The 72,089-nt window shown below is 40.3% G+C and overlaps 1 protein-coding gene across 1 annotated transcript; it reads right to left on the bottom strand.

The window, feature by feature from the left end:
* Positions 28,226-67,996, bottom strand: SYNJ2BP (synaptojanin 2 binding protein). Its single transcript, XM_005686027.3, has 4 exons — positions 67,827-67,996; positions 42,362-42,498; positions 33,385-33,480; positions 28,226-30,784 (listed from the first exon to the last, which is right to left on the bottom strand). Exons 1-4 carry the CDS (start codon positions 67,888-67,890, stop codon positions 30,644-30,646), a joined length of 438 nt encoding a protein of 145 aa, XP_005686084.1. The 5' UTR covers positions 67,891-67,996; the 3' UTR covers positions 28,226-30,643.

Genomic DNA, 72,089 nt, shown 5'->3' with positions numbered 1-72,089 from the left:
TTTATTGGAAATAACTGGAAATTATACATCATTCTGTATTATTTGGGCTTCCCAGGAGGTAAAGAGCCTGCCTGACAACGCAGGAGACATAAGAGATGTGCCTTCAATCCCTGGGTTGGGAAGATCCCCTGGAGGAGGGCATGGCAACCCACTCCAGTATTCTTGCCTGGAGAATCCCATGGACAGAGGAGCCTGGCGGGCTACAGTCCATAGGGTCACACACAGTCGGGTATGACTGCAGAGACAGCGTGCACACACCCAAGCAGTCATTTATCAGACGCATCCTTTGTATGTACCGTCTCCCTGTGCGTGCCTTGCCTTCTCATTCTCTTGACAGTGTATTTCACATATCAGAAGTATTTAATTTTAAATAAGTCCAGCTTATCAATAATTTTTTTCATGGATCCTGCCTTTGGTATTATATATCCATGGTCTTCTATCGGTTGGCCTAAAAACTCATTCAGATTTTTCTGTAACATCTTATGGAAAAACCCAAATGAATATTTTGGTCAACCCAATATATTTTCACCTGTTATCTTCTAGGAGCTTTATAATTTGGGGCTTTATATTTAGATCTATGATCTATCTTTAGTTAATTTTTGTGATGGGTGTGAGGTCTGCATCTTAGTTTGTTTGTTTGGGTTTGGTTTTTGCTTGTGGATATTCAGTTATTCCAACAGCATTGTTAAAAAGATTAGCTTTTGGATAGCAGCCATTCTGACTAGTGTGAAATGGTACCTCATTGTGGCTTTGATTTGCATTTCTCTGATAATGAGTGATGTTGAGCATATTTTCATGTGTTTGTTAGCCATCTGTATGTCTTCTCTGGAGAAATGTCTGTTTAGTTCTTTGGCCCATTAAGTCTACAAGCAATAAATGCTGGAGAAAAGGGAACCCTCTTACACTGTTGGTGGGAATGCAAACTAGTACAGCCACTATGGAGGACAGTGTGAAGATTCCTTAAAAAACTGGGAATAGAACTGCCTTATGACCGACGACAGAGGATGAGATGGCTGGATGGCATCACCGGCTCAATGGACGTGAGTTTGAGTGAATTCTGGGAGTCGGTCATGGACAAGGAGGCCTGGAGTGCTGCAATTCATGGGGTCACAAAGAGTCGGACACAACTGAGCGACTGAACTGAACTGAACTGAATTACTTTACAATATTGTAATGGTTTTGCCATACATCAACATGAATCCGCCATGGGTGTGCACATGTTCCCCATCCTGAACCCCCTCCCACCTCCCTCCCCATACCATCCCTCTGGGTCATCCCAGTGCATCAGCCCCAAGCATCCTGTATCATGCATCGAATTGAAAGACACATGTGACCCCAATGTTCATCACAGCACTGCTTATAATAGCCAGGACATGGAAGCAACCTAGATGTCCATCAGCAGATGAATGGAAAAGAAAGCTGTGGTATGTATACACAATGGAGTATTACTCAGCCATTAAAAAGAATACATTTGAATCAGTTCTAATGAGGTGGATGAAACTGGAGCCTATTATACAGAGTTCAGTAAGCCAGAAATAAAAACATCAATAGAGTATACTAACGCATATATATATGGAATTTAGAAAGATGGCAATGATAACCCTGTACGCGAGACAGCAAAAGAGACACAGATGTATAGAGTCTTTTGGACTCTGTGGGAGAGAGAGAGGGTGGGATGATTTGGGAGAATGGCATTGAAACATGTGTAATATCATATATGAAATGAATCACCAGTCCAGGTTCGATGCATGATATAGGATGCTTGGGGCTGATGCACTGGGATGACCCAGAGGGATGGTATGGGGAGGGAGATGGGAGGGGGTTCAGGATGGGGAACATGTGCACACCCATGGCGGATTCATGTTGATGTATGGCAAAACCATTACAATATTGTAAAGTAATTCAGTTCAGTTCAGTTCAGTCGCTCAGTTGTGTCCGACTCTTTGTGACCCCATGAATTGCAGCACTCCAGGCCTCCTTGTCCATGACCGACTCCCAGAATTCACTCAAACTCACGTCCATTGAGCCGGTGATGCCATCCAGCCATTTCATCCTCTGTCGTCCCCTTCTCCTCCTGCCCTCAATCCCTCCCAACATCAGGGTCTTTTCCAATGAGTCAACTCTTCGCATCAGGTGGCCAAAGGATTGGAGTTTCAGCTTTAGCATCATTCCTTCCAAGGAACAGCCAGGACTGATCTCTTTTAGAATGGACTCGGTGGATCTCCTTGCAGTCCAAGGGACTCTCAAGAGTCTTCTCCAACACCACAGTTCAAACGCATCAATTCTTTGGAGCTCAGCTTTCTTCACAGTCCAACTCTCACATCCATACATGACTACTGGAAAAGCCATAGCCTTGACTAGATGGACTTTTATTGGCAAAGTAATGTCTCTTTTTAATATGCTATCTACGTTGGTCATAACTTTCCTTCCAAGGAGTAAGAGTCTTTTAATTTCATGGCTGCAGTCACCATCTGCAGTGATTTTGGAGCCACTCCAAAATAAAGTCTGACACTGTTTCCACTATTTCCCCATCTATTTCCCATGAAGTGATGAGACCAGATGCCATGATCTTAGTTTTCTAAATGTTGAGCTTTAAGCCAACTTTTTCACTCTCCTCTTTCACTTCATCAAGAAGCTTTTTAACTCTTCTTCACTTTGTGCCATAACGGTGGTGTCATCTGCATATCTGAGGTTATTGATATTTCTCCCAGCAATCTTGATTCCAGCTTGTGTTTCTTCCAGTCCAGCGTTTCTCATGATGTACTCTGCATAGAAGTTAAATAAGCAGGGTGACAATATACAGCCTTGACATACTCCTCTCCCAATTTGGAACCAGTCTATTGTTCCATGTCATTCTAACTGTTGCTTCCTGACCTGCATATAGGTTTCTCAAGAGGCAGGTCACGTGGTCTGGTATTCCCATCTCTTTCAGAATTTTCCACAGTTTCTTGTGATCCACACAGTCAAAGGCATTGGCATAGTCAATAAAGCAGAAATAGATGTTTTTCTGGAACTGTCATGCTTTTTCGATGATCCAGCGGATGTTGGCAATTTGATCTCTGGTTCCTCTGCCTTTTCTAAATCCAGCTTGAACATCTGGAAGTTCACAGTTCAGTTAAATTTATATTTAAAAAAAGATTAGCTCTTACCCTTTGTTAGAGATCAGTTGACTATATCTACATGTTTCTATTTCTAGGCTGTCTATTCTTTTATCATACTGATCTAATTCTCTGCTGCTGATGCTGCTAAGTCGCTTCAGTCGTGTTCGACTCTGTGTGATCCCATAGACAGCAGCCCACCAGGCTCCACCGTCCTGGGATTCTCCAGGCAAGGGTACTGGAGTGGGTTGCCATTTCCTTCTCCAATGCATGAAAGTGAAAAGTGAAAGTACAGTCGCTCAGTCGTGTCCAACTCTTAGCGACCTCATGGACTACAGCCTACCTGGCTCCTCCGTCCATGGGATTTTCCAGGCAAGAGTACTGGGGTGCGGTGCCATTGCCTTCTCCGATCTAACTGTCTGTTCTTTCACAATACCACACCATTTTGAATAGTGTAGCTTTAGAGTAATTCATGAAGTTGAATAGTGTCAGTTCCTCTAATTTTGTCCTTCTCCTTCAATTTTGAGTCTTTTCCTTCCCTATATGAGCTTTTTTTAAAATTAAAACAACAACAACAACAGCTGTGTTTTAAACCGGTAAGTCTGTGGTAGTTTGACTTTTTATACAATCTTATTTATTTCTATTTGGCTGTGCTGGGGCTTTGTTGCTGTTTGGGCTTTTCTCTAATTGTGGTGAGCAGGGGCTACTCTCTAGCTGTGGCGCATGGGTGTAGCTGTTTAGTTGTGAAATCTCCCTGGACCAGACATTTAGCCTGTGTCTCCTGCACCAGCAGGCAGATTCTTTACCACCAGGGAAGCCCCTCATATTAACTTTAAAAGCAGTTGGTTGATACCCACAAAGTAACACGCTGGAATTTTGACTGAGATCACATTGAATCTGTAGATCAGGTTAGGCTGGGAACAACTGACACCTTGACAGCATCGAGTCTTCCTAACTATGGATGCGGAATATATCTTCATTCAGTTAGTTCTTATTTGATTTCTTTCATTAGAGTTTTATAGTTTTCATATACATCATGTCCATATATTTTAGTTTTACACCTAAGCATTTCATGGGGGTCGGGTGGTGCTAATGTAAATGGTATTGTTTCAAATTGCAAATTCCACTTTTTATTCCTAGTATCTAGGATAGAGGATTGACTTTTGTATATTAAATTGTATGTTGTAGCCTTACTGTAATTCTTTACTAGTTTCAGAAGGTTTTTTTGGTAAAATTTTTTCAGATTTTCCACATAGACGATAATGTTATCAAAATAAAGATAGCCCTGGCCCACGCAGACTTAGCTACATGCACTGTTTTGAGAGTAAATTTGTAAAAATTTGTAATTATTCAAGCTAACTTTGGGTACAGTTTGTGTCTCCAGTTCTTACAATAGCACATATTCCAGTGTTTAACAAAAATTTAAAATAAGCAGTGAGAACACAGTGGTTGTAGAAACAAAGAAATAAAACTTGAGTTACTTCAGTTCTGTCATTGTATGTAATGTTGTGAGGTTTTTTGTTTAAAAATTTAAGATAAAATTAAAAATTTAAGATTGTAGAGATATTTGCAAGTTATTAGAAATGATCCTGAAGAAATAAACACATGGGCAATGTTTTGCAATTTTGGATTTTATTGTGAAATTGGATTCGTATGAATCTCTGCTTACCTTTTGTCAAAAAATAAACTTAACTAGTTTATCTTAGTATACATTAACAGAATTTTTGAAGTTTAAATTAATTAAAAATTAATAAATCTGGCTATATGGTCCATTAAACATGAGTATGCAAAGATCAGTTTTGACCAAGTCATTGACAAATCTGCATAGGTTAAAAATGAGAGATGTTATGGGGAGGGAGGTGGGAGGGGGGTTCATGTTTGAGAACGCATGTACACCCATGGTGGATTCAAGTCAATGTAGGGCAAAACCAATACAGTGTTGTAAAGTAAAATAAAGTAAAAATAAAAATTAAAAAAAAATAAAAAATAAAGAAAATAAAAAATAAAAATGACTTTGTCATATAGAGGAAACAGTGTTAAAACAAAAGTCTGCCCCAACAATCAAATACTGGGTTTGATCCAAGAGTTAAAGGTGTCTATTTTCAGGGTAGTCCAGTTAAATTGTTCTCTCAAGCATCAGAGTTCCCGCCTCGGCTCCCTCTCTCTTTCTTCTCACCCTCCTCTCGCTTGTCTTCCTCCCACTGCCTCATCCAACTCTGAAGTGCTATTTTAGTATGACGGATCTACTGTGAGTGAGCGAGTCTGAGGTGAATTCATCAGAATGGGTTGCAAAACTAACTGAATGAAAAGTCCACATCACAAATAGGGGAACAGGAAAGATTTTTAAAAAGGATAGTTTATCAGGTGGTGACCTTTCGGTAGAGAGTGCTGGGTAGTTTCCCCGTTGCGAGGACTGTGAGGAGTCTGAATGGGCTGCTCAGGATGTCCACACAAACTCTTGATGGGAGCAGACAAGCAAGATGGGAAGTGCTGGGTGGGCTGGCGGTTACCGAGATGAGAGGGGAAAAGAGAACGTGAAATGCACTGTAAGGAAAGACGGTGCTTTTCAAAAACACAGTGATACAAATTCCTCTTTTGCTAATGCTTTCTTGACCTGAGACAAGGGTGCTACATATCCAAACAGAACCAAAATTACTCAGAAAAAGTAAGTGCTTCTGGATCAAGGATATTCATGGAAAATTCAAAGAAGAATTTTTAAAAAACATGAATAAAATATAAATGTTATTACAATAATATTGTAATTCTAATAAAATAAAATATGCAACATTATTATAATTTAAGAAATGTGACTGAACAGAGAAGCCACCAAGTGTAAGCATAATGTAATATTTTGTCTGTGGAATATACATTGGTAAGCGCTTCTTGATGAATTCAGCAAGTGGCTCTAGCGGTAAAGAACCTGCCTGCCAGTACAGGGGACGTAACAGATGCTGGTTCGACCCCTGGTGGAAGAAACCCTGGAGGACGAAACGGCAACCCACTGCAGTACTCTTGCCTGTTGAATCCCGTGGACAGAGGAGCCTGGCGGGTTACAAAGTCCATAGGATCACAAAGAGCTGGACACGACAGAAGCAATTTACCACACATTCCTTAAAAATCTATATTCATTTGAACCCAGCACTTCCACCAGAGGAAATTACTGTGATTTGGGGGAAAGATTTAACCTTATGAAAGTTAATTACAGTTAATTATTTTATAACTATAGAAATTCTGGAAATACCTCAAAGTGAAGTGAAAGTGAAAGTGAAGTCGCTCAGTCGTGTCTGACTCTTTGTGACCCCGTGGACTGTAGCCCACCAGGCTCCTCCGTCCATGGGATTCTCCAGGCAAGAATATTGGAGTGGGTTGCCATTTCCTTCTCCAGGGGATCTTCCTGACCCAGGGATCGAACCCAGGTCTCCTGCATTGCAGGCAGATGCTTTAACCTCTGAGCCACCAGGGAAGCCTACCCCAAAATAGTGGTTCAAGTAGATATATTAGAGTTGCCTTTGACTGAAAATTTATCTAGCAATTTAAAATTATGTACTATGTGCTGTGCTTAGTCGCTCAGTCATGTTCTTCTCTGCGACCCTGTGGACTATATAGCCCACCAGGCTCCTCTGTCCATGGAATTCTCCAGACAAGAATCCTGGAATGGTTTGCCATGCCCTCTTCCAGGGGATCTTCTCAACCTAGGGATGAAACCCAGGTCTCCCACATTGCAGGCGGATTCTTTACCACCTGAACTACCAGAGAAGCCCCTACAATTATATATTGTGTGCTATCAAATATTTAAGCACATGGAAATATGCTCTTAAAAGAAACAAAAAAACTTGAACAAATTACCAAACAATGCCATATTATCGTTTATGCTTAGACAAGTAACTGGAAAATATATATTGAAATAGAAAGAAAATCTTTTCCCCCTTATTTCAGTCTTCCCTTTTGCTCTTCCCTAATCCAATCCTGAGGAGTTTATAATATTTTGTCAAATTATGGCGTAATGATTTGGCCACAGCGATAGATCGGCCCTCTCTCTGCAGTCAGACGACTCCCTCTCTCTTGTTTCCTCCTGCCCCCATGCGGTAGGATTGGTAAATTGACTCGATCAGCTGGGACTAGCTGTTTCACCTGGTCTCTCTTCTTCATAAGCCTCGTTATTGCTTAGGCCTCCTGTACCTTGCCGGGAATTAGAGAGTGGACGATCCCAAGACATGTAATTGGGCAAAGGAAGAAGTGGAAATTCTAAGTTTATAGGGAACTGTGCTGAATTCACCCCTCAAGCATGCAAGGACTAGGCTGACTGTCTAAACCACACGGAGGGTAGGGGATTCCTAGAGATACAACCATTATTTAAGCCACAGAAAACAGAAATCTCAAGGAATGGAGGCTTTTAGGGTGAGAAAAAATTTTTTGACCAAATCCTTTTGTAGCCAGACCTTTGCCCAGACTACAGTCAGAAATAGTAATAACCATCTGTTTTTATTTGCCCTGCATCCATTTTTTCTTAGTTCAGTTCAGTTCAGTCACTCAGTCGTGTCCCACTCTTTGCGAACCCATGAATCGCAGCACCCAGGCCCCCTGTCCATCACCAACTCCTGGAGTATACTCAGACTCACGTCCATTGAGTCTGTGATGCCATCCAGCCATCTCATCATCTGTTGTCCCCTTCTCCTCCTGCCCACAATCCCTCCCAGCATCAGAGTCTTTTCCAATGAGTCAACTCTTCACATGAGGTGGCCAAAGTACTGGAGTTCCAGCTTGAGCATCATTCCTTCCAAAGTAATCCCAGGGTTGATCTCCTTCAGAATGGACTGGTTGGATCTCCTTGCAGTCCAAGGGACTCTCAAGAGTCTTCTCCAACACCACAGTTCAAAAGCATCAATTCTTTGGCGCTCAGCCTTCTTCACAGTCCAACTCTCACATCCATACATGACTACTAGAAAAACCATAGCCTTGACTAGACGGACCTTAGTCGGCAAAGTAATGTCTCTGCTTTTGAATATGCTATCTAGGTTGGTCATAGCTTTTCTTCCAAGGAGTAAGCGTCTTTTAATTTCATGGCTGCAGTCACCATCTGCAGTGATTTTGGAGCCCCCCAAAATAAAGTCTGACACTGTTTCCACTGTTTCCCCATCTATTTTCCATGAAGTGATGGGACCAGATGCCATGATCTTCGTTTTCTGAATGTTGAGCTTTAAGCCAACTTTTTCACTCTCCTCTTTCACTTTCATCAGGAGGCTTTTTAGCTCCTTTTCACTTTCTCCCATAAGGGTGGTGTCATCTGCATATCTGAGGTTATTGATATTTCTCCCAGCAATCTTGATTCCAGCTTGTGCTTCTTCCAGCCCAGCGTTTCTCATGATGTACTCTGCATATAAGTTAAATAAGCAGGGTGACAATATACAGCCTTGACGGACTCCTTTTCCTATTTGGAACCAGTCTGTTGTTCCATGTCCAGTTCTAACTGTTGCTTCCTGACCTGCATATAGGTTTCTCAAGAGGCAGGTCAGGTGGTCTGGTATTCCCTTCTCTTTCAGAATTTTCCACAGTTTCTTGTGATCCACACAGTCAAAGGCTTTGGCATAGTCAATAAAGCAGAAATAGATGTTTTTCTGGAACTCTCTTGCTTTTTCGATGATCCAGAGGATGTTGGCAATTTGATCTCTGGTTCCTCTGCCTTTTCTAAATCCAACTTGAACATCAGGGAGTTCACGGTTCACGTATTGCTGAAGCCTGGCTTGGAGAATTTTGAGCGTTACTTTACTAGCATGTGAGATGAGTGCAATTGTGCGGTAGTTTGAGCATTCTCTGGCATTGCCTTTCTTTGGAATTGGAATGAATACTGACCTTTTCCAGTCCTGTGGCCACTGCTGAGTTTTCCAGATTTGCTGACATATTGAGTGCAGCACTTTCACAGCATCATCTTTCAGGATTTGAAACAGCTCAACTGGAATTCCATCACCTCCACTAGCTTTGTTCGTAGTGATGCTTTCTAAGGCCCACTTGACTTCACATTGCAGGATGTCTGGCTCTAGATTAGTGATCACATCATTATGATTATCTGGGTCTTGAAGATCTTTTTTTGTACACTTATTCTGTGTATTCTTGCCACCTCTTCTTAATATCTTCTGCTTCTATTAGGTCCATACCATTTCTGTCCTTTATCGAGCCCATCTTTGCATGAAATGTTCCCTTGGTATCTCTAATTTTCTTGAAGAGATCTCTAGTCTTTCCCATTCTGTTGTTTTCCTCTATTTCTTTGCATTGATTGCTGAAGAAGGCTTTCTTATCTCTTCTTGCTATTCTTTGGAACTCTGCATTCAGACGCTTATATCTTTCCTTTTCTCCTTTGCTTTTCACCTCTCTTCTTTTCATAGCTATTTGTAAGGCCTCCCCAGATAGCCATTTTGCTTTTTTGCATTTCTTTTCCATGGGGATGGTCTTGATCCCTGTCTCCTGTACAATGTCACGAACCTCATTCCATAGTTCATCAGGCACTCTATCTATCAGATCTAGGCCCTTAAATCTATTTCTCACTTCTACTGTATAATCATAAGGGATTTGATTTAGGTCATACCTGAATGGTCTAGCGGTTTTCACTATTTTCTTCAATTTGAGTCTGAACTTGGTAATAAGGAGTTCATGATCTGAGCCACAGCAGCTCCTGGTCTTGTTTTTGTTGACTGTATAGAGCTTCTCCATCTTTGGCTGCAAAGAATATAATCAATCTGATTTTGGTGTTGACCATCTGGTGATGTCCATGTGTAGAGTCAACACATCAGATCACAGGGCCAAGGCCAAGTATGTATTGGAGCTTCAGCTTCAGCCTCAGTCCTTCCAATGAATATTCAGGGTTGATTTCCTTCAAGATTGACTGGTATGATCTCCTTGCAGTCCAAGGGACTCTCAAGAATGTTCTCCAGCATCATAATTCAAAAGCATCAATTCTTGGCTTTCAGCCTTCTTTATGGTCCAACTCTCACATGCATACATGACTACTGGAAAAACCATAGCTTTGACTATACAGAACCTTTGTTGGAAAAGTAATGCCTCTGCTTTTTAATATGTTACCCGGGTTTGTCATAGGGTTACTTCCAAGGAGCAAGAGCCTTTTAATTTCATGGCTACAGTTGCTACCCTCTGTTTTTGGAACCCGAGAAAATAAAGTCTGTCACTGTTTCCACTTATCCCTTTCTATTTGCCATGAAGTGATGGTACCAGATGCCATGATCTTAGCTTTTGAATGTTGAGTTTTAAGCCAGATTTTTCACTCTCCTCTTTCACCAAAATAGCAGTAGAATTAAGTAATTATCAGAGTGATTATTCATCATTTCTTCCAGTAAGTGCCACTGTGATTTTCTCCATTAGTGTTTCTTTTGTTCAGGGATTTTCTGTTTCTTTAAAATTTGTTTCCTATTTTCTCTCTTACAAAACATCTATTACATGAAAAATGATACCAGCAAAATTCGTGCTAACAGAAGTATGAGATGAATGAAGCTACAGTCATGTCTACACTAAGTATTTTTTTGCCTCGAATACCTGATTTCATGTCAGGTGGAGGGCCACTGAGCACACTGCCACCTCTTCCTTTTTCCTTACAGTTTGGTAGTCTTTAACCTTGCTGATGGCGACAATTTTTTGTTGTTGCCCACCCCTCTGTAATTGCATTTCTTGGCATCATTAGGGTGGATAATAATAGTTTCTTATAAAGTTAAACATATATCTGCTCTATGTCTCGGTGATTCTACCATAGGAAGTTCCACCACCACCCCCCCCCCGCCTCTCTCTCTCTCTCTCTCTCTCTCTCTCTCTATATATATATATATATATATATTTATAGCAGCATAATGCATGGATTTATTCCACAGACTGGAAACAAACAACCAGTACTGAATAGATGAATGGCAAACAGACTGGCATATTCATTCAGTGGGGAAACCCTCAGTAAATCTGAACAAGTTTCTGATATGTGTACAATCATGGAGAAACCTGTATGCAGGTCAGGAAGCAACAGGTAGAACTGGACATGGAACAACAGACTGGTTCCAAATAGGAAAAGGAATCCGTCAAGGCTGTATATTGTCACCCTGCTTATTTAACTTCTATGCAGAGTACATCATGAGAAACGCTGGGCTGGAAGAAGCACAAGCTGGAATCAAGATTGCTGGGAGAAATATCAATAACCTCAGATATGCAGATGACACCACCCTTATGGCAGAAAGTGAAGAAGAACTAAAGAGCCTCTTGATGAAAGTGAAAGAGGAGAATGAAAAAGTTGGCTTAAAACTCAACATTCAGAAAAAGAACATCATCGCATCTGGTCCCATCAGTTCATGGGAAGTGGATGGGGAAACAGTGGAAACAGTGTCAGACTTTATTTTTTTGGACTCCAAAATCACTGCAGGTGGTGATTGCAGCCATGAAATTAAAAGACGATTACTCCTTGGAAGGAAAGTTATGACCAACCTAGACAGCATATTAAAAAGCAGAGACGTTACTTTGCCAAAAAAGGTCCGTCTAGTCAAGGCTGTGGTGTTTCCAGTGGTCATGTATGGATGTGAGAGTTGGACTGTGAAGAAAGCTGAGTGCCTAAGAATTGATGCTTTTGAACTGTGGTGTTGGAGAAGACTCTTGAGAGTCCCTTGGACTGCAAGGAGATCCAACCAGTCCTTCCTAAAGGGGATCAGTCCTGGGTGTTCATTGGAAGGACTGATGTTGAAGCTGAAACTCCAATACTTTGGCCACCTGAGGCGAAGAGCTGACTCATTTGAAAAGACCCTGATGCTGGGAAAGATTGAGGGCAGGAGAAGGGAACGACAGAGGATGGGATGGTTGGATGGCATCACCAACTCGATGGACATGGGTTTGGGTGAAATCCGGGAGTTGGTGATGGACAGTGGGGCCTGGTGTGCTGTGGTTCATGGGATTGCAAAGAGTAGGACACAACTAAGCGACTGAACTGAACTGATGGATGTATCTCATAGATAGGATGATGATAGAAAGAAATCAGAACAAAGAAACTTCATATAGGACTTCCTTTGTATGAAGTTCTGGAATAGTCCAAACAATACAAGGGAATGGACTTTTCATCAGTGTTTCCTGATGTGAGGGAATGGTGGGAGAGAGAGAACTTTCTGGAGTGATGGGAAACTTGTATCTTGATTGGGGTGTGCTCAAGATGAATGTTTCCTTCCAAAGTCCATATGTTGAAATCCTAAACACCGCACCCCCCCCACCCCTGTCAGGTGATGGTATTAGCAGTCGGGGTCTTTGGGAGGTGATTGGTACTTTTACAAAGAGGCCTCAGAGAGATCCTTCAACCCTTCTGCCCTTTGTGGTTACAGTGAGAAAGTGCCTTCTATGAACCAGGAATGGTTCTCACCAGACACTAATTCTGCTGGTGTCTCGATCTTGGACTTACTAGCCTTCAGAACTGTGAGAAATATTCTTGTTTATTAACCACCCAGTCTCAGTTCAGTTCAGTCACTCAGTCGTGTCTGGTTCTTTGCAACCCCATGAACCGCAGCACAGCAGGCCTCCCTGTCCATCACCAACTTCCGGAGTTCACCCAAACTCATGTGCATTGAGTCGGTGATGCCATCCAGCCATCTCATCTTCTGTCGTTCCCTTCTCCTCCTGCCCTCAATCTTTCCCAGAATCAGGGTCTTTTCAAATGAGTCAGCTCTTTGCATCAGGTGGCCAAAGTATTGGAGTTTCAGCTTCAACATCAGTCCTTCCAATGAACACCCAGGACTGATCTCCTTTAGGAAGGACTGGTTGGATCTCCTTGCAGTCCAAGGGACTCTCAAGAGTCTTCTCCAACACCACAGTTCAAAAGCATCAATTCTTAGGCACTCAGCTTTCTTCACAGTCCAACTCTCACATCCATACATGACCATTGGAAAAACCATAGCCTTGACTAGACGGACCTTTTTTGGCAAAGTAATATCTCTGCTTTTTAGTATGCTGTCTAGGTTGGTCATAGCTTTTCTTCCAAGCAATAAGCATCTTTTAATTTCATGGCTGCAGTCACCATCTGCGGTGATTTTGGAGCCCCCAAAAAATAAAGTCTGACACTGTTTCCACTGTTTCCCCCTCTATTTTCCATGAAGTGATGGGACCAGATGCCATGATCTTAGTTTTCTGAATATTGAGCTTTAAGCCAACTTTTTCACTCTCCTCTTTCACTTTCGTCAAGAGGCTCTTTAGTTCTTCTTCACTTTCTGCCATAAGGGTGGGGTCATCTGCATATCTGAGGTTATTGATATTTCTCCCAGCAATCTTGATTCCAGCTTGTGCTTCTTCCAGCCCAGCGTTTCTCATGATGTACTCTGCATAGAAGTTAAATAAGCAGGGTGACAATATACAGCCTTGACGGATTCCTTTTCCTATTTGGAACCAGTCTGTTGTTCCATGTCCAGTTCTAACTGTTGCTTCCTGACCTGCATACAGATTTCTCAAGAGGCAGGTTAGGTGGTCTGGTATTCCCATCTCTTTCAGAATTTTCACACTTTATTGTGATCCACACAGTCAAAGGCCTTGGCATAGTCAATAAAGCAGAAATAGATGTTTTTCTGGAACTCTCTTGCTTTTTCAATGATCCAGTGGATGTTGGCAATTTGATCTCTGGTTCCTCTGCCTTTTCTAAATCCAGCTTGAACATCTGGAAGTTCACAGATCACATATTGCTGAAGCCTGGCTTGGAGAATTCTGAGCATTACTTTACTAGCGTGTGAGGTGAGTGTAGTTGTGTGTTAGTTTGAGCATTCTTTGGCATTGCCTTTCTTTGGCATTGGAATGAATACTGACCTTTTCCAGTCCTGTGGCCACTGCTGAGTTTTCCAAATTTGCTGATACATTGAGTACAGCACTTTTACAGCATCATCTTTTACGATTTGAAATAGCTCAACTGGAATTTCATCACCTCCATTAGCTTTGTTCGTAGTGATGCTTCCTAAGGCCCACTTGACTTCACATTCCAGGATGTCTGACCACCCAGTCTAAGGTACTTTATTATAGTATTCTCAACACGCCAAGTACAGGATGGTACTTACAAGTCAAACCTCACTGTTAACTCTGAGCATTTTATTGTATACTGAGTATACCTCAAAAGAGTTGATTTATTAAAAAAAAAAAATAATTCTGACTTCAGCTTCTTTTTAGCTCTTTCCAGAATCGTACAACATTATCATGATCAGCACTGTCTCATACATCATTTTCTTTGTGTTTTCAAAAATCATTTCTGAATAAGATTGCCTGTAAATGAACTCAACTCAAAATAAGTTAGTTACCATGAGCAACTTATCTCACTTGATTTCTTATTTTGTGGATTATATCTTTTAGTTAGAACCAGTACCACTCATGTTAACATTTAGAAAAGAAGAATGTCCTACTGTATGAATGTGTTGTATGCAACACTGAAGGATTTTTTAAAAATTAGTGCATTCAGGAATATTCAAACAGATACAAGTATGCTTGAGCTCAGCCTGAAATCAATTTACCATGAGAAAAGGCAATTCCTTATTTTTTCATTGAAGTGTAGTTGATTTACAACATTATATTGTTTTCAGGTATACAACATAGTTATTCAATATTTTTATGGATTATACTCATTGGAAGTTATTGCCCTTTAAATACATGAGTCCAGATGCCACTCCCTTCTAGCCTCCAAAGTTTCGACAGAAAAGTCAGCTGATGGCCTTTTGAATTAGTGTTTTCCTTTTCTTCTTCGTACCCAGGCGTGGAGTTGCTGGAACATATGGTAGTCTTACTTTTAGCTTTTGATAAACCTCTATACTGTTCTCCACAGTGGCTGTACCAGTTTACACTCCCACCAACAATCCATGAGATTCCCTTTTCTCCATGTCTTCACTGACACGTTGTCTCTTGTCTTTTTGATAATAACCATTCTGAAAGGTGTGAGGTCATATCTCGCTGTATCTTTGATTCGAATTTCTGTAAAATGAATGCTGTTGAGAATCTTGTTTTACGTGTTTATGTATGTATGCATGTATGTATTTACTTTTGACTGTGCTGGGTCTTTGTTGCTCCATGCGGGCTTTCTCTAGTTGCAGCAAGCAGGGGCTACTCCTTGTTGTGGTGCATGGGCTTTTCATTGTGGTGGCTTCTCTTGTTGCAGAGTGCAGGCTCTAGGCGAGTGGGCTTCAGTAGCTCTGGCACAGGGATTTGGTTGCTCCATGGCACATTGAATCTTCCCAGACCAGGGATCGAACCTGTGTCCCCTGAACTGGCAGACGGATCCTGATCCACTGTGCCACCAGGGAAGTCTGAGCATCTTTTCCTGTGCCTGTTGGTCACCTGTATGTCTTTGGAATGTCTCTTCAGGTCCTCTGCCCATGTCTTAATCAGCTTTTTCAAAAAAAATGTTGAGCTGTTCTTTGTATCTTTTGGGTATTAACCCCTCATGGGATGTATCATTTGCAAATACCTGGTCCCATCCATTAGGCTGTCTTTTCATTTTGTCAATAGTTTCTATTACAGTGCAAAACTTTTAAAGTTTGATTAGGTTCCATTTGTTTATTTTTTTCTTTTGTTTCCTTTGCCCAAGGAGACATATCCAAAAATATATTGCTAAGACCAAAGTCAAAGAATGCACTATGTTTCCTTCTAGATGTTTTATGATTTGAGGACTTATATTTGAGTCTTTAATCCATTATGAATTTATTTACACATGTGGTGAGAAAGTTGTCCAGTTTGATTATTTTGTGTGTACCTGTCCAGTGTTTCCCAGCACCATTTCTCGAAAAGGCTGTTTCCCATTGTATTTTCTTGCCTCCTTCATAATAGATTAGTTGCCATATAATGTGGTTTTTGATTACTGTCATTTTGTAGTATAGTTTGAATTCAGGAAATGTAATATATCCAGCTTTGTTCCTCTCTCTCACGATTGCTTTGGATATTCAGGGTCTTTTGTTTTTTCCATGCAAATTTTGGAACTATGTGTTCTAGTTCTGTGAAAAATGGTATTTTCATAACTAATGAAAATATACTTTGAATCTGTATATGCCTTGGGTAGTAAGGTCATTTTAACAGTATTAATTTTCCCAATCCATGAGCAAGGTATAGCTTTCCATTTGTTTGTAATGTGTTCAATTTCTTTCATCAGTTTCTTACAGTTTTATGAGTACAGTCATTTTCCCTCAGATTTATTCCTAGGTGTTTCATTCTTTTCATATGATTTTAAGTGGGATTCTTTTTTTCCTGATAGTTTGTTGTTAGTGTACTGAAATGCAACAAATTTCTGTATGTTAATTTTGTATTATACGACTTTATAATATAAACTACAACTATAGTTTGAACAACTATAAGCTACTGTGATAAATAATATATACTGTATTCATTGATGAGTTTTAGTAGCTTTCAGGATTTTCTATGTATAGTATCATGTCATCTGTGAACACTGACAGCTTTACGTCTTCCTTTCAGTTTGGATTCCTTTTGTGTCTATTTGTTGTCTCATTGCTCTGACTAGGACTTCCGATGCTATGTTGAGTAGAAGTGGTGGTGGTGGGCACCCTGTCCTGTTCCTGATCTTCAAGCCTCTTCAAGTCTGGTTGAGATCAGCTGACAATGAGCTGGGTCCTGGTGCTCCTCTCAGTGCACGGACCTTCTAGGATATGTCTCCCAGATTACTACAGTCTCTTAGGTTCTGTTAGTTTTCAAAGTGGTTGGGGATCATCTCTCTGGTGCAGGTCCTAAAAGTTGAAGTTACCAGTACAGAAATGAAACACTTTGCTCCTTAGAGAGGAGCTTCAGGTTTTGAACTTTCTCTGGGTTGTGTGCCACTGTGCTGGGCGTGTGGTTTATGGCAACACTGTATCCCAGCCTCCTACTGAGTTTGATGTAGTTCCTCTTGTTTGCCTGATCTGTAGTCATCACTCAGCCAGGCTTTAGGTTTTTGAAAGACATTGTTCTATACATAGCTGTAGACCCAGTGTGTCTGTGAGATCAAGATTTTCCTATATTGTCATCTTGAACCAGAACCCTCTGTTTTTGTGTTGTTTCTTTCCTTGTTTTTGGCTATTTTCTAGATTACCTTTGCAATCTAGATTAGTTCTGATTACCTTTGACTATCTCAGTTATTTCTGTAGGTCTTGGAGTAAAAGCAAAAATTAGAGAACCCACTAGATTAGTAGTGGTAGTATAACCACTGTCTTTTATTTTCTGTCTTTTGATGCTTTGACATGTGGGGCCTTGCTGACCCTGAAGGGACTACTCCTCCAGAGGTTAGTACAGTTTTAGAGATAATAAACAACTCTCTCATGAGCACAATTTTCAAATACAAAGGAGCCAATCCAGAGCTCACATTCCAACGATCTCTTTTACTGAGCTCTCACACTTAGGGCCATTTATCCACATGCCCTCATTACCCCAAGGCTAGGTACCAGATAGCTAGTAGGGACAGCCCCTATGCTACAGAGACCATTGACATTGTTCAAACTAATCCATCCTAAGCCTGCTTACCTGGCCTGGTCAGTTCCTTCTCACAGAAACCACAATAAAGGCTCTCGCCCACAGTTCCTCCCTCTCCTTCTGCCCTACAACCAGCATCAGTGCTTCCCTGTGTGGTCCCCAAGACACAGAATGTCCTCTTTTCTTGGCAACTGTAATAAATTAACCTTTCAATGTCAGTTGTCTCCTGATCTTTTGGCCCTACTATACCTCTCACATTCTATTAATGCACAAGCCGGAGAAAACTACCCATATTGAAAATAGGTAGGAGAAAACTACCAATTCTTCTTATTCCCCATCTTTTCTTCTGCACTTGAAGAGATGCTATTTTGTATGTGTGTGTGGCTAGTAATTACAAATAATTTGTATACATAATTTTTCCAATAAGTTATCTTCCTACATAGATTATTTTCCTTTCAAACTCAAAAGCCAGGGGCAACGTGGTGGAGTATATGGTAGAAAATGTTCTGGTTCTGGTTACAAATATTGGCTGTTTAAGTTTTAACATTAACAACATTAACTAGAGACATTTAACTTCACATCTCCAAAGTTTGATCTTTCTATCTTTAACATGGGGTAATAATTTTAACCTAACAAGATTTCTTGAGCATGAAATGAAATAACTTCCATAAAGTATCTAGTGAGTTCTTAATATTGCTCTAGATTTTATGTGAATCCTTGGATTTGGATGGTGTCCTGGCTATCAGGGCTTCCCTGGTGGCTCAGATGGTAAAGAACCCGGGAGTTCTTCTCCTGGCAATGTGGGAGACCTGGGTTTGACCCATGGCTTGGGAAGATTCCCTGTAGGAGGGCATGGCAACTCACTCCAGTATTCTTGCCTGGGAAATCCGCATGGACAGAGGAGCCTGATGGGCTGCAGTCCCTGGGGTTGCAAAAAGTTGGACACGACTGAGTAATTAAGCACAGCACCTGGCTGTGATGGCTGCTTCACTAAGTCTGACAATGGTCACTGTTCAACTCATTTCCAAAATTACAGTAGGGGAAATTTTCATTGGACTTTTCCTGGCTTCTCTTTCTTGGAGCATGTGAAAGTTTTTAAAAAGCCATTCCTAGAAAATGTGTCAGTTTGGAACTCCAAGGGATCAACATTTGGGAACTTTCTTCTCTCATTTTCACTCTTAAAAGTCTATTTCAACCTGCAGTGGTCTTTGAGAGTGGTCCTCAAACTATAGTGTATAGTTTAGTTTTTGTAAATATAAAAAACCCAACCATATAGGACCTCGTGCTTTTGCAAATAAAGTTTTACTGGAACACAGTCGCATTCTTTTGCTTATATATTGTCTATGGTTGCCTTCATACCCCAGACTGCAAAGACCCAAGGCCTGCAAGCCTAAAAGATTTACCATCTCTAATGAGGTGGATGAAACTGGAGCCGATTATACAGAGTGAAGTAAGCCAGAAAGAAAAACACCAATACAGTATACTAATGCATATATTGGAGAAGGAAATGGCAACCCACTCCAGTATTCTTGCCTGGAAAATCCCATAGATGGAGAAGCCTGGTAGGCTACAGTCTACGGGGTCGCAAAGAGTCGGACACGACTGAGCGACTTCACCTTACCTTACCTTAATGCATATATATGGAATTTAGAAAGATGGAAATGATAACCCTGTATGCGAGACAGCAAAAGATACACAGATGTATAGAACAGTCTTTTGGACTCTGTGGGAGAGGGAGAGGATGGGATGATTTGGGAGAATGGCATTGAAATGTGTATAATATCATAAATGAAACGAATCGCCAGTCCAGGTTTGATGCAGGATAGGATGCTTGGGGCTGGTGCACTGGGATGACCCAGAGGGATGGTATGGGGAGGGAGGTGGGAGGGGGGTTCAGGATGGGGAACGTGTACACCCATGCCAGATTCATGTTGATGTATGGCAAAACCAATACAATATTGTAAAGTAATTAGCTTCCAATTAAAATAAATACATTTATATATATATATAAAAGATTTACCATCTCATCCTTTGAGAAAACGTTTGCTGAACCCTGGTCTTTGCTGTTTGAAGCTTGGCTTCTTTCTGTGTGGATTAAAAATGACTACACATTCTTTGCACTGTTCTCATCAAGAGGTGGAGTTTAGAGGGAGTTCCCTGGTGGTCCAGTGGATAAGACATCACACTTCCACTGCAGGGAGTTCCAGTTCCATCCCTGATTGGGGAACTAAGATCCCACATGCCTCATGGAACAACTGAAAAATGGGGTTGAGGGTGGGGAGGTATATGTGACATTTTTTTTTTTTTTTTAAAGAGGTGGAGTTTAGGTCCCTTCCTGCAGTGACTGTAAGCTTGGCCCTGGCCTGGTCTGGCCAATAAGACATCAGCAAGTGTGACAAGTACAAAGGCCTGACTAGTGCTTTCCACATTGGGACCTGCCTTCTTAGAACAATTTCCTGAGAACACCCCCTCCGAATGCAGTGAAAGTCCAGTCTGGTCTGTTGGAAGATGAGAGGCCATGAGGATAAAAACCAAGGCACTCTAGTCTACAGTTAGCATTAAGCTCCAGTAAGGAAAGAGAGGCCACCTCTGTCCTCAGATGAATGCAGTTCCATGTGACTCTAGGTGGTACCAGAAGAAACAGTCAATGCACAGAATCTTCTTAAGTTTAAAAAAATTTAAGACATTAAGTTTTGCCATGGATTGTTCTGTAATTGCTAACTTACATGCTTTCTTTGCCCATCAAGGGAGAAAATGGCCATTCTGTACACAATTACTGTTAGAGACTAGCACTTTGATTCCTGGTCTGGACTTTGTTTGAGTCATATGGCACAGCAGTGATAACTTTTCATATCAGAGTATGCAAGGTAACTTAGGCAAAAGGTCAATCAATATTCAGTTCTGACAATGCCTTTCACATCCTGTGGCACAAACCCTTTGCTGTCTTCTATGTATCTTATGAGGTTTTGGGAGATGGAAGAGATACAAGTCAGAAGGCAAATGTTGGTAACTGCTTTCAAACTTTGTATGAAATGAATGGTACTACTACTGCTGTTGTTGTAGAACATTTAATGTAATGCAGTCAATTCTTTATTACCTCTAATGGAAGGGTGTCCTAGCATGGTTGAACCAAATTCAATTAAAATATAATAAACTTTAATTTCTTGGAGTGATGGATGAGAAGTAGACTCCTAATGGCTTGAAGGAAATTCCCAGGTCTGGCACTGATTAGCTATGTATCTTGAGCAAGTTATTAATTTCTTTAGGCCTTCAGTTACCTTATCTATAAAAATAAATTATTGATATTGCCTTGCATAGTTATGAGAATTCGTTGGCATTTAAGTTACTGAAAAGGATGGCCCAGTGTAGTGCCTGGAACCATGGAGAGTGGAGACAGCATATTATGGTTATGTATGTAGGTTCTGAAGCTAAACTGCCTGGGTTTAAATCCCAGCTCTGGCAATTAATAGCTGTGTAATTTAGCAAATTAAGCTCTCAGTGTCTTTGCTTATCTCATCTATAAAATGGGGACAACAGCAGCAGTTTAGAGTTGTTGTGAGGCTTAAATAAACACATGTAAATGACTTGGCACAGTAGCTGAAATAAGATTGATTGAAATAAATTGATAAGAGTTTAATAACTGTTAGCCAACTATTATTAGCAGTGCACGATTGAGCCCTTATCCTTATCTCCTTATCTTCTATGTCAAAGCTAGGCCTTAAACTGATCATTTAGAATCCTTGTTTTTCTCATTTTATTGCTCTGTCAGAGTGTTATCCCATGAAGCTGGTGGTTAAATAAGGAGACATTTATTCCACAAACCCCAAAATAAGGTGGGAAAAAAAAAAAAAGATTGTAAAGGTTTATCGACAAATGCAACAAGTTTTTGTTGAATGCCAATACTAAGTTAGGCACAGTTAGATACACTATTATCTTATGTGCTGTATCTGGCATAAAATAGCAAAGCTTAGGAGAGATTATTATCTATTTTGATGGCATCATTAACTCATTTAATTTGTAATGGTATTCCTTAGAAAAAAAAGTGGTTTTATGTCCATGTATCTTCCAAGTTGCTACAAGGCATCTGTTGGATCTGAGAAACTGACTGCTGTTTAGATCCAGGCATGCAATATGACATTAGGATCAAAATGGAAAGGAAGGAAAATAAAACAAGGTTCAAAAGAAAACAATCTTATGAAGACTAATGGGACTTCTCTGATGGTCCAGTGGTTAAGAATCTGCCTGCCAATGCAGAGGACATGGGTTCAATCCCTGGTGCAGGAAGATTCTACATACCAGTAAGGCAACTCAGCCCATGCCCCAGAGCCCGTGCTCCCCAACCAGAGCAGACACCATAACAAGAGAAGCCACCTCAACGCGGAGCCCTCACACTGCAACCAGAGAGTCGCCTACACACACTGCAACTAGGGAAAAGATGTGCACACAGCAATGAAGACCAGTGCACTCAAAAAAAATAAATAAATTTAAAAATTTAAAAGACTAACATGTTTCGGGGGTACAACGTACCTGTACTTTACATAATAAAAACATGTTCAACATAAAAAACAGTAATAAGAAATTCATATTCAAATCAGCACCGCAGACACAGAATTAAAAGGGGAACTAGGATCCCACATGCCCGATGCAATGAACCCTGAGTGCCCCAACTACTGAACCCACGCACAGCAACTACTGAGCATCAGTGCCACAACCAAAGTAGCCCGCACAAAAGACCTGGCATGCTGCGAGGAAGATCCCCAGTGACACAATTAAGGCCCAAGGCAGCCAAATAACTAAGCAAAAGTTTTAAAACCACATTCTATTTATTAAGAAAAAAATGGGATTCAATCTTATGATTCCATTTGCCAATCTCAAAACAGAAGGATCATATTTTCCTGACTGGTCGATCAATTTAATGATTACAGGAAATGCAAAGTTCTTTTGTAAATGACTCTGCTAATGATTGACGTGCATTTGAAAAATGCACGTCAGCTCTCTCCCTCTCCCATTTATCACCCTGCAAAAGGAAAACATTTAGAAACTGGACCTAATGTTCGCAATCATTTGATTTCTTAGAGCAATGGTTGCTTATACCATAGGTTATTACACTATCATCAAGTGTATCAGAAAGTGAATCAAGTGTATCAAGTGAAATCAGAAAGCAGATTAAGTGCTTTGAAATCTCTCTACAAGTATCTGCATCATAAAAACTTTGTTCTGATCAGAATTCCTTAAAATACTGCCTTCCTTTTGTCTTCCTTTGATTACAATTGCCTTTTGGGATGTGAGTGTTGGTCTCAAAAAGACGTACAGATAAAAAAGAAACAGCAAATGGGCTTACCACAGGAGAGCAACCAACTGTAACCCTATTATATCATAGGTGAGAGTATTCTTGCCCGGAGAATCCCATGGAATAGAAGAGCCTGGTGGGTCCATAGGGTCGCAAAGAATTGGACATGACTTAAGAGATTCAGCATGCACGCACAAAAAGCTTTATGGGGCTTCCCAGGTGGCACTAATGGTAAAGAACCTGCCTGAGAATGCAGAAGACATAAGAGATGCAGGTTCGGTCACTGGGTCAGAATGATCTCCTGGAGGAGGGCATGGCAACCCACTCCAGCATTCTTGCCTGAAGAATCCCATGGACAGAGGGGCCTGGCAGGCTACAGTCCATAGGGTCACACAGAGTTGGACATGACTGAAGTGACTTAGCACACACCCATAAGAGCTTCACAACTCGAATGTACTGCTTCTAAGGTGAAATCAGAAAAATACTTTGACATCAAGATCACCAACAGGGACTTCCCTGGTGGTCTAGTGGCTAAGAGTCTTCTCTTCAAATGCAGAGGACCAGGTTCAGTCCCTGACTGGGAAACTTGATCCCATATGCCCCAACTAAGACCTGGCACAGCCAAATAAATAAGTAAAAATATTTTTTAAAAAATCACTAGCAAATACTCCCTCCCTTTCAGACGACCTCCCTTTTAGAGTGACCCTATTTAATTTATATCTGTACCTTCAGCACCTAGCACATAGTGCATGCTCAGTTGTGTCCGACTCTTTGTGACTTCATGGATTATGGCCCCCAGTAGACTGTGGCCTGCCAGGCTCCTCTGTCCATGGGATTTTTCAGGCAAGAATACTGGAGTGGGGTTGCCATTTTCTCCTCCAGGGGATCTTCCCAACCCAAGGATCAAATTAGAGTCTCCTGTGTCTCCTGCATTGGCAGGCAAATTCCTTGCCACTGAGCCACCTGGGAAGCCCAGGGGGTCTATATATTTGCTCGGTAATAAATGATTAACAGTGTTATGTGCAATTTAAAGACAACAATATGCACAAGCACAAATCTACCACTATAATAAAATACCATGGTATTTTCAACAGCTATGCATTTCTGTGCATGACTCCGCTTGACTTACGAGGTTCCTAGGTCATTTTCTATAACTTGTATTTCCAATTAAGTCTTGGGAAACATGACATAAGATTACAGCACCTTGAGACTTTGCCTGCTTTAATGATACTCGCTGAATTGTCTGGCTGTTTTAAAAGTTACTTTTAATCTTCCTTTCTTTTTAAGGAGAATCTTCATATTCTCTTATAGTATTCATTAATGTGACATAGTATCATATAAGGAAACAATGGTTACAAGGTGAAAAGTCAGAAAATGACCACTAAAAACGGCCCCTTAAATTAGCATCTATTCAGCATTTGCTAGGTGGTAGGCCCCTTAAGCAGAGAAGGCAATGGCACCCCACTCCAGTACTCTTGCCTGGAAAATTCCATGGATGGAGGAGCCTGGTGGGCTGCAGTCCATGGGATCGCAGAGTCAGACACTACTGAGCGACTTCACTTTCTTTCTATCATTCCGGTTGGAGAAGGAAATGGCAACCCACTCGTGTTCTTGCCTGGAAAATCCCATGGACAGAGAGGCCTTGTGGGCTGCCGTCTATGGGGCTGCAAAGAGTCGGACATGATTAAGCAACTAACACAGGCCCCTTAAGAACCTTCATGTACTGAATTATCTAGTCCTTCCTATGTCTCTAGGAGGTGGGCTTAATTGATAGCCTCATTCTGCCAACAAGGAGTCCCAAACACAGAGGTTAAGTGACCTGTCCAAGTGATAAAGCCAGTAGTTGGTTGAGCTGGAAATTTGAGTCTTGGGTGGAGGGCTAGAACAGAGGGTGGTGGACTTCCCTGGTGACTCAGTGGCCATGACTCCATGCTCCCAACGCACGGAACCTGGATTCAATCCCTGGTCAGGAACTAGATCCCAAAGGCCACAATTGAGAGTTTGCAGGCTGTGACTAAGACCTGGAGCAGCCAAATAAAGAATGGAAGGTGGCTGAAGGTGATTCACTGGATGGCAGTGCCCCATGGGGTCTGCCTCTTCCTTCCTCCCTCCTTGCTCTCTAGTGCTATGGGCCATCTTGAGGTCTGGGAGTTTACCTTTTCCACCCCTTCTATAAGCTACTCCATACCCTCCAAGAAATTCACTCCCACTTTTTAAAATTTTGCTTGTCGCCAAGAATCAAGTGTCTGTACTTACGTCTGAAAGGGCCTCGAGTCACCCATCAAGTTGACATACAGCTCACACAGAAACACAAGGCCGACTTCCTGCCCTCCACCTGCTTACATATATCTCAGAAAAGCCATGGTAATGACTGAATCCTCTGTCCTCCTATGCAAGTTCTAAGTGAAAGAGAGCCAGACCTATGTGAGCTAGATCAGTGGAGAAAAAGGCTTCATGGAGGGCCCGGCATGGGATCTTTGGGGAGAGTCACTGTCACGGACACCTTTCATCATCTGCCCATCCCACAATCCCTTATTCAAACGCTGTCCCTTCTCAGAACAGTTGATCCTGATGCACACGGTAGGCACTCATTTGTTGAATGAAGGAAAAACCGCCCATCTGTCCAAAGATAAATTTCGACTAAAATAGATTGGAATAAAATCTTTATCAGCTTCACATGAAATTACATGAACTCTACTCTCCCACATAGTTGAGAACCTTCTGTTGTTTCATTTTTAAAAATTGCTTATTTACACAACAAAAATTATGTCCAATGTTAAAAACAAACCATACTTCTCTAGTTTTGAACTACTGAAATCAGTTGCAGAACTCATCTGATTCAATTTGATACTAGGTCTGTCAACTCCAAATTGGCACTTGCCATCTGCCTCTATAAGGATTAAATCATGAGCTGCTGAAGATCAGCATCCTTTTTAGGCTCCTCTATTGATTTTCAACACCCCTGAAAGGAGTTCAAGGTGGAGATAGCAATGAGGCACTGTGCTCTGGGAAAACGCAGCAGAACAGGTCTTCAGATCAGGAGCTGATTTTATGAGCCCAATTCTTGTATCTCCTCATATCTAGAAAAACACTTAATCCTTCGTGGTAACAGCTGCTCCTCGTGACCAGCAGAAAGCTTTTGCCAAAAAAAAAAAAAAAAAAAGTGCTTGATTGCATGTATTCCCCCTTCACCAAAATGACATACTCTGAACTTCCCTCCTACCTCTTTGGAGCAGTTTCTCAGTTATCTTAAATGCTGTCTCCTGGACGACTATAGTCCTCATTTTGCCACAAATTAAACTTTAACACCCAACTCTCACGTTGTGCCTTTTTTTTTTTTTTTAAAGAGGGCAGATCTTTCTCAGATCACTCTATGCAATCTCCCAATCAGGCATGATGCTTGGAATAATACCCTCCAGCTGTCAATCAGTTCTCTGGTCTCTATTCAAGGCCCAAAGAAAGAAGAGGGAAGTGAGATAAAAAGGATAGTTTTGCCTGTGTTCATATAGTGGATATACTATATGATGCATTCAAGACATTTAAGACAGAAAGGACACTTTTGCAACAGACTCTAATCTGGATTGTTATATACCTCTGAGCCCTGATTTTCTCATCTTTAAGACAGATTCATTCTAGAATCTTTTAGTTCCAATGTTCTATGATTCAGTTTCAATAGATGCACACACTGACATGCTAATACATTTTACTGGAAGTTGGTCAGTCCCTAACAAATCAACAGCCAAAGAACGCTCCACTTCTTATTTCACATCTACACTTGAGGCATAAGCTAATGGAGGGCGGGGCTCCAAAAAGGCCTGAGTGAGATTCTTACTCGGGCTGGAGATGCCTGGATGTGATAATTTAGTCTCGGCTTGCATGCCATAGCTTCTTTTTTCCTGACACTGCACAGTGGAGTCACCTGATGAACTGGTTTGCTGCTGCCCTGTTCCCACCCTTAGAGATTCCGCTTAATTGATCCAGGGTGCAGCCTGGACATGAGAATTTTATCAGCTCTCCAGGTGATTCTACCCTGAGAAAGAGGCGACTATTGGCATACAACAATGATTCTCAAACTTCAGTGTGCATCAGTTACCTGGAAGGATTATTTAAAAGTTATTTCTGGGTGCCCTACTAAATGTCTGACTCCTAGGGTGGAGCCCAAGAATTTGCTTTTCTAGCAAATTCCCAGGTAATGCTGATACTTTTGTCCAGAGACCTCACTTGGAGAACCACCGCCAGTAAGGAGGAGAAGGCAATGGGAACCCACTCCAGTACTCTTGCCTGGAAAATCCCACGGGCGGAGGAGCCTGGTAGGCTGCAGTCCACGGGGGCGTGAAGAGTCGGACACGACTGAGCAACTTCACTTTCACTTTTATGCATTGGAGAAGGAAATGGCAACCCATTTGTGTTCTTGCCTGGAGAATCCCAGGGATGGGGGAGCCTGGTGGGCTGCTGTCCATGGGGTCACACAGAGTCAGACACGACTGAAGCGACTTAGCAGCAGCAGCCAATAAGGAAGTATCATTGGTAGTGGCACCTGAAGTCCTGAGTTTAAATCCTGACTCTATTATTACCACCTATGCAATCTTAGGAAGCACCTTATTTTCTTTTCTTTACTGTCTTTTTAACAACACCTAGACCTCAGAGTTGTGAGGCATCAACAGTGTTACCAATCAAGGTTTAGTTCAGCACCTGGCACAGAATGCAGTTAACGGGTCCTCATTTCCCTTTTCTGTTACACATGGCTAGATGGTATGAATAAGTTAATAGCACTGGTTAAAATCTGGCAGGAAAAGGTGAGAGAATTGAAGCAAACAATGTCTCATTAGAACTGTATATATAACATAGGATGATAAATGTAGAGAAGTGTTTTAAGTAAATGTCTTAAAAGATACTTTCAATCTTTAAAACTTAATTTAGTAATTTAGGTGCAAGGAATATTAGATACAACTGATAAAGTGATAGAAATGTTAGATTTGATCTACAAACAGCATGAATGTTTTAATGACCTACAATGGACTCCAATACTTCACTTATAGTAATTTAATTATCTAGAAAATCAGAAATAAGAATATAATTTAAGTGGCATACCTGCCTAAACCTTTTAATGTATTGATCTTTGTTTTTTAATTAATTAGACTGCAGCTGGTCTTAGCTGTGACTCGTGGGCTCCAGCATACTTTAGGCTCAGTGGTTGTGGTGCAGGCTTAGCTGCCTTGAGGCATGAGGGACCTTAGTCCCCCAACCAGGGATCAAACCTGTGTCCCCTGCATTGGAAGGTGGATTCTTAACCACTGGACAACCAGAGAAGTCCCTATTGACTTTTGAATACAATTCCAGAGAAAACCTGAATTATTAAAGTGTATCAGAATCCCTATTATCAAAGCAAAACTTCTACCAATGATGTGATAGGTGTTTTTATTTACATATACCAACACACAAAAGATTAAATAGCTTTCCATCCTCCTTGCCACTTGCTTCCTGTTGTATGTCTCAAGGTCCTTTCAGGAGTTAATGTTCAAACCTTGAGAGGAATCCTGGGAGGAAAGCAGGCCCACTGCAGAAGCTGCTGTACATTCCTCCCTATACAGGAAGGGCACCCGAGGTTGCGCCTCCACAGTGGGGCTGGCTGAGGCGAGAAGTGGAATACTGTGAGGGTTTCTCCATGGAATCTAGGAATGCAGTTGTCTAAGTTGAGTCTCAGAGGTATTAAACTGCTCAGGTCTGAAGGCAGAAATCCTCAGGATCGTTTACAGAAAGTTTCTTCTTCTACCAATAGGTGACCCAGAGGCAAAGTCTTAACTGAGATTTTTAGTTTTAAAAGCCTTCTCTTTCCACTCTGGCCTGATGCCATCAACAGCTTTCTTTTTCTGAATTCCTTTAAAAAAAAAAAAAAAAGTGCACGTCTTTGTTGCTGCATTGAATTCTGAATAGTGCCATTTCTTTTATTATTGTTCTCAACTATTACTTAACCTTATGATATACTTTTATCTTCTCACCTATTTAAGAATTCTCTTAACTAGACTGTGAACTCAAGGGTCCTTAACTTGACCTCTTCCACCATAGAACTTTCTCAAGTGCCTCAATTCTCAGTAACCATCCCTTTTGTTGTTTACAATATAAATTTGACCCTAACTTGCATTGCCCTGTCTATGGAGGTAACTGTATACTATTTTATGTGTTAAAGTGTTCTCTTCCCAAATGGAACAAAAACAAAACCCTTCAGGATGGAGGCTATGTATTTTGCTTCTTTGTAAAAGTCGTAACAAACCTGATGTCCAACAGATATTTGTAAAATTCTTATCAGATTATCCATGCTAAAAATTGGACACAACTGACTTCTTGAGTCCTGAGGGAAAGTTTTTATACTCTTGCTGCCAAGATTATATAAAGCCTATAGCCTGCCAAGTATACGTGGAGGATGGAAATGATTTTCTTTAAGCCAGAAAATTAGCCTTGGTTCAGCTCTCATGAGTGCTTTAAAAATCAACCTTCAATACCACAAGAACAGGAGGGTTCCCACCTCATTAGTGCCCTTGGTATTCCCTAATATCCACTCATCCATAAGTTTTCCCCACAAAACATAAACCAAACTTCCAGAGCCCCTAAAACAAACAAAACTTTCTTCCCCTTCCTTGCAAAATAGTTCATTCATTAAAAGCCATAACCAGTGCTTAAAACCTTTCAAAAAAAGGTTCAACTTAACTGAGTTGAAGGAGAGCTGATTTCATGCCCGTCCCACTGGGGAGGGAGTCCCTCTCTCGGAGTTTGCCTGTTAACAAAAACAGGAAAGACTGGTAGATGGCCTGAGTGTTTTCAGTGGGTTGGTTTGGCCTCACAGCTCTGACTACAGTCATTCCAGTTGATCCTTTAACAGGACGGTAAGGTACCAAGACAGTCACTAGAGTAGTCCAGAGACTAGTAAGATTTACGTTTACATCTCCCAGGTTTTTTAAAGACTTGTTTGCACAAAGCTGGATTATGGTATTTTACCTCAGTTGTCACCACAGGTATTATGAAGAAGAAACACTGTTCTAAGATTCTTAATTAGTTGCTTTAGTTTTCGTTTTTTTAAATGACTCAGATTGCTATCCTCTTTTAAGCCTCACTCTATTACTCTTGCTACACACTGAATTCTTCTACTGAAGACTATCACTTAATCCTTATAGCAGAAACCTAGAAACCGGAGTTGCTTTCCACTTCTTTAATTCTCCATAAGGCATCACTATTATAATATCATACATGAATATGTACGTATATATATGTGTGTGTGCGTGTGTGTGTGTATATATATATATATATGTTTTAAAAAGTAGAAATGTTCTTCTCAATCATCTTTGTTTGATACAAAGTAGGTGCCCAAGTAGGTATTAATAGTTAGAAATTAAATAAAAGGCCACAAAAACTTCCCAAGGAAGATCATTAAAGAGAAAAATCCTTTTTTCCTCTTATTACAGCTGGCCTTTGATGCATGCCAGGTAAGAAAAAAAGGAATACTGCAGGGTGATGGGAAGACTGGACCTTTCCCATTTTTTGGGTTGTAGCTGAACTTCTATCGGCGGTTCTAGTAAAATATATAACTCTTCGTTTGTTCTAGGCAAGTCCTTCTTTCAGGTTTCCTTCAGACACTGCCTTTACTCTCCCATGAGAAAATGAGGATTCAGAGATTTCAAATAGCAAGATTCTGGTTGGGTAGCAGTCTCTTGAAATCATGAGCTGGCTATGTAGAGGGAAAAGTTATGGAAGACTGGCAGGAGAGGGTGAGAGAAAAAGAGAAATGTATCTTCTTCTTTGGGAGCACAGGAAGAAAGCAAGTTTTTCAAAGTCGTTGCCGGTATCTCATGAAGGCCCAGGCTGCTACCATGGTGAGGGCAAACACTGGCACCAGCACCATAGTTATGGGAATACCACTTGGCTCCCCTTCGCCTTGAGGTCCTATGGGCCCATTCTGCACCTGTAACTGGAAGGGAAAGAAAAATGTTAACTCTAATGACAATGTGTGTTTACCACAACTGCAGTGTCCGAGCTGACACATTACCTGGGTCAGCAGTCTCTGCATCACTCAAAGCTGTGCACCCTAAGCACTACCAAACACAAGGTGTCCTCTCTCTATCCGGAGCTGATGCATCCATGTCACTGATTCTTGGGAAACAAAGTCAGTCTGATGGAAAGGCATTTAACCTTGCTGTGCTACTGACCTAAAGGGACCCAAGGTTAAGTCAGATAACCTCTTCCTATTTCTGCACTGTCCACTAAACTATATGTATACCATACCAGGAAAATGAAGATATGAAATGAAGCCTACTGATCCTATAGGAAGCCTGGAAATTACTGGGCAAGGGCAGGGGTGTCCATCTTTCTAGAAATGTTTATTGAGAAAGATTTATCAGTAGTCAGCGTGTAATAACAGCAGATCTGAGCAATGGGACAGGCGCAATGCCATTATTTAGAAATACTTTTCAATTCCTGAAAGGTACCTATTCCTTCTGAAGATGGGGTCCTGTCCTTCATCCCCCATTCTATAATTCTAGGCAAAGATAAAGGTGAAACTTACATGGAATGGAGGTAAAAAATTCAAACGTAAATAAGTTAAAAAATTTCAGATCCTAACAGTTATAATTTTCCATTGCCAAAACATTCCCTTTTGAGGCTGGTAATTTTTCTTCATTTCAGTCAATCTTGTAAAAGGCAGCCTCTCTTAACATCAACTTTTTTTAAAAAACCATTTTTAAAAATTGAAGTACAGTTAATTTATAATGCTGTGTTAGTTTCGCAAAGTGATTCAGTATATACATACTCTTTTTCAAATTCTTTTCCATCATAGGTTACTACAAGATACCAAATAGAGCTCCCTGGGTTATACAGAAGGTTCTTATTATTTACTTTATATATAATAGTATATATATGTTAATCTGAAACTCCTAATTTATCTCTTCCCCTGCCTCCACTATCCCTTTTGGTAACCCTAAATTTTTTTCTATGTTTGTGAGTCTATTTCTGTTTCATAAATAAGTTCATTTGCCTCATTTTTTTTTAAGACTTCACATATAAGTGATATGATACAGTATTTGTTTTTCTCTGATTTATTTCACTTAATATGATAATCTCTAGGTCTATTCATGTTGCTGCAAATGGTAATATTTCATTCTTTATGGCTGAGTAATATTCCATTATCACATACAAACGTACCCCATATCTTCTTTATCTAGTCATCTGTCACTGGACACTTAGGTTGCTTCTATGTCTTGGCTATCGTAAACAGCACTGCTATGAATGTTGGGGGCATGTATCTTTTCAAATTAGATTAATATTAACTGGTAATAGATAACTTAGTAATTGTGAAGCCGTCTTGTTTTAGTTAGATTTAATCTCATTAGTCCATGAAACTCTGACCCCTCAATCTGAAAGACAAGACTGAAAAAACTACCTTTTCTATCTTATATCCCCCCTATAGCTTTCATTCATTTCCAGATGAGATGTCCTGAGAGAACATGCTCAATAGAAAGACATGGCTTTTATAGGCCAATTCCTTGACCAGAACAATCTGTTTTGTTTGGAGTTATTTATGGATGTTTCCTTAAAAAATGAACTCACATGCCTTCAAAATTAACTCTAATCATATTAGAGTGTATGCCTATATTTGCTTGCCTTTATCTGTTGCATATCAATACTTTCTCCCATACTTTAGAAACATAGAAGGGCCAAGGCAGAAGCAGCTGAATACTAACGTCTCCTATTGACCTGGTTTCCTAACCCATCACACCCAGATTCTGCTTGCAACCCTGGCTGTTTTCTCAGATCCTTCATGCCTTGTGCCATTTACACTTCTTTCACTATCTCCTGTTGAATTCTTCAGTCTCTGAAGCCTCACTCAGGAGTTGGGTGAGGCAAAGACAGGATCAATTTAAGAGTGAGCAACTTTAAAGACACAGTGAACCTGTGTTATAAGTGCATTCCAAAGTCCTTCATGCTATAGGAGGATTATGCCCACTCAGGCTTTTCTTCTTATCATGCAAATGATAAAACTCTAGGAACTAAGGAGAGGACTTAGGGATAGGTAGCTGTCTTCATCAAATTCTGAATCTCATTTCTTTTCTCCTAGAGCTCCCCTTTGAGCATGAGGGCTTTGGTCAAGAGGATCCCCACGATGATAAGAAAAGCGTTTAAGATGATGATAGGGAAAAGCACATAGTGGATATCAAAAAACCCACCACCTCTGTCACTTTAGAGTTTCATAAATAAAAATGTTCAAGGGAAGACATATGTTTCCTCTACTAAGAAATAAAATTGGCCTGGTTATATTCTTCCCGATTTATTTTAATTTGGTTGTCAAGCTTTATCTTTAGGGCATATTATCTTGAAGCTACTGGGTTGCAAGTGTAGTTAAGAATTTCCTTTAATGATTAGGAGAAGTCTCAGAACACCCTTGCCTATGCACAGATAATCTCTTCAAAAGAATGAGAGGGGAAGGAAAAAAGCCAAACACACTACTGAAGATTACACCACATAATTAATTCACAACAATGTCACAAAAACCCGGTGATGGCAAACGACACCTACCCTGTGCTGCACTCTCAGGGACACAGCATAGCCTGCATTACGGAAGAGGTCCACAGCATCCTGGTGCAGCAGGTTCTTTAGGTCTTGGCCGTTGACCTGCCAAAAACAGCAAGGAAAAGTAGTGAAAGATACAGAATGTGAACCCTCATAAGTCAAAAGATTTACTTACATGTGACCACAGATTTAAAAACAGAGACAATTCCAAGGGCTAGGAGAAGGGGTAAAGTTAACTTAGAACTCAGAATAACTTTCTCATTTCAAAGCTACAGGTCTTCCAGGTTACCACTCTATACCCTTTATATTTTTAATCCCTGGCATGGCCGGGCCAGCTTCAGCTCTAGAAATGTAACTCTAGGAAGCTCTCCCACAATTTAGTTTGATGTGGTATAAATCGACTAGCCTCTTCGATTGTTTTTGTTCTATTCTGAACAATTTCCACTGACTCCTTGGATATTCCTATCCTCCTCAAATTTACTAAAAAAAAACATATTTCTGTGATGATACAAACTACTAAAAATGTTTTGGTGAAGCTGAGTCCTACCACCTAAAGGTAAGAGAGGCGAAGGGCTCTGCTATCAACACTTCTCAGTGTCAGGAGTGACACTGGCCACAAGTGATACCTAGTCTATGCTGTACTCAAGGGATACAGTGTAGCCCACTTTATGTAAAATCTCCATAGCTTTCATACCTGGCAATGGTAGCAAGAACATCTAATGTATTTGGTAGGTTCCGTTCTACATGCTTTCATACATTACTCATTGAGTAATCACAATCCTATGAGGTAGACATTATTTTTATCTTGTTTTCAGCGATTAAAAAAAAAAAACAAAACTGAAGCTTAGCAAGGTTAGGTAATTTACCCAAAGTCATAGTAACTGTAGAAGCGAGGGCTAAGGGTTTTATATCCGGGAAGGAATACTAAGGTGCTCTTGCCTCTTACTGCTCCTTCTCCACTATTACTCCTCCACCCTGACTCACTAGCTATTCTTTCCTCTGCTGAAGCTCAAGTCATTTACTTATTCAACCTTCTCATCTTCCCTGTCACGGTTTCCCTTCTCCAAGAGGTTCAGAACTATCCCTCCAGTCTTTTCCCTGTCAATATTCTTGCTGAATAACTCCATCATCACTCTGGCCTTATTAACTGTCCAAACTGAAGGGTTCCAGCTCTATTCCATTCTAGTCACCAACGGCATAAGCCTTCCACTTCAACATTAGGCATGCTTCAGCTCCAATATCTCAAACTTAAAAAAAAAAAAGATAAAAAATCTACTTTCTCCATATTTCCTATACCTCTGAAAATCTCCTCTTCATTCTCATCAATGTGTTTTACACATCTAGGAGTTTCTACTATTTCAAAAAGGCACTTGGAAAACGACTGGAATCCCTTATCACCAGGATCTTCTACCATCTTTCCAGTCCTGGGCAACACACTGCATTTCTTTTCCTTGTCATCAGTGAGCTCAATATTTCGAGAGAAAGATACACAGTCACGTTTTCCACCACAGACCCATGCGAGCTGGCTTCTGCTGTACCTTTACTATCCTTCTCATCTCAACTACAATCCTTCTCAGCTCCCTAAAACAACGCAGTGGGTAGCTGTTCCCAACACCTTTCCTACCATCAAACTCCAATTCCATCTCTTTTCTCAGCAGATCCCTGTCTTATCTTTTTTGAGAATACTGAGAACTTATGACAAACATTCTCTCCATTCTTTCCTTTCCCCTTAAGGTTTCTTAATATCGTCTTAGTGCTGCTTTCTCCTTTTTTTTGGCTGTGCTGGGTCTCACTGCTGCGTGGGGTGCTCTCTAGCTGCAGCATGAGGGCTTCTCTCGTTGTGGAGCACAGGCTCTAGGGTGTGAGGGCTTCAGAGGTTGTGGTGCCTGGGCTTCCCCAGTGGCTCAGCAGTAATGAATCCGCCCACAGTACAGGAGACGCATTAGACGCAGATTCAATCCCTGGGTCAGGAAGATCCCCCAGAGGAGGAAATGGCAACCCACTCCAGTATTTTTGCCTGAAAAAGCCCATGCACAGAAGAGGCTGGCTGGCTACAATGCCTGGGGTTGCAGAGAGTCAGACGCCACTGAAGCTACTGAGCAGCAGGAGCATGGGCTCAGTAGTTTTGGCTCCCGGGCTCCAGGGCACAGGGTCAATAGCTGTGACGCGTGGGCTTAGTTGTTCCAACACATGTGGGATCTTCCTGGACCAGGGCTCAAACCCGTGTCCCCTGCACTGGCAGGCGGATTAAATACCACTGAGACACAAAGGAGGGCCTGTTCTCGGTTTGTTTTTGTAGGTCTGTCTTCTTCATTCCTCTCTTGTTCTCTCCTCCTGTGGTTTGATGACCATCTTTAGTGTTCTGCTTGGATTGCTTTTTCTTTTCTCCTCTTGTGTGAGAGTCTGTGTGTCTTTATCTACTGTAGTTTTAGAGTTTGCTGTTCCCATGAAGTTTTGATACAGTTCTGTATCAAAACTATATATGTAAAAGGTTGTTTTAAGTTTCTGGTATCTTCCCTGCTTCAAGAAGTTCCTTTAGCACTTGTTGCTGGGAAGGCAAGTGTAATCTTGGTCCTCACATGCGCTTCCTTTTGACAACAGGGAAGAAAGACATTGGGTGACATCAGACAAAAGAAGAGCACAGGCCAATGATACCTTTCAACCCTCTTAGTTTTCTAAAGGTATTCTAAGAGGTCAGTTACTCTATGTGGGAGGTAAAACAGCTCCATAAAACTGATTCTTTCTCTCTTGAAATGTATACATATCTCTACTCTAAAGCTGAATTTGCTTTCTAATATTTACCTCCTCTAAGTGTTTTACAGATTCCAGCTCATACAGACTAACTTCCAAGTGCTGTAGATTTTAATCCTAAATATATGTGGAATCCACTCTATTGCAATCCTATTAGGTTGGTGCAAAAGTAACTGTGCTTCTACACTGTGGAAATTTGCCATTTGATATTGGGATACATTCTTAAAGAAATATGGTTATGCTCTACATCATTTAAAGTGCATTTCCTGCTTTATGTTCTTTTAATAGTGACTTATTAACTGTTTATTTTATACTTATTTTAGACTATAGAAATGATTGATGTTAGACAAACAGCAAATTCAAAAAATTTTTTTATTTGAGTTCAAAATGGGTCATAAAACCGTGGATACAACTTGCAACATCAGCAATACATTTGGCCCAGGAACTGCTGATGAACGTACAGTGCAGTGGTGGTTCAAGATGTTTTGCAAAGGAGACGAGAACTTTGAAGATGGAAGTGCAGTGGCTGGCTGTTGAAAGTTGATAACAACCATCTGAAAGCAATCATAAAAGCTGATCCTCTTACTACGACACAAGAAGTTGTCCTAGAACTCAACATCGACCATTCAAGGTCATTCAGCATTTGAAGTATTTTGGAAAGATGAAAAAGCTTGATAAGTGGGTGCCTCATGAGCTGACCAAAAAACAAAACAAAAAAAATGTCATTTTTGAAGTGTTGTCTTCTCTTATTGTATGCAACAAAACAAACCATTTCTCGGACTGTGACATGTGACGAAAAGTGGATTTTATATGACAACTGGCTCAGTGGTTGAACTGAGAAGAAGCGCCAAAGTACTTCCCAAAGCCAAACTTGCACGAAAAAAAGGTCACAGTCACTGTTTGGTGGTCTGAGGCCCGTCTGATCCTGGTGCAACCGTTACATCTGAGAAGTATGTTCAGCAAATTGAGAGATGCACTGAAAACTGCAATGCCTGACTCTGGCATCGGTCAACAGAATAGGCCCAATTCTTCTCCATGACAATGTCCAACTGCCCATCACATAACCAATGCTGTAAACGTTGAACGAACTGGACCACGAAGTTTTGCCTCATGGGCCATATTCACCTAACCTCTCGCCAACTGACTACCCTTCAAGTATCTCAACAATTTTTTGCAGGCAAAACGCTTCCACAACCAGCCGAGGCAGAAAATGCTTTCCAAGAGTTCATCGAATCCCAAGTATAGATCTTTACCCTACAGGAATAAAAAAACGTATTTCTCATTGGCAAAAATGTGTTGATTGTAACAGTTTCTATTTTGATTAATAAAGGTGTGTTTGATCCTAGTTATAATGATTGAAAATTCATGGTTTGAAACTGCAGTTACTTTTGTACCAACCTAATAATATAAACCAAAGGTTCGCAAAGAATGGTCTCAGGACCAGCAGCATTAACTTGGAGATTTGTTAAAAGTGCAATTTATTAGGCCCTATTCTAGTAATCTGGTGATTCTGAAGTTTGAGTTAGCTTTAACCTAAATTGCTTGAAGCTTTCTCCACACCCAGTCTACTTACCCTACTTAATCCATAGTCTATGCATCTAGACTCCATCAATGATTTTCCATTTACCGGAGTAGTGATTTTCCAAAGACAGGTTTGTTGACCCATTACAAAAGATAGTGAAGTCAATCCAGTGGGTCAAGATTAGAATTTAATTTTAAATATGAGAAATACTTTTAAATAAGTGAAATTAGAAAACACAACATATCAAAATGCATCATATACAGAAGAGATGGGTATTATTTTGTTTAACTTCGCTTATGTGTGTGTGTGCGTGCATTTCCCATTACAGGTCATAATTTGAAATATTTGAAAAACACTTGTCTATAGCTGTGCTTCTCAAAATTTATCCACAGGCTGTTTCCTGAGACTCTGCATTTGTAATAAACTCCCAGGTGATGGGCAGATGGTCCTTGGACCTCAATTTTACTACCAAGAGCTATTCAACTGAGAAATCTTAGAATACTGCTAAACTTGTTACTTCAGTTTCCTTAACTCATGGTACTGTACGTTGTATTAAACTGGAGATATGATAGATTTGCAACATGCTAGAAAATTTTGTTAACTGAATGATCAGTGTTAAGATTGTGGTATTCTAGTTAACCGATGGGGAGTCATACGATCTTTTGCTTTGACTATGGCTATTATCAGTATTTAAAAATGAGTTTCCCATTTCCTGCCTTAGAAAAGGAGTAAACTGAGTTAAAATAAGCCTTCTTGGATGATTAATAATTTTGGATGGCATTAAGATAATCTAACACTTAGGATAATGTAAGAGTTACTGGAATGCTAACTATAGGATGATATAAATGCAGATGTGTAAGATACAGAGAAAGAATGGGTTCAATTTAGTAAGCACTGATATCAGATTATACTCTGGATAATTTAATTCTTCCCCCAAATCTTAAAATGAATTACAGTTTGGGGGGAGGGATCCTCTTTTTTCATTAAAGGAAAAAAAAAAAAGATTATCTAGTTCCAATTAATAAAGTCAAACCAAAAAAGTCAGTTATGTTATAATTCATTCCTAATATTCTGCATTTGCTATAAGCTCCTAGGTGACAGAGCTTCATTCACAGAGCAACTAGCTTACTAGATGCTTCCTCTGTGCCAGCTACAGGCGTACATGGTGCTAAAAGAGATGAGAAAACAAGGACTTTTCCTTACAGGTACTCTGTCTAAAGGATCCTGCATATTTCAATGTCTCTGTAACTGACTGGATGAGAGTTTCTAGTTTCCAACTGATCTCCTAAGTGGAAAGTGAAAGTGTTAGTTGCTCAGTCATGTCCGACTCTTTGTGACCACATGGCAGTAGCCTGCCAGGCTCCTCTGTCCATGGAATTCTCCAGGCAAGAATACTGGAGTGGGTAGCCATTCCCTTCTCCAGGGGATCTTCCTGACTCAGGGATCACACTCGTCTCCTGCACTGCAGGCAGATTCTTTACCATCGGAGCCACCAGGGAAGCTTTAAACTAATGGTCAATAATTACTCACATGAAATCTAGGTCATTTAACGATACTTCTATTAGTTACCAAAAATGAATATATACTAAAGAAAGGACATATTCTTAGTCTGATTACCTAGCACCAGATATAGTCGGAGCAAATTTTACAACATGGAAAAATAACCATGTGAGGAAAATATGGAAGCCCTTAAAGAACAAATGGGAATACAGGCCAATAAATAATTCAGCATCATTTTATAGAGACTCCAAAGTTAATTATAAATGAGCACTTAAGTACATCAAAGAGATAAAGCAAGCTCAAGAACAGGTGGAACCATTTAATGGTTAACGCCTAACAAGTACACTTAAGGATACAGAGGGAACAGGATGGTGAGGCAGTGTTTCTTAAGAAACGGGATCTAGAATTTAAATTTTGCAGCACACTCTTAGAAGGGGAACTGGAGACAAAGAATGTAGCCCTAGATAAACAGAGAGCAGGCTGGCCTTTTCCTCTTGTATAAGCTCCGTCTTTTCTTCGGTCTTCTCTATTTCTCTCAGTATCTGTCTTATGATGAAGGCAAAGAATAAGAGGGGCCCTGTGGTGAGGGTGACTGCATTCCCTGAGGTGTGGTGAAGGAGGGAAGAGGGCTGTTGCTGTGGTTAGTCGCTGACTCTTTTGCGACCCCATGGACTGTAGCCCACAAGGCTCCCCTGTCCATGGGATTTCCCAGGCAAGAATACTGGAGTGGGTTGCCATTTTTTCTCCAGGGGATCTTCTCGACGCAGGGACTGAACCCACATCTCCTGCACTGGCAGGCAGCTTCTTTACCACTGAGCCACCAGGGAAGCCCAACAATAGTGAGATACCCTGGGTGCTCAGTTGCTAAGTCATGTCCCAACTCTTTGTGACCCCATGCACTACAGCCTGCCAGCTTCCTCTATCCATGGAATTTCCCAGGTAAGAATACTGTCTTATATTTTTGCCTTCTGTTTGCCTGGCATTTTCTCTTCCCTTCTTTTACATACCTCTTCCTTATCTGGCCAGAACATAAACTTGAATCATTCTTTGGAATATGTCTTATATATAGTTGCAATGTTTTATATCTTGCAAAAGATCTTTATAATAAATTTTTTGTATTTTGATAAAGTCAAGTTCTCTGCTATAAATTTTAAAGACAATTGAGCTGGTTTTCAGACATCTACTTTTCTCTTTGTTGATATTTACCTCCTACCATATCTTTTAAAAACACTTGAGTGGCCTTCCAATAATTTCTTTTCTCTCTGAGGTGATGGTTCACATACAAAAGGCTCCTTTATCTTGGCTCAGGTCTAATAAATTCTCTCACATTGAGGTGTATGTCCTTTTGTTCTATCATTTTACCCTTAATAGAAAAGACTAATTTCAGTTTTTATGTAAAACCATACATAAACTCTACTAATTCAGCATGCAACTTTCTCTTTAGGATAAAGAACCCCAGCTCCTCATTTATCTTTTAAGAGACAATAGAGTATATGGGTTAAAAGTAGAGGTTCCCAATTTGCAGACCAAGTCCTCTGCCATCTACTAGTTATATGACCTTGGGCAAGCTGTTTGACCTCACTAAGCTTCCTTAGCTGCAAAATACGCATAACAATTAAACCCACCTCGTAGGATTGCTATAATACTAAATAAGTTTAAAGTTCTCAGTATACTGCTTGGCATAGAATGCTCAAAACCTTTAAATTATTCTCATTTTTCAGTGATTTATCTTTAACCAAAGCCTTGAATAATGACTCTCTTCTTAACCCTACTTTTTTCAGGTCCCTCTTCACCATGAAGCCTCGTTCCCAGTATTTTGAAGAGAATGCCGTTACATGTCAAAATACTACACTGCACAGTCTCCAACTACATGCTACACTTTAATCTTAACAACCCATTCTCAAGTTCTCCTTAACACATCACTCAAGTTGACTTCATGTTTTCAGAATGTCTTTTTCCTAGGAGCAATAAGAAATAACCTGCTTCTAAACTTAGGTAGATTATTATTGTCTTTATCTCACAGATTAATAAACAGGGCCTAGGAGACAGTAAAGAGGCAAAACAATCAGTGAGAAGGATTAAAATGGGGTATTACCATCCAGGATGCTATTATTTATATTCTAGATCAGCCAACCTTTCCAGGTGTTCTTAAATTTAACTTGTTAATTTGTTAAATATATATTAAACACTGTGCTAGAATATAAATGGTTAAAAAAAGATGTAGTCTGAGCCCTTGAGGAACTTCCAGAAAATAATAAAATCAATGGTAACCATGTAGTCAATGCCCTCTTAGAGACATTAGCAGGGTGAAGTGGGAGCACGGTGGACAGATAACCAAATCAGACTGCATTCCAAATTTCCTCTAAATAATGAGTTTAAAAAGGTCTTTGAGTCTAAAAGGATACAATTTCTACCCTCCTCTTTTGTCTCCAATTTTGAAGTAAAGGAAGACTCACTTTAGTGTTTAATCAACAAAAAGAAGTAATAAAGTATAATAAAAGAACAACAAAAAATGTGAGTTTTAAGACCCTTTCCCACACACCAATCCCTCACGTTCTGGATTTAATTTGCCTTCTCCATTGCATGACGTACTATCCTCCATGCTCTATGGCAGAGTTGGAAAAGATAACTGATCAAGGTCCCTCTTACCAAACTCTGCAATCTGGATACAGTAAGTCCCCTACACACGAACGTTTAAAGATGCCAGTATGTATTCGAATGTCCAGTCATGAAAGGCCTGATGAAACTGCAGCTTGCCCGCCATCTCCTTTAGCTGAGCACCCTTCAGCTCTATCATCTCCCACCTCTTCTCGCTCCTCCAATACCTCTGCTTGCCTGTTCACTCACTGTCAGCCCCTGTCTGCCAGCTGTTGTACTCCTCTACTTTTCAAGGTACTGGACTGTAAGATTTAAAATGTTTCATTTTCTGTTTTCAAAGCATTATTTGTGTGAAAAGTATTATAAACCTATTATAGTACAGTACTATGTAGCCAATTGCATTAGCTGGGTACCGAGACTCACTTTGTTGGGCTTACGAACAAATCAGCCTTATGAACTTGCTCTCAGACTGGAACGCATTCGTCTGTGAGGGAATTACTGTATTTCCAGATCCAAAAAGGCAGGCAGGAATCTTCCCAAGGAAGGGGTTGGGGTTAGGCACTAGTGACTAAGGAGCCAAGGACAGTGAAGGAGGCGGAAGCCAGTTCTCACCGAGAGGATCTTATCACCCTCCTGGAGCCGCCCATCCAGGGCTGCAGCCCCGTTCTCTTTGATGCGGCTGACGAAGATGCCACTGTCGTCGGAGACATACTGCTGATCTGTCCCACCGACGATGTTGAAGCCCAGCCCTAAGAAAATCATGGAGGAGTTGTAAAGGAGATAGGGGTGAAGAAGGCGGACAGAGGTTAAAGAAGATAAGGAGAAAGAGAAAGGAAAGCCTTGTGGCAAGGGTAGGGGTTAGGGAGTGGTGGTGGGGGGTAAGCGGGGTGGGGAAGTCCAGACTACACCAGATGTAGCTGGTGACTAGTAATGGGCAAGGTCAGTGATTAGTATCACTAACAGAGGTCAAGAGCACCCAGAGTTACTCAATCAGACCAGCCAGGGCTAAAAATACAAACACAGTGATCAACATGGTTAGTTGAATACAAAAAGAAAAAAAAATTTTTTTTCAAAGTCATTAGCACTGTGATGGCTCAGAGTAAGCGGTTAATAAATATCACCTGTCATTATAATGACATGAAAGGCTCTGAGAAGCCCTGCAGGAAAGCACCCTGCTCAACTTTAGCTCAGCCTCTCCCCAGCCTAGCTGCCTGCAGAGCCACCGTGGAGCTCGCAAGATGCATCGTTGCACAGAATGTATTTGTCTTCATCAGTTTACACTGCTTCCTGAAAGCCATGACAGCCTCAGCCCCCCGACCCCCACCCCTGAGAGCAGAATCAGGGCAGGAACCCAGGCCTCTTGGCTCTCAGCTCTTTCTTGCCTTTATGATATCTCTCTACCCTCAAAGCACTTCTCCCAACCAATAAACAAAAGAATTAGGAGCCATTCTCCCAGGCTCTCAAGACTAAGTATTTCACATTTGGATTCTTCAGCACTTAGTGGTCAGCTTTGCAGACCATAGGCAATTAAGGCAATTCTAAGATATGCTGCTCATATTTGATTTAGATTCTGTTGGTAGCATTTGGAGGATCCAAAATATTGACTTTTCTGCTTAGAAGAAGCAATGCTTTTAACTAGTTGGCAAATGAACTGTTCCTTATTGAGAGGGAGATTCTTAAACAAACCTTCCCCTGTATATTTCTCCCAGCCTTCAGAAGAGTTTGTGTATGGTAGTGCTTTGGAAAAAATGGCCTTGGGAGTTCATTTATTTTTTTCTATTTTGAATTGAGGTGGTGGCAGAAAAAGGTAACTGATGACAGTTCATGACAGGACTAAACCAACAAATTCATTCTTCTTTCCTTTTATGCCTCAAGTGCAAACAACTACATCCTTGGGTACAGTGACTATCACTGTGTGTTAGTCTTTATTCACTGTGTGTATATGTGTGTTAAGTTGCTTCAGTCGTGTCTGACTCTTCACAACCCTATGGACTGTAGCCCACCAGGCTCCTCTGTCCATGGGATTCTCCAGGCAAGAACACTGGAGTGGGTTGCCATGCCCTCCTCCAGAGGATCGTCCCAGAACCTGTGTCTTATTTCCTATAGATAACTAATAACCTATTGATTAGCAACTACCCATTTCCTGCTCTTCCTAGCCCCTGGCAACCACCATTCTATTCTTCACGTCAGTGAGTGATTATTTTAAACAGGTATAAAGTTTCAGTTTTGCAAGATGGAAGTTCTGGAAATACGATGTACAACACTGTGCCTACAGATAACAGCCTTATTAGATATGTAAGAAACTGTGGACAGTAGACCTCATTTAAGTGTTCTTACCACAATAAAATAAATTTGAATTTAAAAAAAGAAAAAGAAAATGACTACCAAGGTACTATTTCCAAGGATCAAACAATAAGTTGTGGGAAGGGCTTCATTTAGAAAACTACTGTTACATGGTTTCTATCTATGCAATAGAGAAAAGCCACTTTTTATCTATGCAATAAAAAGAAAAGAAAGAAAAGAAAGAAAAGAGGGCCTTCTCTACATCCGGTGCTGTAGAATTCAAAGACACAGTGCAAAGAGAAAAGAGATAGGAAACACATATATCAGGAAACACATAAAACAGATATGAAAAACATTTATCTGGCAGCACAACTAGAAAAATACAGCCATAATCACTAGCCTACTACTGGTTTCAACAGAACACAGATACTTAGAGGGATGAGATGAAAGCCTAAGTGAACCTCATCGTATTAACATATGCACTAGCGAATCAATCTATGATTTAAGGAAACACATGGCCAAAGAAAGAAGCAGCAGGAAATGTCTAATTGAAATAGCCTACCTCCTGTACAGAGTATCTGCAGCTAGAGAATGAAAAGGATACATAATACAAAGAACTTCCACTGGAAGATGACTACTTCAACTTCTTTAAAGGGTAGATTATAAAACTTTTAAGTTATTAAATGGTTTCTCTCAGAAAAATCCTAATTTTTATCATAGTGGGTAGACGGTACTGGAAAAGGGATGGGAGGCAGTTCAGATCAGATGGAAAGGTAGGTGGAGCTTGATTATAAAAGGCTTTGAAATACCTTTAAGACCGTAACAGGTTTCAGCAAGGTGCACTGAGGCCAATCAGCCTGTCTCAGTACTGGGAGAAACAATTTGGAGACAATTTTTCAATGAAATCCAATATCCTCACCAAACAATAGAGCTGCCTCTGGGAATCTTGGAATAGGAAGTGTATGTTATGTTGCTGAATGCAACATAGTAATTAGAAAGAAAACGAACTCTGCTACTGGGTATTAAAAACTACAGAATAGTGATTTTAAAAGAAGAGTGGAAAAAAAATCTTCCCCAAATTTTCTATATACAAACAAGTATAGTCTACTCCTTCCCCGACCACAATATATAATCATATTTATAATGCCACGCTTATTGCTACATCAATTATAAATGAACCACACCACTTAATATGAGAACTTCTAGACTAACAAGAAGTCTCCTTCTTCAGCTACAACATTTACAAACTGAACTTACCTTTAACTTGAAGCGTCGCTGCAATAAACAGGAGTCTCTGAAGCACTGAGGAGTAATATTACCAATTCAAGCCTGGGCCCTATGGATACCTACATAATCCTCAATCAACTTATTCATTATTGATCATTTACTATATGTTTGGCATTGCATTGGAGAAGGCGACAGCACCCCACTCCAGTACTCTTGCCTGGAAAATCCCATGGACGGAAGAGCCTGGTAGGCTGCAGTCCATGGGGTCACTTTCACTTTTCACTTTCATGCATTGGAGAAGGAAATGACAACCCACTCCAGTGTTCTTGCCTGGAGAATCCCAGGGACGGGAGAGCCTGTTAGGCTACCGTCTATGGGTTTGCACAGAGTCAGACACATCTGAAGCGACTTAGTAGCAGTAGCAGCAGCAGGCACTGCATTATATCCCAAGGAAGACATAAAGCTAAACTGGACAGTCTCTGCTTGAACAACAAATAGAAATATATCCGTTTTCCTGTCCCTCTTAGAGTCTGCAAAAGTAAATTAAAGTCAAATGACCTGGCCACAAATTCAACTCCATAACTTACCGAATATGTGGACTAAAACAAGTTAGTGTACCTTTGATCCTCAGCTGCTTCTTCTGTAACCTAAGGATTATAAATTCTGTCCTAACTCAAAAAGTAGGGTTCAATAACATAAAGTCTGAAAAAATCCTTCATAAACTATATAGTGGTTGCTACATGGAGTAGCTCCTTTAACAGTAGTTGCCAATAAAACAGTAGTGCCTGCTACACCCCTGAACTAGACAGTCTCATGGAGAAAGGATGAATGAACATAAAGTACAAATGTGAAAAATCCTGAAATAAAGGAAGACAGATTAAAATGTCCATCTACCTATTAATAGGGTAAGACTAGACTGGAACTCAATAAACTTTCATCCTTATGGAAATTAAGGCTGTCTATTACCTGTGACCCAGACATCTCCCTAATTGAATAATTTCTAGCAATGGCAGTATTGAAAATATTCAATACTCAGGCCAATGCATGCACCAACCAGATGTCAGCTGGAAACAATCAGAATGGGAAGGTCTACAATGGCACCCCACTCCAGTACTCTTGCCTGGAAAATCCCATGGACAGAGGAGCCTGGTAGGCTGCAGTCCGTGGGGTCGCTGGGAGTCGGACACGACTGAGTGACTTCACTTTCACTTTTCACTTTCATGCATTAGAGAAGGAAATGGCAACCCACTCCAGTGTTCTTGCCTGGAGAATCCCAGGGACGGGGGAGCCTGGTGGGCTACCGTCTATGGGGTCGCATAGAATCGGACACGACTGAAGCGACTTAGCAGCAGCACCCTAGCATATAACCGATGATTATTGGCTCCGTCTACGGAAAATCTTCCATACAGTGGACCACATATCTTGGTTTGCCAGGGAATCTTGATAAACACATACTGTCCCCAGTGCAATTAAAATAGTCCCTTTCAATTTCAAAAGCATCTCAGTTTGGACCAATGTGATCATTTTGTCAAGGGTAATGTGAGAATATATTAATTGCTGCATGTTTTGTGGTAGTGAGGAACTGACAGCAATTTAGGTGTTCATCCTTTGGGGAACAGGTAACTAAGAAAAAATTAAAACATAGATGCACTGAATAATCATACACAAAGTAACAGCTTTAAAATATAATGTTGATATTAATAATATGTGTGTATGCATGCTCAGTCATGTCCAACTCTCTTGCGACCCCATGGACTGCAGCCCACCAGACGCCTCCATCCATGGGATTTCCCAGGCAAGAGTACTGGAGTGGGTTGCCATTTCCCTCTCCAATAGTATAAAATCTTCTTAAAAACATGTCTACGTGGAACAGTGTTACCTATTTACAAAAATGTATACGTATTTAAGACACATTATCTGTGAGGGAGGGATAGAAGATAAAGCTTAGGAATGAAAACCAAAAGGGACTTTGAACCTACTGATGAGGACAATTTATTATGGAGCTGAAGTTGCAGTCATTCAGTTGCTTAGTCAGTTGCTTGACTCTTTGCAAACCCAGGGAAGCATGCCAGGCTTCCCTGTCCATCACCATCTCCTCGAGCTTACTCAAACTCATGTCCATTGAGTCGGTGATGCCATCCAATCACCATCTTCTCTGTCATCTCCTCCTCCTCCTGCCTTCAACCTTTCCGGGATCAGGGTCTTTTCTAATGACTTGTCTCTTCACATCAGGTGGCCAAAATATTGGAGCTTCAGCTTCAGCATCAGTCCTTCCAATGAATATTCAGGACTGATTTCCTTTAGAATTGACTGGCTTCATCTCTCTGCAGTCCAAGGGACTCTCAAGAGTCTTCTCCAACACCACACTTCAAAAGCATCAATTCTTTGGTGCTCAGCCTTATTTATGGTCCAACTCTCACATCCATACATGACTAATGGAAAAACCACAGCTTTGACTATACAGACTTTTGTTGGCAAATGTCTCTGGTTTTTAATCTGCTCTCTAGGTTTGTCAAGTTTTTCTTCCAAGGAGGAAGCATCTTTTAATTTCATGGCTGTAGTTACTATCAGCAGTGATTTGGGAGCCCAAGAAAATAAAAATAAAATAAAATGAATAAAAACAACACACAGATTGTTTCCCCATCTATTTTGCCATGAAGTGATGGGACCAGATGCCATGAGCTTAGTTTTCTGAATGTTGAGCTTTAGGCCAGCTTTTTCACTTTCCTCTTTCAATCTAGAGGATCCTTAGTTCCTCTTCGCTTTCTGCCATAAGGGTGGGGTCATTTGCGTATCTGAGTTTACTGAAATTTCTCCCTGCAATCTTAATTCCAGCTTGTGCTTCATCCAGCCCAGCATTTCACATGATGTACTCTGCATATAAGTTAAATAAGCAGGGTGACAATATATATAGCTCTGACATATTCCATTCCCAATTTGGAACCAGTCTGTTGTTCCATGTCTGGTTCTAACTGTTGCTTCTTGACCTGCATACAGATTTCTCAGGAAGCAGGTAAGGTGGGCCTGGTATTCCCATGTCTTGAAGAATTTCCCACAGTTTGTTGTGATCCACACAGTCAAAGGCTTTGGCGTAGTCACTGAAGCAGAAATAGATGTTTTTCTGGAATTCCCTTGCTTTTTCTATGATCCAACGGATGTTGACAATTTGATCTCTGGTTCCTCTGCCTTTTCTAAATCCATCTTGAACATCTGGAAGTTCTTGGTTCATGTACTGTTGAAGCCTGGCTTGGAGAATTTTGAGCATTACTTTGCTAGCGTGTGAGATGAGTGCAATTGTGCAGTAGTTTGAGCATTTTTTGGCATTGCCTTTCTTCAGGATTGGACTAAAAATTGACCTTTTTGAGTCCTGTTGCCACTGCTGAGTTTTCCAAATTTGCTGGCATGTTGAGTACAGCACTTTCACAGCATCATCTTTTAGGATTTGAAATAGCTCAACTGGAATTCCATGACCTCCACTAGCTTTGTTTATAATGATCCTTCCTAAGGCCAACTTAACTTTGCACTCCAGGATGTCTGGCTGTAGGTGAGTGATCACACCATCATGGTTATCTGGGTTTTTAAGATCTTTTTTTGTATAGTTCTTCTGTGTATTCTTGCCACCTCTTCTTAGTATCTTCTGCTTCTGTTAGGTCCATACAGTTTCTGTCCTTTATTGTGCCCATCTCTGCATGAAATGTTCCCTTGGTATCTCTAATTTTCTTGAAGAGATCTCTAGTCTTTCCCATGGAGCTGAAGGGTATTAATTAAATCAGTACTTTGCATCTACTATCCAAAAGCAGTTGAGGGGAGATGGAGAAAGAAAAAGACAGGGACTCAACAGACTTTTTAAGAAGTGAACAAATGAAGACATACTCCATAGTGAACCCTGGTTATAATGCGCCAATAAATTTTTAAAATGTCATCAAGATTAAAATGGATTTCTTGGTCTCTAATTTGGAGGAGAAGTTTAAGCACAAAAATGTATAGATGGCGTAAGAATGACACCATCATATGACTGGGAGAGAAAGAAAGAGTGTCTAGTTTAAGAGCCTTGTAAAATGAAGCAAGAAATGCCTTCCTGGGGCCTCTTCCTGTCTCCAGGTTTGGATCTTGAGCTTATTTACAAATAAGACCAGCAACTAATAGTTATTGTTTACCAGGTATAATGCCATGCACCCTACATACATTATCCCATTTAATCTTCCCAATAAACACATGAAGAGGTTATCACACTGTACAGATGAACTTAAAAGGGTAAGGCATGAAGAGATTGAGTAACTTTTTAAAAGGTAACACAGCTAATTCTTTGTAAAGCTCAGACACTAAGTTCGGATGTTTGATTGCTAAGGATAAGTTTTAAACCATTTTGCTACGCTGTATCTTTGTAGGAAATATGAACAACTGCGTTAGAAAAAAAGTTTGCATAAATCAACTTGTTTTGGGGGCTGGCATGAATAAGCAATGTTGGGATAATGACTGTAGAACAGTCCTCAAGTATAATATATTCCAAAGGAAGAACTGGTTATTCTTGAGTTGTTACCTCAGTCAGGATCCCTATTGCTTACTATCATGACAGAGAAGGGAAAATCTTTCATTTCATTCAGATTCTTCTCTTTAAAATCTAAACATTATAAAGTAAAAGAGCAGTGTTTCACAATCTGTTATTCTGGAAAAAATAATTCATTAAAATGAAACAAAATAGTCCATTAACACCAATGATGGTAGCCACATGTTGAGTTATGAACACTAGATGAACAAATATTCTACCTTCCCCCTATCTACCTGAAGGTTTTTCTATCCGAAGATAATCTCAATAATTTTCCCTAGATACCAGTCAAGCTCTATTGGTCACACAACCCACTATTCATTTAATCATTTCATGGCAAAATATATGTAGCATAAAATCAAGCTCTAAAGGACAAACAACTTACTGTTTGTTTAAAGGTAAAATATATACAACACAATATTTAACACTTTAACCATTTTAAAGAGTACGATTCAGTGACATTAAGTACATTCACAATGTTGCGCAACCATCACCATTGTCCGTATCTGCAACTTTTTCATCATATCAAAGAGAAGTCTCCATCCATTAGATGTCTCACTCTCCCCTTTGCCTGGTAACCTCTATTATACATTCTGTCACTGTGAGTTTGCCTATTCTGTTTACCCCATATAAGTGGAACTAGACAAATTTGTTCATTGTGTCTTGCTTATTCCACAAAATAGGTCTTCCAAATTCATTCATGTTGTATGATGTATGAGAATTTCATTCCTTTTAAAGGATAACTAATGTTCCATTGCATGTACATACCACGTTTTGTTTAGTTAGCTGTCAATGGACACTTGGTTGTTTCCGTATTTTTGCTACTGTGAATAATGCCACTATGAACACTGGTATACAAGTGTCTGAGTTTCTGCTTTCAATTCTTTGGGGTATATATCTGGAACTGAATTGCTGATCACATGGTAATTCTACGTTCAACAATTTGAGGAACTGCCCAACTGTTTTCTGTCACAGATGTACCACATTTTACATTCCAAAAAGCATTGCCTGTGGGTTCCAATTTATCCACCTCCTCATCAATGCTTATCATCTTCATTTTGGGGGTGGGGGTGGGGTTTAGGATAATTAGTCATTCTGATTAATGTGAAGTGGTATCTCACTGTGATTTTGATTTCCCAAAGGCTAGGGATGTTAAAAATCTTTTCACAAGTTTATTGCCCATTTATGTATCTTCGTTAAAGAACTGTCTCAAGGTCTTGTTTTTGAATGAGGTTGTTTTGAAAGGTCTTTATGTATACTGGTATTAATTCAGTATCAGATACATGATTTGCAAATATCTTCTCCCATTCTGTGGGTTATCTTTTACTCTCTTTATAGTCTCTTTTGAGTCGTAAAATTATTCATTTTGGTAAAACCCAATTAATTTTTTTCTTCTGTGCCTGTGTATCTGGTGTCACATTAACAATATCATCAGTGAATGCAATGTCATAAAAAATGTTCCCTATCTCTTCTTCTAAGAGTTTAGTCTTAGCTCTCATATTCAAGTAGTTGATGCATTTTTAGTTAATTTTTGTATAAAATGTAAGGCAAGGATCCAAATTCGTTCTTTTGCATGTGGATATCCAGTTTTCCCAACATAATTTGTTGAAAAAACTGTCTTTCCCCTCACTGAATAGTGGTGGTGTCCTTTCAAAAATCATTTGACCATATATGAGGAGGCTTATTTCTGTTCTCTATTCTACCCCACAGCGCTATACACCTGCTCTTATGTTGGTACCACAGTGTTCTGAATATTGTAATTTTCAGTAAGTTTTGAAATCAGGAAGTTGTGAGTCCCTTAACACTGTTCTTTGTTTTCAAGACTGCTTTGGCTATTAGGGGGTCCTCTGAGATTTTATATGAATATTAGGATGGGATTTTTGTATTTCTGTAAAAAGGCAGATGAGATTTTGATAAATACTGAGTTTGCAGATCACTTTGGATAGTGTTGCCACTTTAACAATATTAACTCTTCTAATCCATGAACATGGAATACCTTTCCACTTATTTATGCCTTTAATTTCTTTTAGTCAAATTTTGTAGTTTTCAATGTACAAGTTATTGTCTCATTAGTTATTTCTAAGTATTTTATTATTTTTAATGATATTATAAATGGAAATGTTTACTTAATATCCCTTTCAAATTGCTCATGTATGGAAACTCAACTAATTTTGTGTTGATTTTGTATCTTGCAACTTTGCCAAGTTTGCTATTAATTCTGAGGTTTTTTTGGTGGAACCTTTAGAATTTTTTACACATAAGACTGTACCATTTGTGAAGAGACAATTTACTTCTTCCTTTCCAATTTCCTGTTGGATAGAATTTCCAACACCATCTTGAACAGAAGTGATGAACCCAAGCATACTGTCTTGTTCTGGATCTTAGAAGAAAAGTTTCTTATACCAAGTATGATGTATCCATATATGGATTCTTCATATATGACCTTTATCATGTTGAGGAAGTTTCCTTCTATTCCTACTTTGCTGAGTGGTTTTAACATGGAAAAGTGTTTAACATGGAAAGGAAATTTTCTCAAATCCTTTTTCTATATGTTGGGATGATAATGTGGGCTCTTTTTCATTCATTCTATTAATATGGTGTACCATATCAACCGATTTTCTTATAATGAACCATCTTTGCATTCTTAGAATAAACTGCACTTTGTCATGGTATATAATCCTCTTAAAAGGCTGCTGAATTAAAACCTTGTAGCTCTGTAATCACCATAGCTTTCTAAAGAAAAATTGTGAGTTAATACCACAAGGTGTAAGGCCCAAACAGAGTCTAGCAGCTTCACTGGCTGGATGAAATGAGGATCAAAGTTTTGGGAGGGTGAGGCTGCTGGAAGTTAGTTCTGGAAGGGCAAAGTTCTGGAAAGAAAGAAGCTAGACCAAAAAAAAGAGAGTACAAGAGAGAGTGCCAGGTATTCGCATGAGTCTACTGAGAGGCCATGTATCCATTAAGTGAAACTCCACAAGGCTAGACAAATAAAAACTAGTAGCAGGCTAAGCAATTCTCAAAAGTTAACACAAGGTAGAGAGACTTTTAACCAACCAGAATCAAAATCCTCAGTGATATACTAGGAAATTCAGTGGCAACCCACTTAGAACATTTGGAGGGTTCAACTGTCCCTGAAGTGAATGCTACTTTAGATTCACCCTAGAAAAGTTTATAAACAGTCCTAAAGAGGTAAAACTGACCTGCAAGTTACTTAACTGCTTACCAAAACAAATTCAACAATGTAATACTAGAAATGTTAATGCAACAAAACAAAATGCAGACACTGAGCAATGTAACCAGTCACAACATCCACAATCTAATTAAAAACTTTAAACATGCTGAGAAGAAAACAAGCGTCCAAATAGTCAAAGCTATGGTTTTTCCAGTAGTCATATATGGATGTGAGAGTTGGACCATAAAGAACGCTGAGCACTGAAGACCTGATGCTTTCGAACCATGGTGCTGAGAAGAGTCTTGAGAGTCCTTTGGATAGCAAGGAGATCAAAGCAGTCAATACAAAAGGAAACCAACCCTGAATACTCATTGGAAGTACTGATGCTGAAGCTGAAACTCCAATACTTTTGGCCACTTGATGCAAAGAGCTGACTCACTGGAAAAAACCCTGATGTTGGGAAAGACTGAGGGCAGGAGGAGAAGTAGGCAACAGAGGATGAGATAGTTGAATGGCTTCATCAACTCAATGGTCATTAGTCTGAGCAAACTCTGGAAGATAGTGAAGGGCAGGGAAGTCTGGAGTGCTGCAGTCCATGGGGTTGCAAAGAGTCAACCGAGTGACTGAACAACAAGGAAAGAAGAAAACATGACCTAGAATCAAGAAAAAAAATTGGTCAAGAGAAAGAGAATCAGAAATATGAAACTAGCAGGCAATGATGTTTAAAAAGCTATTACAACTATGTGAAAATAAAGGAAGTCAAACATAATGAGAAAACGGAAGTTTTTCCCTCAAATATTGAAGTTGCCTTCATTTTGAGCTGATTTTTTTGTGCGGCATAAAACAGTAGTCCAGTTCCATTCTTTAGCATTCAGTTTTTCCAATATCATTATTGAAGATATAAATGATACATTTATCATTCCTCGACTGTATAGTCTTAGCTCCTCTGTCACAGATTAATCGATCATATGCATATGGGTTTACTCTCTGGACTTTATCCTGTTCTATTGATCTGTGTGTTAAAATGGAAGTTTTTTTAGGAAAACGAAACTAATAAGTTTAAAAACTACATATCTGAAAGGAAAAATACACTAGATGTGAATGACAACAGATGTGATACCACAGGAGAAAAGATAAGTGAAAAGATAAGTGTAGGGAAACCACAGGAACACGTGGGATAATGGCACATGGTTCAATACACGTGTTAAGTACAGTTCCAGAAGGAGAAGAAAAAAGGGAGATGGAAAAAAATGCCTGAAGAAAACAACTGGCTCAAATTTGATGCAAATATAAACAAATCTGAGTTCAAACTCAAATCAGGATAAATACAAAAGAAAACAAACACACAGACCCTAATACATATCATAGTCACATTGCTCAAAACCAGGTATAAAGAGAAAATTTTAAACGCGGTCAGAGGGAAAAAGGACATAGTAAAGTATAAAGACATTACAGACTCAAGAGCAGATGAGTCCGAGCAAGAGCAGATGAGTCCGAGCAAGAGCAGATGAGTCCGAGCAAGAGCAGATGAGTCCGAGCAAGAGCAGATGAGTCCGAGCAAGAGCAGATGAGTCCGAGCAAGCTCCGGGAGATGGTGAAGGACAGGGAAGCCCAGCGTGCTGCAGTCCGTGGGGCCGTAAAGAGCAGGACATGACTGAGCAACAACAAAGTACAAAGGAGTAAAGATGAGAATGACAATAGACTTCTCCTTAGAAACTATGCAAGTCACAAGTCAATGAAACACCATCTTTAAAATGCTAAAAGAAAAATACAAATTAACTTATAATTCTATGTCTAGTGAATGCAGCCTCCAAAAGTAAGGCAGAATAAACACTTTTTCAGAAAAACAAAAGCTGTCAGAATGTGACATAAGCAGACTTATACTATGATAAATATTAAAGAAGTCTGTCAGGCAAAAACATAAATACGCAACAGAAGCTTGGGTATGAAGGAATGAACACCACTCGGAATCATAAATATATGGGTGAATGTACCTTAAAATTAAAAGGATGAACACAGATATACTAAGCAGCTGGACTGGTCCCATGAATGTAACAAAAAGTAAATTACAAGGGATAATAAGGGACATTTCCTCATTTTAAAAAAAGGAGTCAATTCACAAGAAGACATTAAAACACTAGATATAGATGCACCAATAACAGAACTTGAATATCAATGAAACAAAAACTGAAATGAGAAAAAGGCAAGTCAAAAAAGACTTGCAGGATTTTCCTGGTGGTACAGAGGATAAGAAACCGCCTGCCAGTGTGGGGGACATGAGTTCAGTCCCTGGTCTGGGAAGATTCCACATGCCACGGAGCGACTAAGCCCATGCCCCACAGCGACTAAGCCCACGGCCTAGAGCCCAGGAGCCGCTGCTACTGAAGGAGCTGCTGACCCCACGTGCTGGAAGTACTGAAGCCCCAGTGTGTAGAGCCTGCACTCTGCAACAGGAGAAGCCACCGAAATGAGAAGTACAGGCAGCACAACTGAAGAGGAGCCCCTACTCACTGCAACAAGAGGAAGCCCACGCACAGCAATGAAGACCTGGTGCAGCCATAAACACGTCAAACTTTTTCAAAATGGACTTGTAGATTTTAACACTTCTCCCTCAGTAATTGACAGAACAAATAAACAGAAAAGTCAGTAAAAATACGTAATCTTTGAATAACACTAAGAATGAAGTTAACCTAATTTACATTTACAGAACAACATACTCAGCAACTGTAAAATAAACATCCTTTTGTAGCACACAGGAAACGTTCACAAAGATTGACGGTAGGTCAATAAAGTAAGTCCAATAAATTTCAAAAGATAGAACTGAATTAGAAATCAATAAAAATAACTATATTGGTCTTCTTGGGCTGACGTAACAAAATACCACAGATGGCGTGACTTAAAAGAAATTCTATTCTGGAAGCTAAGATCAAGGTACCAGCAAGACAGATTTCATTCTAAGGCCTCTTCTCTTAACTTGTAGGTGGCCACCACCTTGCTCTTGCTCCTATGACTTCTCTGTGTATACACAAGGACAGAGTGAGCTCTCTGGGTCACTTTCTCTAAGGATACTAATTCTATAAGATCAGGGCCCCATTATTATAACTTCATTTAATCTTAATTACTTCAATAAAAGGGCCTGTCTCCAAATACAGTCATATTAGAGCATAGGATTTCAGTATATGAATTTTGGAGGGACACAAACATTGTCCTCAACAATAAAGATATCCTTAAAAAAAAAAAATCTCTAAATGTTTGGAAAGCAAATAATATATGAGTTAAAGATAAAATTATGAGGAAAAATAGAAAACATCTTAGCTGAATGATACAGTAAAAAAATTTTACATTGTGGTACACAAAATTATTAATAAAAACTAAATAAATGAAGCTCTACCATGTCTTGGACCAGAAGTCTTAGTACTTATAAGATGCAATTCTCTATAAATCAAAATAGATTCTAATTTACTTTTTTATTGAAGTACAGCTGATTTACAATATTGTGCTAATTTCTGCTATAAAGTGACTCAGTGATACACATATATATATTTTTTCATATTCTTTTCCATTAAGGTTTATCACAGGATATGGAATACAGTTCCCTGTGCTACAGAGTAATACTTTGCTGTTTATCAATTCTATATTTAATAGTTTGCATCTGCTAATCCCAAATTCAATCTACCCCTCCCCAACCTGACCTCCCCCTTGGCAACCGCAAGTCTGTTCTCTATGTCTGTGAGCTTGTTTCCATTTCATAGAACACTTTATTTGTGTTACGTTTTAGTTTCCACATATAAGGTGGCATCACATGGCATCTGTCAGGCTCCTTCTGACTTCACCAAGTATGGAAATTTCTAGGTCCATCTGTGTTGCTGCAAATAACATCATTTCACAAAATAGTAAAATTCTCATGTAATCCCAATCAAAATCCCACCAGATATTTTTATAGAAATTGACAAGCTGGTTCTAAAATTTACATGGAAATTTATACTCTGGGTTTTTTTTTTTTAATTTACATTGTTAAACTTCTATTTTATAATAGTCAAAACATTTTTGAAAAGGAACAAACAAAATTGGAAGGCACACTTTATTTCAAGGCTTACTAAAAAGCTACATTTGTCAACATGTTTGTATAGAGAAAAACAGGATAATGGAATCAATTTGAGACCAATGCTGGGCCCACATATAAATGCTCAACTTATCTGATACATTAATGTATTTCAATGGTGAAAGGATAATATTTTCAGTAAGTGTTGGGATAACTGTGTAGGAAATAGACAAAAAAAGGAACTTGCATGCTTAACCCCAAATACATGCAAAATAAATTAATTTGAAATGAATCACAGAACTAAACATAAGAGCTAGTCTATAACATTTTATTAGAAAACATAGAAAAAAATGTTCTTTACCTTGGGGTAGTTAAGATTTCTTAGACATTATACAAATAGTACCAACCATAGAGGAAAAAGGAAAAAAACCTGACAAACTGTTCTTCTTAAAACTTAAAGCCTTCCACTCTTCAAAACACAAACCCCACTTCCCAAAACGAAAAGGCAAGTCAAACCAAAAGAAAATATCTACAGCACATAAACATGACAAAGGACTTCTGTCCAGAATATATAAAGAACTCTTACAATCTGATGAGAAGAAAACAAATAATACAATAAAGATGGGTAAACGACTTGAGTTCTTTCCAGAATATATATGAAAGGGCAATAAATATATAAAAATATGCTCCATCATCATTTGCAACCAGGAGATGCAAATAAAAACCATTCCACAACCCCTGTAATGACTAAGATGAAAAGGAAAGATAATATCAAATACTGGCAAGGATGTGAGATGATAACTGGAACTGTCATACATACCTGGTAGAAGTATAAAATAACACACATATTTTGAAAAACAGTTTGGCAATTTCTTTTAAAGCTAAACACACACCCTTAAAACCAGCAAACCCATTCTCAATTATTAGGTATTTAATCAAGACAAATTAAAATACATGTTTACACAAAGAGTTGCATGTGAATACTCATAGCAGATTTATTTTTAATAACCAAAATCCCAGAAACAACATAAATGTGAATTAATAAGTGAATGGATAATCATACTATGGTATATTGTGGCATACTTACACAATGAAATGTTTGTGTGCTGTGCTCAGTTGTGTCCAACTCTGCGACCGCGTGGACTGCAGCCTACCAGGCTCCTCTGTCCATCGAATTATACTGGCAAGAGTACTGGAGTGGGTTGCCATTTCCTCCTCCAGGGCATCTTCCTGACCCAGGGATCAAACCTGCGTCTCTTCCATCTCCGGCATTGGCAGGCAGATTCTTTACCACTAAGCCACCTGGGAAGCCCCATGCAATGAAATACTGACAGTAATACCAAATAAATGTGTAAATGAGTGAAAGAAGCCTAAGTACACACTATATGATCCTATTTCTTGACATTCTATATTAGGCAAGTGATAGAAATCAGACCGGTGGTTTGCCTAGAGCATGCAGTGAGAGGGCCCACTGCAGGAACACACAGAGAATTTTCTCAAGTGATGAGTCATGATTATACATATGTATATTATTTGCCAAACTTCTTAGAACTTTATACTTAAAATGGACGTACTTTATGTCAATGATACCGCAATAAAATTGATTTAAAAATGAATCTGATAATTCTCAAGTGCAAAAATGCAAGTATTCTAAGCATCTAATATTTTAAAATTATATTTATTTGGCTGTGTTGGGTCTTAGTTGCAGCACGTGGGATCTTTGTTGCATCATGCAGAATCTTTTGTTGGAGCAGAGACTCTTCAGTTGTGGCATGCAGGCTCAACAGTTTTAACACGTGGGCTCAGGAGGTTGCAGTGTGCTAGCTTAGTTGCTCTGCGGCATGTGGGATCTTGGTTCCTCAACCAGGGATTGAACCTGTGTCCCTGAACTGCAAGGCGAATTCTTAACCACTGGACCCCCAGGGAAATCTTTTCTTTTCAGTTGCTAAGTTGTGCCCGACTCTTAGCAATCCTCTATTACTGACTCACAATTAATCAATAGTAAAAGAGAGCCCAAAGTTCCTCAAAGCATCAATTACTTGGTAACAACTGAGCAAAAAATGTGATTACATTCCCCTACTTCTCACACTTCTCCACAGAACAGACTATTACTTAGCACTACAAAGAAATGGACTATTAAGCCATGAAAAAACATGGGGAACCTTAAATGCATGTTACTCAGTGAAAGACGCCAGTCTGGAAAGGCTACATACTGTATGATTTTCACTGTATGAAACTCTGGAAAGGCAAAACGATGGAGACAGAAAAGAGATCAGTGGTTACCAGGGTTGGGGGAAGAGAGGGCTGTATAGATGTAGCACAGATTTAACCCAGTAAAACACTCTGTATGATACTCCAAGGATGGACATTAGTCATTCTACACTTGTCCACTTCTGTAGAAGGTACAATACAAAGAGTGAACTCTAAAGAGAACCACTGGACTTTGGGTATCTACAATGTGTCAGTGTAGGTTCACCAGTTGTAACAAACACTCTAGGAGGGATGTCAATAATGGGGAAGGCTATGCATATGTGGCTTCCCTTGTAGCTCAGTCAGTAAAGAATCTGCCTGCAATGCAGGAGACCTGGGTTCAATTCCTGGGTGGGGAAGATCCCCCGGAGAAGAAAATGGCCACCCACTCCAGTATTCTTGCCTGGAGAATCCCACGGACAGAGGAGCCTGACAGGATACATAGTCCATGGGGCCGTAAGAGTCGGACACGACTTAGTGACTAAACCACCATGCATATGGGGGATATGGAAAATCTCTTTACCTTCTTCTCAATTTTGCTATGAAACAAAAATTGCTCTAAATAAGTAAAGTGTTAATTAAAAAAAAAAAAATTACCACCTCCCTGCTTTTCGCCCTTCTACACCTGAGTGTTCTATGTCTCCATGATTTTCAATGTCCTCTTCCTTTTGCCTCTGGAGAAGGAAATGGCAACCCATTCCAGCAGTCTTGCCTGGAGAATCCCATGGTCAGAGGAGGCTGGCAGGCTATAATCCACAGGGTTGCGAGAGCTGGACACCAATTAGCGACTAAACCACCACCTTCCTTTTGCCTAGAAACACACTTCACTGAAATAACTGGTTTAACTCTTTACTGCAATAATTAGTTCCAATGATGAATAAAGTTGCTATAAACATCCATGTGCAGGGGACTGGCTTTTGTTTATTTTTCTACATACTGTCCCATACAGTACCCAGTACACCTATGGACCTTAGTTGGTGTTTAGTTTCTGTTAAACCATTGGAAATAATACTCAAGCCAGGAATTCCTAACATTTCTAATTCTGGGGAAATGCAGCAAGGTTAAAAATGTCTCTGTGAGCCTCTAGCAGGCTTTCTCAACACCTGGGGGAAAAAAAGGCACAAAGGAAGAGAAATACAGGAGGGAAAGCCCAATGTCCCTAAAATGCCTTTGAGACAGGTTACCCTACCTTTCCCAGATGACTCAGCTCTTACCCTGCTGCTGCTGCTGCTAAGTCGTGTCAGTCGTGTCTGACTCTGTGCGGCCCCACAGACAGCAGCCCACCAGGCTCCCCCATCCCTGGGATTCTCCAGCCAAGAACACTGGAGTGGGTTACCATTTCCTTCTCCCATGCATGAAAGTGAAAAGTGAAAGTGAAGTCGCTCAGGTGTGTCCGACTCTTCGCAACCCCATGGACTGCAGCCTCCTAGGCTCCTCCGTCCATGGGGTTTTCCAGGCAAGAGTACTAGAATGGGGTGCCATTGCCTTCTCCGAGCTCTTACCCTAGTAAAGTCTATTGTCTACACAGCAGCAGTAATGACAGGCACCATTAAATTAATTAAATAAGTTATTTTTGGCAAACTGCTTAGATAAGTACTTGATACAGAATCAACATCATTTGTAAAACAAAACAAAATAAAATCCCCATTTAATTCTCACAAAGATTCTGAGTGGGTACTACTAATACACTCATTTTCAAAACATCAAGGTATAGAGATGTGAGGTAACTTGCCCAAGCACATGTAGCTAGCAATGCAGGCAAAAATGCTCTTAATCACTATGCTCAGCTACCCACTGCAATTATATTAAAACTCAGTTCTCTTTTGTATCCACAGTGCTGGGCACAGAAACCTGCCCTATAGTCACTGCTCAATATATGTGTAGACCGAAAGAAAGATTCAAATAAATGACTCAAGAGGCTAATAATGAGGCATCTTTCACTCAAAACTATTATATTCTCTGGAGAAACTCTGGTCCAAAGATGAAATATGTCACTTTTGTTACTTCTCCCAAAACAGAGTAACAAGTGTGCATGACAAACAAGGAGAGAATAAGGGAAAATCTTAAATCTCAAAGGAACAGAAAGATGGTATAGCAACAAAAAAATGTACTGTGCTCAGCTCAGTCCCTCTCCATCCTGGTGCCCCCTCTGATGGAAGCAACAAGGAATATGGCCTACGTGAATGAAAAAAATATTGCCTACAACATCAGTAAACAAAGGTTGCTGCAGCCATCAAGCCATCACATTACAGCTGCCCCCGATGGTGAACCTTGAGCAAACTCAGGATTGAAACAGGATGCCTGTCATCAAGCAGTCAGCCACTGCTTGGCCATCTCCAATGAGGTACCCTGAGGAGATTCAGGGCAAGATACAGGATGCTGGCCCTATAGAGCTCAGGTGCATATCAAAGGAATGACTTCAATGAGCCCAGACTTTTGCATCTTCCCATATACAGAAGGAAAGACCTGGTGGCTCAGACAGGTGGGGGGGGGGGCGGGTAGGGGGAGGGAGGGTACGGACCCCACCTGCAAAGAAGACCTGGGTTCGAGCCACAAAGAAAAGCTCTAAATTCATTAATTTGAGATGTCTGGTTTTCTTAACAGTAATCTTTTGATGTTCTGACTACCTGGTCTTTGTTGCAAAAACTTCTGTATATCCTGGTTCCTCCCTTACCTCTTTGGAGCAGACTGAGAGCTACCTGAGAGGCTTTGCCCTGGCCTTAAGTCCTCAGTTCTATCTGCCAAATAAAACATAACTTTCAACTTCTAGGTTGTGCTTTTGTTTTTTTAGTCAATACCTACCAAAGATGTTTTAGGCAGTGCCTGTCAGGATATACATCAGGGCTTCTTTTCATTGCTCCTACACTTCTCTTTCAGATATACAGGGAAGCATTTGATCTACCTATTCCTGATCCTTCCATAATTTGGCTTCTCCAAACTGGCTCGCCTGTGGACTTGATGGTTTACTGCAACCAGATTACAACTAGTTATACTAATCATTGGTTTAATGTGTTCTCTTTGTTTCCTAATTGTTTGTGCTTTATGTCTCTCTGCTACACTTGACTTTGTTAATGTTACTGGTTGTGTTATTTACATTCTGCCTATTTTGTACGATTGTTGTCTCCTGCGTTACTCCAGGCTTCCAACAAAACTAATGATGTCTTGAGAGTTGAACATATATAACTCTACATAGAATAATTATAAAAGTGCAACTCTAGTTCACTTTCATGCATTGGAGAAGGAAATGGCAACCCACTCCAGTGTTCTTGCCTGGAGAATCCCGGGGACGGGGGAGCCTGGTGGACTGCCGTCTATGGGGTCGCACAGAGTCGGACACGACTGAAGCGACTTAGCAGCAGCAGGTATGGGAAGAAGCAACAAGGAAAAACATTTCTTGGATCATAATAAATTAGTAAGACAGGGGATCCAGAGAATTTTAAATTATCAACAGGGCCTAATCCAGAAATTAGCACCTTGAGCGGCATAGCAACAGAATCTTTGCCTGATCTAGGAATGAACCTTCCTAGGGAGGCTCATGGGACAAAAATTAGTCATGAAATGTTTCTCCCAAATGTTGGTCAAATTTATGACCAAGGGGAGAGATTGTAGATGAAAAAGGTTGCCTGCCACTTTGGTAAACAAAGGACGTCGCAGCCATCAAGCCATCATATTACAGCTGCTCTTGACAGTGAGCCCTGAGGGAACTCAGGAGGGAGACAAACAGACTGACCCACTGGGAAGCCATCAACCACTGCAGCCACCCCCAACGGTGCACCCCAAGAGGACTCAGAATGGGAAAGAATAGAATATTGGCCCTACATACCTAAGGTGTGTATCAAAGGAATAATTTCAATGAACCCCGACTCACATCTTTCCATATACAGAAAAGCCTTAAATTCCCTAACTTGAGATACCTACTTTTCTTTCATTAACAGTAATCTTTTGATGTTCTGACTCCCTGGCCTTTGTTGCAAAAACCTCTGTAATATTCTGGCTCCTCCTTTACCTCTTTGGAGCACTCCCTCAGAGCTCTTTGAGTAGCTGTCTTGTGGACCTGAAGTCCCCAGGAAGACTGCCAGAAAAAACATAATTCTCAATGTTCAGATTATGCTTTTTTTTTCAGTCACCAGAATCTTTATTCTCTCACTCCACGATAAGCCCTTGTGCAAGAACTGAATGCATATGCCTGGTCTCTACTAGATCATGTCTTAAGTGGCAGAGTTAAGAATTGGATATAGGTCTGTGCGATGCAGAAGATGCAGGAGATGCCATGGGTTCGATCCCTGGGTCGGGAAGGTCCCCTGGAGGAGGGCATGGTAACCCACTCCAGTATTGTTGCCTTGGAGAATCCCATGGACAGAGGAGCCCGGCAGGCTACAGTCCACAGGTTCGCAAAGAATCGGACACAACTGATGCGACTGTGTGACTTAAGCACAACTGAAGCATGCTGTGTGACTTAAGAATCCAGGCTCGGAACCAGTCTAGAAAGATCACAGAGTCCTGTGAGAGCAAAGGGAGAAAAAAAGATTGTGTTTATTTCTATATTTGCTTCCTTACTTCTCTCTCTTCCCTCAACTTCAGTCTGAGCTCTTTTGATTCAAAGGATATGTATTTCATTTCCTGTTTTCCTAATGCCTTGCCTGGCACATGCCAAAGGGTAGTCAGCAGATGTTCATGAAATGACTAGGCAAACTGATGAATATCAAAAATTATAATAGAATGCTATTACATAAAGATAACTAGTAACATGGTCTATTTCAGCTTTCAAACAGTCATAAACAAGGTTCTCCACTAAACACAGTTTAAGAGAGAAGAATGAATCTGGTCATAACACAATGTAATGAGTAGGAAACTGACTAAGATTCCAGAAACAAGGAGATGGAATATGTGGGAAAACACATACAGTGAGAAAAGTATATGCTATAAAAACTGTATCTCTAAAGACTGCTTCAAGGATCAACCTTATTAAGAATTTTTAAGACAGAAGAAAAAAAAAAGTTGATAGATGCTCAACTATAGACACATTTTGTGAAGCCACGTGACTAGGTAGCACAGCAGCCTAGTAAATGCAGCTACTATACTAGGAGGTAGTATGCGGAACACTGGGATCAACAGATCTGGGTTAAATGCTGGGCTTTTGAAACTTACTGACTTTAGAACTTGGGCAAATGCTTAACCTCTCTGAGAGACAATTTTTGTGTATGAAATAATTAGCATACTGCCAGAAAGATAATACGGAATTCCTTAATTATTCATGATTAAAACTGTTCCATCTCATTATCCTCTGCAACTCCCTTAAAGAAAGTAGAAAAATAGAAATTCTGCTCCCTTTTTAAAGATGGTAATCAGGAGCAACTTGTTGAAACTTATTGAGAACTCAGTCCTGAACAAGGAATCCTAATATCCAACAGGAAGTTAAAAAAATCTAGATTAAATTCATTGTCATACTTCTTAGAGTAACTGAGTCTTTCCAACATTAAGAACTCAATTTGATAAAGGAAAAAGCAGGAGGCTTTGAGACTATAATCAAGCTGGATTTCCACAGAAAGAAAAGAGCGTTCCGTAAAGGACAAAAAGTGGACTCTTCAAATCTTTAAAGGCATTTGAAATTTCAATTGGTTCTTTAGACCACTTCCTGTTAGTTACAAATGGCAGGACTCGTGAAACAACACATGGCCAAAGAATCGTGAACTCTTGGAGGAGGACGAAACTTCCAGTCATCCAACCTAAGACTCTGCTTACAAGGCTGAGGAAGAAGGCATAGGATAGTTGCTGAGCTACGTATCAAGCTTCTTTTTGCCTCACCAGATACTCACTTCATTGTCATGATTTTTCCAAGATTTTCTTTCCTGTGCAGTAAGCAGGACCATACAGAACAGGTGCATTTGCCTTGCAAAATGGGCCCAAACACTGGAATTACCCAAGACCCTTGTCCCTGACAGAACACTCACACACAAAAACAAAAGTATATACATTCTTGCAATTACTTGATTAAATTATCAGGTCCCTGCAAAGGAAGCTGTACTGAAACAAAGAGTGACAATACTTCCTACACACAGAAATGCATACTTGGAACTAGAGGCTTTTACTAGTTTGCTACTTCGGGACTACCCAAAAAGAGAAAAGACTGCTACTTTGGGACTACCCAAATTACTGGAAGCTTCTAGGCGTGATAACTGACTTATTCCCTATATATCTTAATGATGACACAGTGAGGAAAAGTGGAGTGAGATTGTGAGACTTCTTGGGAACACCACATAGCAGGTAACTAGCAATGGCAGGTGATAAACAGAAACTTGAAACCTTGTTAAATGAACCAACCAAACTTCAAAAGTCAGCGGCTCTACTCGTCTAAATTTTTTAAAGTTTATAAACTTTTATGGGTAAAATGTGAAAATGCTTAGAAAAAATTAAAAGTCACTAGGTGAATAAATGCACACACAAAACAGAAATTAACTCTGAGGTGAGATATATTAGCTAAAAAAATTATTATTAATCATTCCTTTGATGCTTTTCCTAATTCCAGTAATTCAGAAAAATGGTTATATTAGGAATTTCAGGTCTGCAAGATCAATAGGATCAGAAAAATTTCAGTGAATGGTCAGCTGAACATCAGCAACACTGTTATGTAACTACCAAAAAAGGTGAAGTGATATTACACTAAACTTTAAAAATATTTAGTGACTGAAATAAGCAAGAGAATATCAGAGTGCTGCTCTGCTCCAGTCAGGTGATTCTGAAAATCCTGCAGACACTACACTGATGGAACTAAGTCAGAACAGGTTAAATTCTTAAACAGGAAACAAAACACAAGAGAACTAATGTAACAACTAGGGATAGTTAGGCTTAGAAGGAAGAGACAAAACAGGAATACAACCAGCTGCCTTTAAATACTTGCAACTACCATTGTTTCAATTGGCCCTAGGAGAACAAGTACCAATGGATGAAAAGAACTGAAAAACAGATTTTGGTTTAACAATAATTTTCTATGTTAGTCTCAAAAGTCAGTAACCATTAATAGGAAGAGAAGGAGAAACTTAAGTAAGAGAAGTATACCTAAGAGATTTGGGCATACTGAATGAGTCTTTGACAAATGTTTAGGAGCTCCTATGAAGCATGGCATTTAACCATGCAGATTGGCAATAAGTTACACTCTCATTAAGCTGATTTCTAATTTTTTATAACAAGAAAAAAGACAAAGATGATTCTGGGCCATATTTTATGAAAAATAATCTATAAGTTGTAATCAAGCTACTAAAAAATTTCAGATGAGAAAAGATGGACTGATTTAGGTAGTAGTCATGCCAACAGACAGGTGTGTATGGCTTACAAAAACATCTCAGATAGAGTGCCTGGTACTTGATGAGCTGTTGGAGACTTGAAATAACAGTATGTAGCAAGACTTAGTGTGTTAATCTATTCATTTATTTCCTAACAATAAAAACAAGAGTAATGAACACACAGCGTTTACCACACAATGTTCTAAATATTTTACAGATTAACTGATTTCATTCTCATACCCCTTAGAAATGTACTCTACTATGCACACTTTACAAATGACAAATTAAAGCTTATATCAGTAAAGTTAGGTAATGAGTATCAAAGAACTAGTAAGAGGTTAAATAAACCCAAAGCTTAAGCTCTTAAAGCACTAGACAGCTATAAAGGAAAGGCAACAAAAGCCAACGTGGGCAGCAATGTTAAGAGCCTAGTGGAGTCAAGAGCATCAGGAGATAAGAGGACTATAGGTGAAAATGAAGATTTGGTAGTATCAGAATCACATGACAGGTTTGTTGTGAGGAAAAGAGGAAAAAGCCCAAACAAACAATTGCACTAAATCCAAATTCAGAGAGATGGGTTCTAGGAATTAACTTTAAAAAAAAAAAAAAGAAAAGAAAAACCAAACAAAGTTGGATAATTTTGAAGCGAAACCAGCTTTGGGAACATTTGCAGTGGATCTCTACGGTCTCTTTCTGTTTCAACATTCTAGTTACACCTCTGAATGAATTTTCCAGAAATGAAAGGCGGGAGGGAGGAATACCAGCACCGAGAAAACGGATATGCAATTACAGTCCATACCGTTTATGCTCCCATTTTCACTAAACGGTCTCTCAGAAATAGGGACAGAGCAGACATATGGAAGGAGGGGTGTGGTGTTCATCAGTGCTGGCTAAAAAAGCAGGCTTCCCCACCCCCACCCCCACCTCCCAGGATTTTCCAGTACCATTACCAGAAAGAAACCCCTCCTGACTATAAAAACAGGTGGTCACGACAGGGAAGCCTGGCGTGCTGCAGTCCACGGGGTCGCAAAGAGTCGGACACGACTGAGCGACTCAACCAACAACCGACTGCAAAGTAGGTGGACTCCTCAGATCCTCTCGGGCTAACGCCGGATGTCAAGACAAGTCATCCGTTTGCTCACAAACGCTTGAGGAAACCTCTTGGTTGGGGGCCGTCTTGTCCGGGGCCAAAAGAACCTGGCTCCGCAAAAGAGGTGTTCGCTCTGCATACAGCCTCAAGAACTCTACTCTCAAGCGATGATTAGTTCTGCACATACCTGACGGTCCTCTGGTGAGATTGATCTCTTCCTCGGTAATCAAGTAATCCACTCTTCCGTTCATATTTTAATCTCTGGCTTCCCGACCGGGGTCAGCGAGGATCCGTGCAGGTGAAGGTGAGAAGCACTACCGGCAGCAGCCACAACACCGCACTTTCGGTTTCAGCAGCCGCGAACCGGAAAAGGAAGCCGGATGAGGGGCGAGCGCCAGGAATGCCGGGAGTCGTGGTCCTGGCTGCCGCCCGGCACGAACTCTCACCTAGTCCTCAAATCAAACTACGAGGTGAGCAAGGAGCGCGTTTCTGTCATGATTTTACCATTCCAGACGGATTCGGGGCGGGGCGGGCTGGCTAGGAAAGCTAAGAGACATAAAATGGTTGCTCAATTCAGTTCAATCGCTCAGTCGGGTCCGACTCTTTGCGACCCTAACGGACTGCAGTCCGCCAGGCCTCCCTGTCCATCACCGACTCCCGACTCCGGGAGTTTACTCAGACTCGTGTCCATTGACTCAGTGATGCCATCCAACCATCTCATCCTCTGTCGTCCCCTTCTCCTCCCGCCTTCAGTCTATCCCAGCATCAGAGTCTTTTCAAATGAGTCAGCTCTTCGCATCAGGTGGCCAAAGTATTGGAGTTTCAGCTTCAACATCATTCCTTCCAATGAATATTCAGGACTGATTTCCTTTAGGATGGACTGGTTGGATCTCCTTGCAGTCCAAGGGACTTTCAAGAGTCTTCTCCAACACCACAGTTCAAAAGCATCCATTCTTTGGCGCTCAGCCTTCTTTATAGTCCAACTCTCACATCCATACATCAGTTCAGTTTAGTCTCTCAATCGTGTCCGACTCTTTGCGACCCCATGAATCGCAGCACGCCAGACCTCCCTGTCCATCACCATCTCCCGGAGTTCACTCAGACTCACATCCATCGAGTCCGTGATACCATCCAGCCATCTCATCCTCGGTCGTCCCCTTCTCCTCCTGCCCACAATCCCTCCCAGCATCAGAGTCTTTTCCAATGACTCAACTCTTCGCATGAGGTGGCCAAAGTACTGGAGCTTCAGCTTTAGCATCATTCCTTCCAAAGAAATCCCAGCGCTGATCTCCTTCAGAATGGACTGGTTGGATCTCCTTGCAGTCCCAGGGACTCTCAAGAGTCTTCTCCAACACCACAGTTCAAAAGCATCAATTCTTCGGCACTCAGCCTTCTTCACAGTCCAACTCTCACATCCATACATGACCACAGGAAAAACCATAGCCTTGACTAGACGGACCTTAGTCAGCAAAGTAATGTCTCTGCTTTTGAATATGCTATCTAGGTTGCTCATAACTTTTCTTCCAAGGAGTAAGGGTCTTTTAATTTCATGGCTGCAGTCACCATCTGCAGTGATTTTGGAGCCCCCAAAATAAAGTCTGACACTGTTTCCACTGTTTCCCCATCTATTTCCCATAAAGTGATGGGACAGGATGCCATGATCTTCGTTTTCTGAATGGTGAGCTTTAAGCCAACTTTTTCACTCTCCTCTTTCACTTTCATCAAGAGGCTTTTTAGCTCCTCTTCACTTTCTGCCATAAGGGTGGTGTCATCTGCATATCTGAGGTTATTGATATTTCTCCCAGCAATCTTGATTCCAGCTTGTGTTTCTTCCAGCCCAGCGTTTCTCATGATGTACTCTGCATATAAGTTAAATAAGCAGGGTGACAATATACAGCCTTGACGTACTCCTTTTCCTATTTGGAACCAGTCTGTTGTTCCATGCCCAGTTCTAACTGTTGCTTCCTGACCTGCATACAGATTTCTCAAGAGGCAGGTTAGGTGGTCTGGTATTCCCATCTCTTTCAGAATTTTCCACAGTTTCTTGTGATCCACACAGTCAAAGGCTTTGGCATAGTCAATAAAGCAGAAATAGATGTTTTCTGGAACTCTCTTGCTTTTTCCATGATCCAGCGGATGTTGGTAATTTGATCTCTGGTTCCTCTGCCTTTTGTAAAACCAGCTTGAACATCAAGGAGTTCACGGTTCACGTATTGCTGAAGCCTGGCTTGGAGAGTTTTGAGCATTACTTTATTAGCATGTGAGATGAGTGCAATTGTGTGTTAGTTTGAGCGTTCTTTGGCATTGCCTTTCTTTGGGATTGGAATGAAAACTGACCTTTTCCAGTCCTGTGGCCACTGCTGAGTTTTCCAAATTTGCTGGCAAATTGAGTGCAGCACTTTCACAGCATCATCTTTCAGGATTTGAAACAGCTCAACTGGAATTCCATCACCTCCACTAGCTTTTTGCTCATAGTGATGCTTTCTAAGGCCCACTTGACTTCACATTCCAAGATGTCTGGCTCTAGACTAGTGATCACATCATCATGATTATCTGGGAAAAACCATAGCCTTGACTAGACAGACCTTAGTCGGCAAAGTAATGTCTCTGCTTTTAAATATGCTGTCTAGGTTGGTCATAGCTTTTCTTCCAAGGAGCAAGCGTCTTTTAATTTCACAGCTGCAGTCACCATCTTCAGTGATTTTGGAGCCAGCCCAAAATAAAGTCTGACACTGTTTCCATTCTTTCCCCATCTATTTCCCATGAATTGATAGGACCAGACACCATGATCTTGGTTTTTGAATGATGAATTTTAAGCCAATTTTTTATTCTCCTCTTTCACTTTCATCAAGAGGCTCTTTAGTTCCTCTTCACTTTCTGCCATAAGGGTGGTGTCATCTGTATATCTGAGGTTATTGATATTTCTCCCAGCAATCTTGATTCCAGCTTATGCTTCATCCAGCCTGGCATTTTGCATGATGTACTCTGCATATAAGTTAAATAAGCAGGGTGACAATATACAGCCTTGACCTACCCTTTTCCCAATTTGGAACCAGTCTGTTGTTCCATGTCCAGTTCTGTTGCTTCCTGACCTGCATATAGGTTTCTCAAGAGGCAGGTCAGGTGGTCTGGTATTCCCATCTCTTGAAGAATTTGCCACAGTTTGTTGTGATCCACACAATCAAAGGCTTTGGTGTAGTCAATAAAGCAGAAGTAGATATTTTTTCTCGAATTCTCTTGCTTTTTCTATGATCCAATGAATGTTGACAACTTGATCTCTGGTTCTTCTGCCTTTTCTAAATCCGACTTGAACATCTGGAAGTTCACAATTCACGTACTGTTGAAGCTTGGCTTGGAGAATTTTGAGCATTACTTTGCTAGGGTGAGAGATGAGTGCAATTGTGCAGTAGTTTGAGCATTCTTTGGCATTGTCTTTCTTTGGGATTGGAATGAAAACTGACCTTTTCCAGTCCTGTGGCCACTGCTGAGTTTTCCAAATTTGCTGGCATATTGAGTGCAGCACTTTCACAGCATCATCTTTTAGGATATGAAATAGCTCACCTGGAATTTCATCACCTCCACTAGCTTTGTTTATAGTGATGCTTCCTAAGGCCCACTTGACCTTGTGGTCCAGGATGTCTGGCTGTAGGTGAGTGATCACACCATGGTGGTTATCTGGGTCACTGAGATCTTTTTTTGTATAGTTCTTCTGTGTATTTTTGCCACCTTATCTTAATATCTTCCTCTTCTGTTAGGTTCATACCGTTTCTGTCCTTTATTATGCCCATCTTTCCATGAAATATTCCCTTAGTATTTCTAATATTCTTGAAGAGATCTCTAGTCTTGCCCATTCTACCTGATAAGAGGCTCATTTAGCCTTTTAAAGACTTGCATACATGTAAGAGAGACAGAAGATAGATTTTAATTACAAGTTTGTTCAAGAAAATTCTCTATGGAAGGGGAGAGGGGTAAAGGTCTCTCCCTGTTGGTAAGAGGAAAGATTCAGTCTTTTTTTTTTTCTTTTAAGTCACTACAATAAGACCAGTAAACAGAGTAGTTTCAGGTTTGATTATTAATCTGAATTGGAATGCCTTAATTGGAATTGCACTTTTCATTCTTCCACCAATCCCAGTGGCTTAACTTCAGGTTGTTTCTCAAAGCAGAAGCTACTGTGTTTATCGAACAAAACAAGAAAGAGGCAGATTCAGCAGGAAGGCCTTTTATTTGCCAGTCTTGAGAGAAGTTAATATGGAGTAGTGGAAAGAACACAGGAGGTGATGTTAGAAGTCCTGGTCTCAAGTTTCAGCTCCATCTTCTTCCAGTTGTCTGGCTTTGATCAGATAACTTAATATCTCCCAGTTATGTTTTCCCCGTCTTAAAAAGGGCAAAATAACAGATCTTTAAAATGTTTTTGAAAAAAGTAAATGAGATGAAAATTTTTAAAAATGAC

This window comes from Capra hircus, chromosome 10 (assembly GCF_001704415.2).
Source record: "Capra hircus breed San Clemente chromosome 10, ASM170441v1, whole genome shotgun sequence".
In the NCBI taxonomy this organism is placed as follows: domain Eukaryota; kingdom Metazoa; phylum Chordata; class Mammalia; order Artiodactyla; family Bovidae; genus Capra; species Capra hircus.
The sequence above is the reverse complement of the archived record's forward strand: the minus strand, read 5'-3'. Positions and strand labels throughout refer to the sequence as shown.

What these genes read in the sequence shown, in the direction of transcription:
- SYNJ2BP (XM_005686027.3), bottom strand. Translation starts at nt 67,890, where the DNA reads ATGAACGGAAGAGTGGATTACTTGATTACCGAGGAAGAGATCAATCTC. An exon ending in AGGGTGATAAGATCCTCTCG is followed by an intron (nt 33,481 to 42,361) that starts GTGAGAACTGGC and finishes TGTTTTTGGCAG; the next exon opens with GTCAACGGCCAAGACCTAAA. An exon ending in CCCTGAGAGTGCAGCACAGG is followed by an intron (nt 30,785 to 33,384) that starts GTAGGTGTCGTT and finishes TTTCCCTTCCAG; the next exon opens with TTACAGGTGCAGAATGGGCC.